The sequence below is a fragment of the Triticum urartu genome, chromosome 2A, assembly GCF_056163025.1.
Source record: "Triticum urartu cultivar PI428250 chromosome 2A, HENAU_Tu73, whole genome shotgun sequence".
Classification (NCBI taxonomy): Eukaryota; Viridiplantae; Streptophyta; class Magnoliopsida; order Poales; family Poaceae; genus Triticum; species Triticum urartu.
Window position 1 is genome coordinate 478,511,413 of NC_141874.1, and position 72,089 is coordinate 478,583,501.

Consider the following 72,089-nt stretch of genomic DNA (forward strand, 5'->3'; position numbering starts at 1 on the left):
CTGTTAGGTTCTTATTTGATATTCCATCTATATGGAGCATATGTTGGTTTAGAATTGCTCGGGAATTCATTGATAGTGACTTTTGAAGTTCTAGGTTTTCTAGACTACTTTTTTTTCTCGATCAAGACGCTTTCCCTCATTCTACTCGTCCAGCCCTATTCACAAACTTGTACAATCAATGCCACAAGTCACATTTCCCCTGTTTCATCCTTCCTTCCTTCCTTGCTAAGCTATAGCCGCTTCCTCGCTCTCGCCGTCCTGCATCCTACCGCCGGGGTCGCCATGGTCTTCTTAAAAGACATCTCTAGCGGTTCCTCCTCCGGCTACTACTCCTTCACCACCCAGGTATTCCTCTCTTCTCTCTCTCGGGATATGACTTGGAATGAAGGATTTTTACCTGGAGCTCAGTTTGAGTCGTTTCTTCCTCTTGTACCTCCCTAAGATCATCAGTGGCAATGAATGGAGCGGTGTGGCTGAAGATCTATCTGCTCGTTGTCACCATCAATCTCCATGCATGAAGCTAGTTGTGTTTGATTCCGTGGACAGTGGGAGGAAGTTTCTGGCAAGTGCAGGGAAGGTTAGACCCTCTTTAGTTGTTACAAGTCATTTGTTAGATGTGACTCAGGCACTGTAATAGTCCCAACCCATTCATACCACACCTTGAACAAAACGCATCCTAAGACAGTGTCACAGTTTGTACCTAGTATCTTAAATTGTTGCCATCTCATGAGCGGTGCCATTAGAAAATTATTTGGCACCGCTTCAGCAGTTTGTGCAGCCAACTTTGGTCCACACATCCGAGCAGCCAAGCAGTAAAATACTAAATCTTTATGGCACGAAGGAAATGGGCATCGGAGCAACTACGTGCTCCGGAGTCCGGGTCCTTGACTTTTTTCCGCTACATCAGCTCGCCAGTGCAGGGCACCGGTGCGAGATGTAGGAACAGTTGTCTTTACCCCTGTTTTGGCATAGATAGTGGACGGCCTTAGTGCTATTAGTTCTATGTTACTAAATTTGTGCATGTATGATAACCCACAAGTATAGGGGATCGCAACAGTTTTCGAGGGTAGAGTATTCAACCCAAATTTATTGATTCGACACAAGGGGAGCCCAAGAATATTCTCTAGTATTAGCAGCTGAGTTGTCAATTCAACCACACCTGGAAACTTAGTATATGCAGCAAAGTGTTTAGTAGCAAAGTAATAAGATAGTAGTGGTAACGGTAGCAAAAGTAATGTTTTTGGTATTTTGTAGTGATTGTAACAATAGCAACAGAAAAGTAAATAAACGAAGAACAATATATGGAAAGCTCATAGGCAATGGGTCAGTGATAGAGAATTATGCCGGATGCGGTTCATCATGTAACAGTCATAACCTAGGGTGACACAGAACTAGCTCCAATTCATCAATGTAATGTAGGCATGTATTCTGAATATAGTCATACATGCTTATGGAAAAGAACTTGCATGACATCTTTTGTCCTACCCTCCCTTGGCAGCGGGGTCCTAGGAGAAACTAAGGGATATTAAGGCCTCCTTTTAATAGAGTACTAGACCAAAGCATTAACACATAGTGAATACATGAACTCCTCAAACTACGGTCATCACCGAAAATGGTCCCGATTATTGTCACTTCGGGGTTGCCGGATCATAACACATAGTAGGTGACTATAGACTTGCAAGATAGGATCAAGAACTCTCATATATTCATGAAAACATAATAGGTTCAGATCTGAAATCATGGCACTCGGGCCCTAGTGACAAGCATTAAGCATAGCAAAGTCATAGCAACACCAATCTCAGAACATAGTGGATACTAGGGATCAAACCCTAACAAAACTAACTCGATTACATGATAAATCTCATCCAACCCATCACCGTCTGTCAAGACTACGATGGAATTACTCATGCACGGCGGTGAGCATCATGAAATTGGTGATGGAGGATGGTTGATGACGACGATGGCGATGGATTCCCCTCCCCGGAGCCCCGAACAGACTCCAGATCAGCCCTCCCGAGAGAGTTTAGGGCTTGGCGGCGGCTCTGTATCGTAAAACGCGATCAATCTTTCTCCTTGATTTTTTTCTCTCCAAACACAAATATATAGAGTTGGAGTTCAGGTCGGAGGAGCTCCAGAGGGGCCACGAGGTAGGGGGCGCACCCAGGGGGCAGGCGCGCCCCACCCTCGTGGCTAGGGTGTGGGCCTCCTGGTCTTGATATTTTGCTAGTATTTTTTATTATTTCCAAAAATAGTCTCCGTGAAGTTTCAGGTCATTCCGAGAACTTTTGTTTCTGCACATAAATAACACCATGGCAATTCTGCTGAAAATAGCATCAGTCCGGGTTAGTTCCATTCAAATCATGCAAGTTAGAGTCCAAAACAAGGGCAAAAGTGTTTGGAAAAGTAGATATGACGGAGACGTATCAACTCCCCCAAGCTTAAACCTTTTCTTGTCCTCAAGCAATTCAGTTGATAAACTAAAAGTGATAGAGAAAAACTTTTCCAAACTTTGTTTGCTCTTGTTGTTGTAAATATGTGAAGCCATCATTCAAGTTTTCAGCAAAGATTATAAACTAACCATATTCACAATAACGCTTAGGTCTCATGTTTACTCATATCAATGGCATAATCAACTAGCGAGCAATAATAATAAATCTCGGATGACAACACTTTCTCAAAACAATCATAATATGATATAACAAGATGGTGTCTCGCTAGCCCTTTCTGAGACCACAAAACATAAATGCAGGGCACCTTTCAAGATCAAGGAGTGACTAGACATTGTAATTCATGGTAAAAGAGATCAAGTCATGTCATACTCAATGTAAACTAACAGTAATGAATGCAAATGATAGTGGCGCCCTCCAACTGGTGCTTTTTAATAAGAGGATGATGACTCAACATGAAAGTAAATAGATAGGCCCTTCGCAGAGGGAAGTAGGGATTTGTAGAGATGCTAGAGCTCGGTTTTGAAAATAGAGATGAATAATATTTTGAGAGGTATACTTCCATTGTCAACATAACAACCAAGAGATGGCGATCTCTTCCATGCTACACACATTATAGGCGGTTCCCAAACAGAATGGTAAAGTTTATACACCCCCCTCCACCAACAAGCATCAATCCATGGCTTGCTTGAAACAACGAGTGACTCCAACTAACAAGAGTCCAAGGGGGAGTTTTGTTTGCAATTATTTTGATTTGATTTGCATGAAGCATGGGACTGGGCATCCCAGTGACCAGCCACTTTCTCGTGAGTGAGGAGCGGAGTCCACTCCTCTTGAGAATAACCCGCCTAACATGGAAGATATGGAGAGCACTAGTTGATACATGAGCTATTCGAGCATACAAAACAGTATATTTATTTGAAGGTTTAGAGTTTGGCACATACAAATTTACTTGGAACGGTAGGTAGATACCGTATATAGGTAGGTATAGTGGACTCATATGGAACAAGTTTGGGGTTTATGGGATTGGATGTACAATCAGTATTCCCGCTTAGTACAGGTGAAGGCTAGAAAAAGACTGGGAAGCGACCAGCTAGAGAGCGACAACAGTCATGAACATGCATTAAAATTAATCAACACCGAATGCAAGCATGAGTAGGATATAATGCACCATGAACAAAAATATCGTAGAGGCTATGTTGATTTTGTTTCAACTACATGCGTGAACATGTGCCAAGTCAAGCCACTCGAATCGTTCAAAAGAGGATACCACCCTATCATACCACATCACAACCATTTTAATAGCATGTTGGCACGCAAGGTAAACCATTATAAGCTCCTAGCTAATTAAGCATGGCATAAGAAACTATGAAATCTAATTGTCATCGCAAACATGTTTATTCATAATAGGCTGAATTAGGAATGATGAACTAATCATATTTACAAAAACAAGAGAGGTTGAGTTCATACCAGCTTCTCCCATCTCAATCAGTTCATCATATATCATCATAATTGCCTTTCACTTGCACGACCGAACGATGTGGATAATAATAATAGTGCACGTGCATTGGACTAAGATGGAATCTGCAAGCATTCAATAAACAGGAGAAGGCAAGGCAATATGGGCTCTTTTGTTAGATCAACAATAATGCATATAAGAGCCACTTCAACAATTTAATCATGATCTTCTCCTATCGACCCCCAAAGAAAAGAAAAGAAATAAAACTATTTACACGGGAAAGCTCCCAACAAGCAAAAGAAGAACATGAAATCTTTTTGGGTTTTCTTTTTAATTACTATTACAAGCATGGACATTAAAACTAGCTAAAAACTACAACTATTTTTTTTGTTTTTCTCAAGGTTTATTAAACACACAAGAAGAAAGCAATAAAAAGGAAATAAACTAGCACGGATAATACAGTGAAAAAGTATGAGCACCACCAACTAGCAACGAGTGTGTGGACATGAATGCAATGTCGGTGAGAAATACATACTACCCCAAGCTTAGGCTTTTGGCCTAAGTTGGTCTATGGCCACGGCTGGCCTGGCGGATATCCAAAGTAATAGTTGGGGTCGTACTGCGAAGAAGAAGACTCTGATTGCCACTGGTTGGCAATCATCTTCGGATCCCACTGACCGTCGTGGAGGATCAACTTGTGGTTTCGAATCTAACTCTATGGCTGATGTAGGGTTCCAGCAGGCATGAATAGCGTCCAACGGAACAAGGTACTTGGCTACAGATAAATCAAACAAGGAAGGAGCAGGCAGGGTAATAGTCTCAGGATGATGTTTATCAAAGAACAATTTGTATTTGAGCTCATTTTCCCTATTCTTAACAATAAAATCATGTGCTACCATACTCTTATAATCCAAATAAATAGGAGGCGGCAATTTTTCTTCCTTCTCATAATGCCTAATGGGTATGTTAAAATGTGTAGCTAGGAGCGAGGCGAACATGCCTCCAAAGACGGGGCCCTTAGTACGGTTAAGATTTAACCTCTTTGCAATAATAGCACCCATGCTGAATGTATCATCACGAAATAAGGCATGGCACAAAATAACAATATCAGGGGCACTCAGGTTTCCACAGTTTCCGTGCCCAATTAAGCATCTACTAGCAAATATAGCAAAGTAACATAGAACAGGAAAGTGTATGCTAGTAGTTCGTGCATCAGAAACCTTCCTCGTTTCCCCTATAGTGATGGTATCAATAAACCCATCCACATCGCCACGATGTGGTTCCTCTATGATGCCCTCGAAAGGGATCAAACAAACCCGACAAAAATCACGATGTGACATCTCCTTATGCTCATCATATAAATAAAACTCCACCATAGGTGGTGATCTCCTAGCATGGAAATGAAAGTTTTGCACAAAGATATTGGTGAGTAAGAGATACTGTTCGTGCTGGTCGTGGAGGAAGGCGGTCAGGCCTGCATTCTTAGCCAATTCATAGAAATCATCATAAATCCCGGCTGCTCTCAAGAAATCATCACAAGGCCATTCACATGGCCGAACCTCCGCGATGCGAGGCAGATTATATTTGGGCCTCTTTGCTTCTTCATTTTTCTTTTCCTTCGAGCTTCGGCTCGATGAGCCCCTTAAAAATCTCTTCATTATTTTCTAAAAAATTCGGAAATTTTTAGTAACTTCAAATAAAAGTGAACCAAACTCAACAAAATTGATAGCAACTACTCCTACAAGTGCCTACAGCCTATATCATGCATCAAAACTACTTGGAACCACATAAATTTGACATGCAAGCTCAAGAACAGGGTCACCTAAGCAGCAAAAATATGCTATGAATAAAGCACTAGAACAAAAACTAATTGGACCATTGGAGGAGTCATATACCAAGGAACAATCCCCCAAAGCAGTTTTGTGAGAGGTACTTTGAGCAAGGAGATCGAAAACCGCGGCAAAATGAGCTAGAACTCGTGCTTGAGCTGGATAATGGTGTTTGTAGGAGGAATAAGGAGTGTGTGGGTGCAGGAATAAGTGGAGGAGGGCCACCATGGGCCCACGAGGCAGGGGGCGCGCCTAGGGGGGTAGGGCGCGCCCTCCACCCTCGTGGCCAGGTGGATGCCCCCTGCTGTGTTCTTAGTGCCAAATATTCTCAAATGTTCCAGAAAAAATCATATTTAAATTTCAGGGCATTTGGAGAACTTTTATTTTCGGGGTATTTTTATATTGCACAGATGATTCAGATAACAGACAGAAAATACTATTTTTACTTTATTTAATATAAATAACAGAAAGTAAAAGGAGGGCACAGAAGGTTGTGATTTCTAACTTCATCCATCTCATGATCATAATAAGGAATCCATTAACAAGGTTGATCAAGTCTTGTTAACAAACTCATTTCGAGTAACATGAAACCGGGGAATTTTCGAATAACACTAGGTTACCTCAACGGGGATATGGACATCCCCAACAATAAGAATATCATTTTCTTCTTGACAGTAGGTAGAGGAAATTCAAAACCTCCAAAAATAATCGACGGAATTTTTCCAATAGAATTGATACTGTGGACTTGAGGTTGTTTCCTCGGAAAGTGTATCGTATTCTCATCACCATTAACATGAAAAGTAACATTTCCCTTGTTGCAATCAATAATAGCCCCTGCTGTATTCAAAAAGGGTCTTCCAAGAATAATAGACATACTATCGTCCTTGGGAATGTCAAGAATAACAAAGTCCATTAAAATAGTAACTTTTGCAACCACAATAGGCACATCCTCACAAATACCGACAGGTATAGCAGTTGATTTATCAGCCATTTGCAAAGATATTTCAGTAGGTGTCAACTTATTCAAATCAATTCTATGATATAAAGAGAGTGGCATAACACTAACACCGGCTCCAAGATCACATAAAGCAGTTTTAGCATAATTCCTTTTAATGGAGCATGGTATAGTTGGTACTCCTGGATCTCCAAGTTTCTTTGGTATTCCACCTTTAAAAGTGTAATTAGCAGGCGTGGTGGAAATTTCAGCTTTCAGTATCTTTCTTTTATTAGTAACAATTTCTTTCATGTACTTAGCATAAGGATTCATTTTGAGCATATCAGTTAATCGCATATGCAAAAAGATAGGTCTAATCATTTCAGCAAAGCGCTCAAAATCCTCAGCATCCTTTTTCTTGGATGGTTTGGGAGGAAAAGACATGGGATTTTGAACCCAAGGCTCTCTTTCCTTACTGTGTTTCCTAGCAACAAAGTCTTTCTTATCATAGCGTTGATTCTTTGATTGTGGGTTATCAAGATCAACAGCAGGTTCAATCTTTACATCATTGTTATTGCTAGGTTGAGCATCAACATGAAAATCATCATTAACATTATCACTAGGTTCATGTTCATTACCAGATTGTGTTTCAGCATCTAAACTAGAAATATCATTGGGATTCTCAAGTGTGTCAACAACAAGTTCACTAGAAGCATGCAAAGTCCTATCGTTTTTCTTTTTCTTCTTTTTAGAAGGACTAGGTGCATCAACATTAGTTTTCTGAGAATCTTGCTCAATTCTCTTAGGGTGGCCTTCAGGATACAAAGGTTCCTGAGTCATTTTACCAGTTCTAGTAGCCACTCTAACAGCATAGTCCTTATTCTTACTATTCAATTCATTGAGCAAATCATTTTGAGCTTTAAGTACTTGTTCTACTTGAGTGGTAACCATAGAAGCATGTTTACTAATAAGTTTAAGTTCACCTTTGACATTAGCCATATAATCGCCCAATTGTTCAAGCATATCAGCACTGCATTTTAATTCTCTACCAAAATAAGCATTGAAGTCTTCTTGCTTAACCATAAATTTATCTAACTCATCTAAGCATGGGCTAGCAAACTTAGTAAATGGGATTTCAGCTTTATCATATCTATAGAGAGAATTTACCTTTACTACCTATTTCGGGTTATCAAGACCATGTGTTTCTTCAATAGGTGATGGATTAAAACCATATATTTCTTCAACAGGCGGTAAATTAAGACCATGTATTTCTTCAATAGGAGGTAAATTCTTAACATCTTCAGCTTTAATACCCATTTCTTTCATGGATTTCTTTGCCTCTTGCATATCTTCAGGACTGAGAAATAGAACACCCCTTTTCTTCAGAGTTGGTTTAGGAATAGGCTCAGGAGTTGTCCCACGAAGTGTCCAATTATTTTCATTTGTCAACATATTATTCAATAGAATTTCAGCTTCATCCGGTGTTCTTTCCCTGAAAATCGAACCAGCAGGTAATCTCTGGAAGCATCGGTTAGTCCATTATAAAAGATAACAAGTATTTCATTTTCCTTAAGAGGGTGATTAGGCAAAGCATTAAGTAATTGGAGAAGCCTCCCCCAAGCTTGTGGGAGACTCTCTTCTTCAATTTGCACAAAATTATATATATCCCTTAAGGCAGCTTGTTTCTTATGAGCAGGGAAATATTTAGCAGAGAAGTAATAAATCATATCCTGGGGACTACGCACACAACCAAGATCAAGAGAATTAAACCATATCTTAGCATCACCCTTTAATGAGAACAGAAATATTTTAAGGATATAAAAGTAGCGAGTTCTCTCATCATTTGTGAACAGGGTGGCTATATCATTTAATTTAGTAAGATGTGCCACAACAGTTTCAGATTCATAGCCATAAAAAGGATCAGATTCAACCAAAGTAATTATATCAGGATCAATAGAGAATTCATAATCCTTATTAGTAACAAAGATAGGTGAAGTAGCATAAGCAGGATCATATTTCATTCTAGCATTCAGAGTTTTTTGTTTATGCTTAGCTAATAATTTCTTAAGATCACTTCTGTCATTGCAAGCAAGAAAGTCTCTCTTAGTTTCTTCATCCATAACATAGCCCTCAGGCACAACGGTTATTCATATTTATTAGGAGAGCCTTCATAATCACTTTCATCAGTATTATCAGTTTCAATAATTTCATTCTCTCTAGCCCTAGCAAGTTGTTCATCAAGAAATTCACCAAGTGGCACAGTTGTATCAAGCGTACAAGTAGTTTCATCATAAGTATCATGCATATCAGAAGTGGCATCATCAATAATATGCGACATATCAGAATTAATAGCAGAAGCAGGTTTAGGTGTCGCAAGCTTACTCAAAATAGAGGGTGAATCAAGTGCAGAGCTAGATGGCAGTTCCTTACCTCCCCTCGTAGTTGAGGTATAAATTTTTGTTTTTGGATCTCTCAAGTTATTCATAATGATAAGCAGATATAAATCCCAAGTGACTCAAAGAATAGACCTATGCTCCTCGGCAACAGTGCCAGAAAATAGTTTTGATAACCCACAAGTATAGGGGATCGCAACAGTTTTCGAGGGTAGAGCATTCAACCCAAATTTATTGATTCGACACAAGGGGAGCCAAAGAATATTCTCAAGTATTACCAGCTGAGTCGTCAATTCAAGCACACCTGGAAACTTAGTATCTGCACCAAAGTGTTTAGTAGCAAAGTAATATGATAGTAGTGGTAACGGTAGCAAAGGTAACGGTAGCAAAAGTAATGTTTTTGGTATTTTGTAGTGATTGTAACAATAGCAACGGAAAAGTAAATAAATGAAGAACAATAAATGGAAAGCTCATAGGCAATGGATCGGTGATAGAGAATTATGCCGAATGCGGTTCATCATGTAACAGTCATAACCTAGGGTGACACAGAACTAGCTCCAATTCATCAATGTAATGTAGGCATGTATTCCGAATATAGTCATACGTGCTTATGGAAAAGAACTTGCATGACATCTTTTGTCCTACCCTCCCGTGGCAGTGGGGTCCTAGCAGAAACTAAGGGATACAAAGGCCTCCTTTTAATAGAGTACCAGACCAAAGCATTAACACATAGTGAATACATGAACTCCTCAAACTACGGTCATCACCGAAACTGGTCCCGATTATTGTCACTTCGGGGTTGCCGGATCATAACACATAGTAGGTGACTATAGACTTGCAAGATAGGATAAAGAACTCTCATATATTCGTGAAAACATAATAGGTTCAGATCTAAAATCATGGCACTTGGGCCCTAGTGACAAGCATTAAGCATAGCAAAGTCATAGCAACATCCGTCTCAGAACATAGTGGATACTAGGGATCGAACCCTAACAAAACTCACTCAACTACATGATAAATCTCATCCAACCCATCACCGTCCAGCAAGCCTACGATGGAATTACTCAGGCACGGCGGTGAGCATCATGAAATTGGTGATGGAGGATGGTTGATGATGACGATGGCGACGGATTCCCCTCTCCGGAGCCCCGAACGGACTCCCGATCAGCCCTCCCGAGAGAGTTTAGGGCTTGGCGGCGGCTCCGTATCATAAAACATGATGAATCTTTCTCCTTGATTTTTCTCTCCAAACACGAATATATAGAGTTGGAGTTGAGGTCGGAGGAGCTCCAGGGGGCCCACGAGGTAGGGAGGGCACCCCCCACCCTCGTGGCTAGGGTGTGGGCCCCCTGGTCTAGATCTTTTGCCAGTATTTTTTATTATTTCCAAAAATAGTCTCCATGAAGTTTCAGGTCATTCCGAGAACTTTTCTTTCTGCACATAAATAACACCATGGCAATTCTGCTGAAAACAGCGTCAGTCTGGGTTAGTTCCATTCAAATCATGCAAGTTAGAGTCCAAAATAAGGGCAAAAGTGTTTGGAAAAGTAGATACGACAGAGACGTATCAATGTACACACATGTTAGTATCAATTTGCTGTCATCCAAACACTATCGCTATGCCGTTGTAGTTATATTTAACTTCCACATAAAATGTTCAATTTGCTATTTATTGTAAATGAGTAAGCACTTGTAGCGTCGTTGTAGTTAATTATAGCTTCTGATGTTCCAGAATTTGGTTGTTGTCTCAGTACCAATTATTTCATTTTCACATTGATATTTTTGAGAAGATATGTCATAATTAACATGTTTCTTCAGTTTTTCAAAATAAGCATTGCTGATTTTCTATGTTGCTATAACCCATATCCCCTACAATTGTTACAGATCTAGTTTTAAATATTATAGGATGAATAGAAGTTTTCTTATTTCGAGTGGGTTGATCAAGAGTGGCCACAGTCTTTGAAGATGTGCCTAAAGAAGCTCTGGAGCTTGTATGAGGAAGAGAACACATGTAGGCTTAGAGAAAATCTTGTCAGCGGTGAAGCATATTTCAAGATGTGGGATAAAAAGTTGAAGGTGGAGAATGAGCTCAGATTTTTTGAATCAGACTTTGCTAAGATGGTGTTGGCGAAGGAGGAGGCACTTTCCCAGTTGGCCCGTGCAAAACAGGTTCTTAATGAACTGAAAGCAGAGGTGGATAAGACGAGCCTAGATGATCTCGATTAGGGAAATGAATATATTGTTCTTATGAAGTTGAACTAGCTATATGTTGTACTTTGTTGTTTTCATGTAGCTACCGTACTGTGATGTTATAATATATTTATGTGCCTGATATGAAATTGGCAAACAGTTGTTTGATATGAAATGTGAATTTGCGTAATACTGGAATTATTAATTGTAAACTAATAAACCTGCTAAATGTGTCATGGACCTTTGCAAACGGTTCTAGCTGTAAAAGCGCTTGCGATGGATAGCCCAACATGCCACATAGTTTTTTTCATCAAATCGTGTGTGATATAGTTGATAAAAGCAAACCGTTAACCAAGGAAGACCGTGTGTGATAGTTACACCTTTCAGACACGAGCCTACACATAAAACTGTGTGGGATGTACGTTCGAAAGGAAAAGTTTTCCCTGGATTGACTGTGTGGGATGTGCATAAGAATGGAAACGTATTCCGTGGATTTACTATGTGTAATATATATACGAACGGAAATGTTTTTCTGGGATTCACCATGTGGGATGTACATACCTACAGAAATGATTTTCTCGGATTACCATATGGGATGTACATACCTATGGAAATGATTTTCTCGGATTACCGCGTGGGATGTACATACCTATGCAAATGATTTTCTCGGATTACCGTGTGGGATCTACATACCTACGGAAATGATTGGGTTTTGATGCCTCGCCAGATCACACACGACCCCAGCCTGGGTCCTAGGAGGGCCTATCCACGATGATTTTTGGGTCGTTTGGGGACACCCTATCGCACACACTCACTTGGGGACGGTTACAAATGCCATCGCGGAAAGGGGTTAAGACCATTTTTTCAAAAGTATAATTGGCAAGCATGCTAGAAATTTCAGCTTCCGGTATCTTTTTTTTATTTGTAAAAATATCTTTCATTTACTTAGCATAAGGATTCATTTTAATCATATCAGTCAAACGCATACGCAAAAAGATAGGTCTAATCATTTCAGCAAAGCGCTCAAAATCCTCATCATCCTTTTTCTTGGATGGTTTAGGAGGAAAAGGCACGGGTTTCTGAACCCATGGTTCTCTTTCTTTACCGTGCTTCCTAGCAACGAAGTCTCTCTTGTCATAACGTTGATTCTTTGATTGTGGGTTATCAAGATCAACAGCAGGTTCAATCATTATAAAATTGTTATTGCTAGGTTGAGCATCAACATGAACATCATCATTAACATTATCACTAGGTTCATGTTCATTACCAGATTGTGTTTCAGCATCTAAACTAGAAATATCATTGGGATTCTCAGATGTGTCAACAATAAGTTCACTAGAAGCATGCAAAGTCCTATCGTTTTTCTTTTTCTTGTTTTTAGAAGGACTAGGTGCATCAACATTAGTTCTCTAAGAATCTTGCTCAACTCTCTGAGGGTGGCCCTTAGGATACAGAGGTTCCTGAGTCATTTTACCTCCTCTAGTCACAACTCTAACAATGTTATCATTTTTAAGTGTTCAGTCATATAAGCATTACATTTCAATTGTCTACCAACATAAGCATTGAAGTTTTCTTGTTTAACCATAAAGTCATAAAACTCATCCAAGCATTGGCTAGCAAACTTAGTAGATGGGATTTCACCTTTATCAAATCTATAGAGAGAATTTACCTTTACTACCTGTGTCGGGTTATCAAGACCATGTATTTCTTCAATAGGTGGTAAATTATTAACATCTTCATCTTTAATACCCTTTTCTTTCATAGATTTCTTTCCATCTTGCATACCTTCAGGACTGAGAAATAGAATGCCCCTTTTCTTCGGCGTTGGCTTAGGAGTTGGTTTAGGAAGTGTCCAATCTTTATCATTACTCAACATATTATTCAATAGCAATTCAGCTTGCTCAACAGTTCTTTCCCTGAAAACACAACCAGCACAACTATCCAGGTGGACTCTGGAAGCATCGGTTAGTTCATTATAAAAGATATCAAGTAGTTCATTTTTCTTGAGAGGATGATCAGGTAAAGCATTAAGTAATCAGAGAAGCCTCCCCCAAGCTTGTGGGAGACTCTCTTCTTCAATTTGCACAAAATTATATATTTCCCTTAAGGCAGCTTGTTTCTTATGAGTGGGGAAATATTTAGCAGAGAAGTAATTTATCATATCCTGGGGACTACGCACACAACCAGGATCAAGAGAATTAAACCATGTTTTAGCATCACCCTTTAATGAGAACGGAAATAACTTAAGGATATAGTAGTAACAAATTTTTCCTCATTAGTGAATAGGGTGGCTATATCATTCAATTTAGTAAGATGTGCCACAACAGTTTCAGATTCATAGCCATAAAAAAGGATCAGATTCAACCAAAGTAATTAACTCGGGATAGACAGAGAAATCATAATCCTTATCAGAAATATAAATAGGTGAAGTAGCAAAAGAAGGGTCATATTTCATTCTAGCATTCAAAGATTTTTCTTTTAGCTTTGCTAACAGTTTCTTAAGATCATATCTATCTTTGCAAGCTAAAAGATCTCTAGCAGTTTCTTCATCCATAACATAACCCTCAGGCACATCAGGCAATTCATATCTAGGGGCAGAATCTTGATCATCACTTTCATCAATATTATCAGTTTCTATAATTTCATTCTCTCTAACCCTAGAAAGTTATTCATCAAGAAATTCACCTAGTATTCGCACACGAACATGTTACCGTGTACCCTCGATGTCAGGGGTGATGCACTGCAGCTCACGTCGAAGGAGACCCGGCCGGAAGTGTGGTACGCAGGCAATCCGGCGGGTACTTTTGAGGACCCGAAACCCCACACGCCCAGGAGGGACCCCGTCTAGACGCGCGATGGCTATGGGCTGCCCTAGGTCGACCTGAATGCCCCTAGGGCCTCATGGATCGCCGCCCTGCAACAAGAAGAACGAACGAAGAACGAGGAAGAAGAAGAACTAGGATTAAGGAGAAAAGATAAAATATAAAAAGTGGTAGATGATTTTGTCGATTGTGTGTTGTTCAATCAACCGTCACCCCTTAGGTATATAAGAGGTGGCTGGACTTCCCGTGCAAGAAAAAGGCTTGGATTCACGTTCAAAACCCTAGTCAAATTCGGATTGGTTTTATCCGAACTTTCCAAAACTGTTCGGTTTAAACTGGTTGCACCTTGTGGGTCTTTTTTGTGTTGGTAAATGACCTCAGATGGAAACGAGTCCAAAAGCAATCTTGACCGTTTCGACGAGGCAAACAACTTTCATGTTGGAAGTTTTTCGATTCGACGCCATCTTATGGGCCAAAACAGTCACACAAAACATCTGTTCCCTCGCGCTACCCATCAGACATGCGTCTGGTAGGGCGCGCCACATCTCGCCTCATGACAGGGCTGCACTCCGATTGCTATAATTTTTGCATACGAACTTGGATTTGGATGATTTTTATATCGAAATCAATCGTTTCGACGAGACGAAGACAATCCACGTAGACCACTTTTCCATACGAGGCGGTATTGAGGGCGTAATCAGCCAAATAGTGTTCTGGATAAAAAATCTCAGAACTTCAAACATAACTTCGGCCTTAGAGATGAGACCGGATGGCTATTACCCAAATATCAAAGTTTCTCCTTTTGAAGATACGGAACTTTCTCACTATGAGCACTTTTCAATTTGAGGTCTTCTTAATTATGCTTTTGACGATGCCAAAATCTGGTGTCAACACATGCACCATATTTTTCGGCAAAGCTTGTGTGCCGAAAAATAACTTGCGCATAGCTTGTTCTAAGGAGGATGTCAACACCCCATCGGCCATTTTGCATGTTCTTAGGACGATATGTATATATCTGTCATTGCTTGTTTGAACCTCTTGATGCAAACTTGGATGAAAACTTCTCAACTTCTATAACAATCCGGTGATAAGGTTCCATAGATCAAAACCATCCTCAGAACCATATTGTTCTCCCTTTCGCGAGGATTTTGCAGATAATCAAGAATGAACTTCCTCCAATCCTTACTTCGTCTGCATAAAAGTTTCATTAGTGGCCGAGGTGGTGAGCTCCAATTCGGCCTTACCTATGTTGGCAAGAATAAGCATCAGCTATTGATAGAAATGCAATACACCATGATTAACATAGTAGTCCGATGCTTGCTCTGCCAACTCTCTCCAATTGTCATGTCTAAACATATGAACAATTTTAATGCAACCCAAGGTAAATTTTGCATCTAGACATACCCCAAGATAAACTATAAGTGATTCATCAAAACATTGATAACCCTTGGATATTTGTTGCACTACTCATAACGAATCACCGAAAGCCTCAATATGTATAGCACCTATAGCAAGTAAAAGAGTCAATCTGAATAACAATGCATATTCAGCCTTGATTAATCGTGCATAAAATTATTCTAAGCGGCATGAGGCTCCAAAAAAAATAGTACCATAAAGAGATATATAAACAACACCAACACTTTGGCCATTGCTATGAATTGAACCATCAAAACATAATCTCCATAGTACTAGAGAGACAAGGCTAATATCAATATTATGCATGACATTAATCCAATGTTCAGTAATAAAATCAGCTATGATTTGGCCTTTTATAGATCTCAAAGATGCATAAGCCAAATCATATCCAAACAAAGTATAAGCCCAGTAACCAACTGTACAGCAATGAATTGGTCTATGCAGCATATATTCAATTACATCGGTCATGATGTCTCAACTCCATTCAATCGTAATATAGGCATACATATAAATTTCCATGAGCACGTACCTTGTCTCGCTCTCCAATCGAACTAAGGACGATGTTAGAATACTACATCAGCCATGCTTTGACATATTCTTAGGGCGATAGATAAATATCGGCCATTAACATAAGGTCCATGTAGAATTCATTCACCAAATCGCATATAGCCGAAATAAACAAATGAAATAGCAATCAAATATATCGGCCCTTTGGATTAACAAGAAAAAAATGTAGCTAATAAAATGTATAGAGATTTGGTAATACCCTCTCATGATGCAGAAAATTATGTTGCTTCCATGGATCAAAATAAATCCAGGAAGGGTAATTGATCATACCTGATGATGAATTCCATGGAAAAGGCATCAATGGTATGGTTGAAGAATATGGATGATGTGCTAACTGAAGATTTTGATGTTGTGATGCGCACCTTTGGCTTAATTGTTTGTTGCCTTCATTCTTTTCCTTGTTCACTTTTATTGTACTTGTTGCAATAGAAACATGCACATCACTTCTGTTTTGATTGATCTTCTTGGGAACCCATGCCATGTTCTTCTCTCTCATCTCTTGTGCACTAAGATTTTGTAATTCCTTATTTTGCCAATACGATAAGCCGAGTGGTCATCTCGGCTGCGATTCTGTTTTGACCAATGGCAATTCTTTTTTGGCCTTGTGCACTCTCAACTTCTTTTCTTCGAATTTGGCACTTTGACTCTCGACAATTGATCGCTTCATTTCATTGCCTTTAGCCAATGTCAACATTTTAATTGGCCCTTTTTCATTTGAGATCAATTGTGAAGTAGCACTCATACGACCATCTCTTTTAACACGGCACACTTGTTTGACCACCTCTTTCTTCTTCTTTGAGCTCTGGACCGATTCCTTATGATTGAAACGGTCTTTAAGATATGATTGTTCAAATGTTGATCTTCTCGGAGATGCATAATATTGGTGAGATGGTCTAAAATAAGATGGAGAGTGTGTCGTTGTATCATACCTGTCCCATGATGGATATGGATTTACATGAGCATAGGGATGCATCCACGACATTGGCCCTAGCGGCCCAAAATAAGGATATGAATATGTTGCATTAAAATGCTCACTTTGCCAATACTGATCCTCATATTTGCACCTTGGGGGTGATATTGGTTTCTTTGCATGATTTGGCTGATAAGCATTCTTCTCTTCACTCTTCTTTTGATATTTATCCAATAGTTCAGCGAAGGTGATTTTTGATCTCTTACACTTGCGCTTACTTCGGCCTTTGATTTCTTTTGGTTTGCTTTCATCGGCCACTGGATTTGCTTGCTGCCCCCCAATCCTTGGCATCTCCATTATAGCTTTGATGGAATTCTCACCCTCAAGATTATGTTCATTATGCTCTTCAACAACTTCTTTACTTGAAAGCTTGATCACATCACCTGCAGTTTTTACCTTCTCTTTAAATGGATCATCTTGAAGTAGCCGATGCAAAAACTTTTTGCCATCGGGACAGATCGGAATATACTGGTCATCTCTTGGTGTTTCAACAAACTTCAATCGTCCGTTTTCAATGGCCGATTTAACTATTTGACAAAACATGTTGCAATCCCCAAAATTATGCTTGGACGAATCATGCAACTTACAATACATTCGTCCCTGGACGGATGGCTCAACATGGTGAGCAAGAATTCTAATATAATTATTTGTCAACAACAAATCAAATATTTGATCACACATGCTTGAATTGAAGGTAAACTTTTTATTCTAGACGATCTTATTGTGAGAACGTCTTTCGAGTTAAGCAAACGAATGGTTCAAATTTTGCATCACCCCATTCGGCTATGCATTGTGTTATGCACTCTATCTCCGATGTCTTTGGATAAGAAACTTTACTGGCATCGGTTTGCTCAGAAGATTTTAACCTTGGCTTTAAATTTCTGAAACATAAATAGTTAGAACATACATGTCTCAACTGAGACCAAGTGTAAGCCAAGTAAGAAATAAGCAAAGCTACCCAATTAGATATGAGCTTTAGATAAAGCAATGGGGAAAGCCTTGGCTGCAATAATTTTTCGCAACCGGTCTTTCTGAATTGTGCAATATGTTGACCAATATGCTTTGTGACAATCTGATTGCTAACAATTAAATTACCCTTCTTCATTGGTCTCTCAATATTTCTTATGAAGATTTTTCTAATATATGCATCAACAACTAAGTTATGACCAAATCTGAAAACAGCTAAACTAATTGCTAGACATACCTCTTCCAACATGTTGGGAGAGCATGATGGTGGTGTGACTTGAAGAATATCTTGCCCCGCCTTCGGATAACTCCCCAACGCCTTGTCATCATCTTTTTCTTGATTTCGTGCATCATTAGTTTGAAGATCTGTCCACCAAACTTTCTTCGGCAACTTGTTCTTGTTCTTGAAGCTCGTCAATTTCTATGGTACGAAACTCATAGGGAAGGAAGTAGGTTTCATTAACTTCAGAAAAATCAAGTATGGTTGTCTTGCTGTACTTTCCATGCCCTTTATCAACAATGTTTGCCTCTTTGGATTTGATGGATTCAGAATATATACTACTTGATTCGGCTTTTTCAACCGAAGCACTTTTAGTTCCCGAATCATCATTCTTTTCGCCGATTATATCAATTGGCAAGGCTTATTTTCTTTGAGCTAATTCCCTATCAATTCCCTCTTGGCGAAGTAGTTGCAACCTATCGCGTAAAGCTTTAACTCCTCTCTCAATTTCAGCCCGCTCTAGATTAGTTTGCCCCCCAATGCTTTTAGAATCTTTCGGCAATGAAGTGTTAGTGTTGCCGAAATTTTGCAATTGTGTATGGGGTGTATAATATGCTGCGGTACTAGGTGGAGGTGTATGCACTGCTGTATAACCATATGCTCTCTCACAAATGATATCAATTGATGAAGTTTCATCTTCCTGCAGAACTCTAGCCTTTATTGCAGCATAATCAGGAAACAACCCCTTTTCATATTGTTCAAGGCAAAGAGCACTAATCCTCTTGTTTTGTCCCAAGCTCTTTTTTAATGCAGCCTCAACCGCTTCTGGAAGGGATTGCTTCGCCAAACTTATAGATTCTTTTGGCAATGATTCATGAGTGTTGCCAAAATTCTTGAAATGTGTAGAGTATGCATTATATGCTATAGTATTTGATGACGACACATGTGTTCCAGTTAAATTTTCACTTATTCGGCTATGACCATGAAGATGCGGGGCCGAATTATGAACATCTACAGTTGCATACGGTGCTGAAAAATTACTAACATGAGGTGTAGCATATGATGATTGAGAGTAACTAACCGAATAGCTAGTAGTAGCATGGCCAATTCTTCCATCCATCGGCAAGGTTGGATTCACATAGTGCAAATTAATTGCCGATGAATAAAAGGGTGAAACACATTCTTGTATGCTACTAGAAATTTTAACATGGGGTGTTTCAAATTGATTAACCAAACCCATCATGTTGTTCATCGGCATATGGATTTGTGGGGTTGCTGATGCATGAGAGTTAGGATACATATGTTGTATGTTGCTAAAATCATAAGAATTTGTAGCATGAAGATTATTTTGCATCGGCCCTTGCACATAATTAGAAGCATGATTGAGAAAACTAGGGCTAGCCGATACATTATGCTCATTAGGGGATCTAGCAACAACATATGAATTATTTGCATCTACATAGGTGAATTGGGTATTCATGTTACCTTTGTAGATTGCAAACCCTAGATGACGATCTCTTCGTAGCAAGAATGGGCTGGAGACCGTTCAAAGCTTTTTCCCCAACGGAGTCTCCAAAAAGTGTGTTCGCACACGAACACGTCACCGAGTACCCTCGATGCCGAGGGTGATGCACCGCAGCTCACGTCGAAGGAGACCCGGCCGGAAACGCAGTACGCAGGCAATCCGGCGGGTACTTTTGCGGACCCGAAACCCCACACGCCCGGGAGGGACCCCGTCTAGACGTGCGATGGCTATGGGCTGCCCTAGGTCGACCTGATCGTCCCTAGGGCCTCGTGGATCGCCGCCCTGCAACAAGAAGAACGAATGAAGAACGAGGAAGAAGAAGAACTAGGGTTAAGGAGAAAAGATAAAAGACAAAAAGTGGTAGATGATTTTGTCGATTGTGTGTTGTTCAATCGGTCGTCACCCCTTAGGTATATAAGAGGCGACTGGACTTCCCATGCAAGGAAAAGTCTTGGATTCATGTTCAAAACCCTAGTCAAATTCGGATTGGTTTTATCCGAACTTTCCAAGACTGTTCGGTTTAAACTGGCTGCACCTTGCGGGTCTTTTTTGTGTTGGTAAACGACCTCGGATGGGAACGAGTCCAAAAGCAATCTTGACCGTTTTGACGAGACGAACAACATTTCTGTTGAAAGTTTTTCGATTCGACACCATCTTATGGGCCAAAACAGTCACACAAAACATCTGTTCCCTTGCGCTACCCATCAGACATGCGTCTAGTAGGGCGCACCACATCTCGCCTCATGACAGGGCTGCACTCCGATTGCTCTAATTTTTGCATATGAACTCGGATTTGGATGGGTTTTCTATCAAAATCAATTGTTTCGACAAGACAAAGACAATCCGTGTAGATCACTTTTCCATACGAGGCAGTCTTGAGTGCATAATCAGCCGAATAGTGTTCTGGATAAAAAATCTCAGAACTTCGAACATAACTTCGGCCTTAGAGATGAGACCGGATGGCTATTGCCCAAATATCAAAGTTTCTCCTTTTGACGATATGGAACTTTCTCACTCTGAGCACTTTTCAATTTGAGGTCTTCTTAATTATGCTTTTGACCATGCCAAAATCTGGTGTCAACACCTAATGGCACAGTATTATCAAGCATAGAAGTAGTTTCATCATAAGCATCATGCATAGCAGAAGTGGCATCATCAATATCACGCGACATATCAGAATCAATAGTAGGTGTAGGTGTCACAAATTTACTCAAAACAGAAGGTGAATCAAGTGCAGAGTTAGACGGCAGTTCCTTACCACCCCTCGTAGTTGAGGGAAAAATCTTGGTTGTTTCATTTTTCAAGTTCCTCATAGTGATCAACAGATATAAATCCCAAGTGACTCAAAGAATAGAGCTATGCTCCCCGGCAACGGTGCCAAAAAATAGTCTTGATAACCCACAAGTATAGGGAATCGCAACCGTTTTCGAGGGTAGAGTATTCAACCCAAATTTATTGATTCTCAAGTACTAACAATTGAGTTGTCAATTCAACCACACCTGAAAGACTTAATATCTGTAGCAAAGCATTTAGTAGCAAAGTAATATGGAAGTAGCGGTACCGGTGGCAAAAGTATCAGAAGTAGTTCTTGTAGTGATTGTAACAATGGCAATGGAAAAGTAACTAGGCAGAGATCAATATGTGAAAAGCTCTTAGGCAATGGATTTGTGATGGATAATTATGTCGGATGCGATTCCTCATGCAAATGTTATAACATAGGGTGACACAGAACTAGCTCCAGTTCATCAATGTAATGTAGGCATGTATTCTGAATATAGTCATACGTGCTTATGGAAAAGAACTTGCATGTCATATTTTGTCCTACCCTCCCGTGGCAGCGGGGTCCTATTGGAAAGTAAGGGATATTAAGGCATGCTTTTAATAGAGTACCAGACCAAAGCATTAACACTTAGTGAATACATGAACTCCTCAAACTATGGTCATCACCGGGAGTGGTCCCGATTATTGTCACTTCGGGGTTACCGGATCATAACACATAGTAGGTGACTATTTACTTGCAAAATAGGATCAAGAACTCACATATATTCATGCAAACATAATAGATTCTAATGAAAAGCATTAAGAATAGCAAAGTCATAGAAACATCAATCTTAGAACATAATGGATACTAGGGATCAAACCCTAACAAAACTAACTCGATTACATGATAAATCTCATCCAACCCATCACCGTCCAGCAAGCCTACGATTGAATTACTCACGCACGGTGGTAAGAATCATGAAATTGGTGATGTCGGAAGGTTGATGACGATGATGGCAACAGATTCCCCACACTGGAGCCCCGAAAGGACTCTAGATCAGCCCTCCCGAGAGAGATTAGGGCTTGGCGACGGCTCTGTATTGTAAAACGCGATGAATCCTTCTCCCAGATTTTTTTCTCCCCGAACGTGAATATATAGAGTTGGAGTTGACGTTGGTGGAGCCTGAAGGGGCAGACGAGGCAGGGGGGCATGCCCTAGGGGGGCGCGCCCTGCACCCTCGTGGACAGGGTGTGGGCCCCTGGTGTTGATTCTTTCGCCAGTTGTTGGTGTACAAAAGTAGGGGCTCTCCTTTTGACCCCTTCACTATTGCACGGGCAGTCAGAGCCACGCACCGTGGCCACACTTAACAGGGCAGAGGAGGGAAGCCGGAGAGAAGACAACGCACAAGACGACCAAGGCAATGCCAACACCGGAAGCACGGGAGGGCAACAGCGCGAGGTGGGCTCCCTCGGCAAGATCCTTGCCGGGGCGGCCCACACAGCCCCGGCAAGAGCCTTGTCGGGGGCAACTTGCCCGATGCCAGCGGAGTGAATCACCCTTGAGCCCACCGGCTCCAACCTAACCAGCTGCGTTAGAACCAGGGCTCGGGAGGCGCATCTATGGTGGCATGCAAATCTTTGTCAAACACATAAATATATGAGTTCAGATGAGGACTAGAATACGGCGACCCTCGGTAGGATCCTAGCCAAGGAAATCCACAAGACCCTTGCCGGGGATGACAGTAACGCCGCGGCAAGACCCTTGCCAGGCCCCCGACAATACCCTTGCCAAGGACATCAACAGGGCCACTGCCAGGCCCGCACCAGCCAAGATCCCGCCGCCGTTCGCATGCAGCTGCCAGCCCAACCAGCTAAGCAGGCACCTGCGTGGCAACATGAAGCTTCCAGGCCAACTCAGCAACCGCCTGTGTGGCGGCATGCAGATCTTCCTAAAGGCCCTACCACCGCGCCACCTCAGTTGCCTGCCTGCCCACATGGCGTTGCATGCATCGCCAGTTTGGGCGCGTGTCGAAGCGAGGCGCAGCGGCGACGGATGGGACGGGCCTCGTTCCCGTCCCCGATAAAGCTAAAGGACACCTAAGCGATGCATTAAATGCGTCTTGTCCTGTAATATGAGCGATAAGCTCGCAGTACTGTAGGCCTTTCCACCTCCTGTGTTCCACTGTGGCAGCCCCTTTCGACTATAAAAGGAGGCCCACGGCGTACTGGAGAGGGATTCGGCTCTTTTGAACTACACAGCCATCGTACCTAGTTCGAAAGCCCTAGAACACTCAATACATCCACCAAAGCATGACTAGGGTTTTACGCGTCCTCGCGGCCCAAACAACCTGTGTGCTTGCTCCTAGACCTGCTCTCCTCACGACCCCATGCCCGCTGTCCATAGAAGGGATCCCAGTGATCCCATAGGTGTCGTTCCCACCGACATCTCTGGCGACACCTATGGGTTCACTGGGACCCGTTCTATAGTCGGTAGGCGCGGGGTCATGAGGAGAGCAGGTCTAGGAGCAAGCACACGGGTCGTTTACCCAGGTTCGGGCCGCGAGGACGCGTAAAACCCTAGTCCTGCTTTGCTGGATGTATTGAGTGTTCTTGGGCTTTCGAACTAGCTACGGTAGTTGTGTAGTTCAAAAGAGCCGAATCCCTCTCCAGTACGCCATGGGACACCTTTTATAGTTGAAAGGGGCTGCCACAGTGGCACACGGGAGGTGGAAAGGCCTACAATACTGTGAGCTTATCGCCCGTATTACAGGACAAGAGGCATTTAATGCATCGCTTAGGTGTCCCTTAGCTTTATCGGAGACGGGAACGAGGCCCGTCCCATCCATCGCCGCTGCGGCTCGCTTCGACACGCACCCAGACTGGCGATGCATCCAACGCCATGTGGGCAGGCAGGCAACTGAGGTGGCGCGCTGGTAGGGCCTTTATGAAGATCTGCATGCCGCCACGATAGGCGCTTGCTGAGTTGGCCTGGAAGCTTCATGTTTCCATGCAGGTGCCTGCTCAGTTGGTTGGGCTAGCAGCTGCATGTGAACGGCGGCGGGATCTGTGCTGGTGCGGGCCTGGCAGTGGCCCTGCTCATGCCCTCGGCAAGGGTCTTGTTGGGGGCCCGACAAGGGTCTTGCCGTGGCGTTGCTGTCATCCCCGACAAGGGTCTTGCCGGGGTCTTGTGGATTTCCTCGGCTAGGATCTTGCCGAGGGTCGCCGTCTTCTAGTCCTCATATGAATTCATATATTTATGAGTTTGACAAAGATTTGCATGCCACCACATAGGCGCCTCCCGAGCCCTGGTTCCAACGCAGCTGGTTAGGTTGGAGCCGGTGGGCTCAAGGGTGATTCACTCCGCTGGCATCGGGCAAGTTGCCCCCGGCAAGGCTCTTGCCGGGGCTGCAGGGGCTGCCCCGGGAAGGATCTTGCCGAGGGAGCCCACCTCGCACTCTTGCCCTCCTGTGCTTCCGATCTTGGTGTTGCCTTGGTCGTCTTGTGCTTTGGCTTCTCTCCAGCTTCCCTCCTCTGCCCTGTTATGTGTGGCCGCGATGCGTGGCTCTGACTGCCCGTGCACAAGTAAAGGGGTCAAAAGGAGAGCCCCGACTTTTGTACACCGACAGGAGCCCCCGGGCCTGGGCCACACATAAGTGTGATGCGTTGTTGGGCTAGGCCCAGAACGGTGCGCGGGCAGGTGGGGCGGACTTTACCGTAGTAATTTCTCGTCCGCTGCGCTTCCCCCACGACCTGCATTGAACATGCGATGTGGGGATCATGCGTGGGGTGGTTCCCGCACGCATGCGTCACATCGTGGTAAAGAGGCGGCTCGCACCTTCCCCGTAAAAGGAGGGAGGCGCAGAGGCACGACCCATTTATTCAGGTGGACTCGGGTAGTGGCCTTCAACGCGCCCGCGCCCCATGATCACGGGGTGGGGAGCGACCGCCTCGCCTGTCCCTTCAATGTTGCGCTCTCTCCATGTGTCCCTCATGCAGGTGGTAGGAGGTGGAGGCGGGAAACCGGGTCGTCGCTGATTGGGGCAGCGGGCCGGTCCTAATTCCACGCGCCCCCGATGACCGGACTGGTCGAGTGGGGCGGCCGAGCCCCGACTCCCCCCCTTTATAAGGATGGGAAGGGGGGCGGCGTTCCACACTCTTCCATCATCCGTCTCCTTCCACCTCTGCTTCTTCCTCCCATCCGCCATGGCGAGAGGAAGCGATGGCTCTTTGACGGTGGCGGCGAGGGTTGCTGCTCGCCAACGCGTTCCTCCTTCCCAAGAGCTCGTGGCGGAGGAACCGGCCACGAGAGGAAGGGGAGGGGGAGAGGTCGAGGCCGTCGTGGCGCCCGGAGGAGAGGAGGACGGGCGGCGCATCGGCCTCGCCACCGCCAGCGATGCCTCCCCCGACGGAGCACCACGTCGGGGACCAGCCCCACGAGTTCTTCATCAGGCTGCGCCGGCCACCATGTCGTCGCCTCCGTCTCCCTACTGCCTTTGCTCGGGAGATGGATCTCGATCCTCCCCAGACCCTTTGGTTGCACATGAAGGGCTGCGGGAATGGCGGCACGCTGGTCGATGTCGACTTCCCTACCCCTCATGTCATGTACCTCCGCCGCAAATAGAAGACTTTCACACGCAACCATAGCCTGACGGCGGGGCTTGTCCTCTACTTAAAGTTAACGGAGGGCAGCCTGCTCTCCGTCAAGGTCTTCGAAGATCTCGAAACTCGCTTGAAGTGCTGCATGGAGAGCTCCTCCGACAATGAAGATTCCTCCTCGCAGACTAAGGCATAGCCTAGTGGTGGGAAGGGGCTGATGCCTTCCCACCCACCCAGGTTCAAGGCATGGTACTTGCAATTTGGGTTTGTTGCACCAATTATACTGTAGGGGGTTCCCTTACAGTCTTTCTATCAAAAAAAAGAAGATTCCTCCTCAAGCGGGAGTGAGGAGGAGGATAGCGACAGCGACGGCGAGGGAGTCAGGCGGCAGGATGCCGACTACGACTTTGACTGACCACGCCGCCCCTCCCTCGGCCACGTGCCTTGCCGAGGGCCATCCTCACCAAGCTCTCCATCGGGGTGCTCCCCGTCACTTCCTTGGGCGGCTGGCGTAGGAGAGCCGGAGAGGGCGAAGAAGGCGGGTGGCGGCCATCAAGTCGGAGTACGCGGGCACCGATTCCTTTGTCACGTATTGCCGACCTGCTGCCTCATCTTCCAGATTTCCTCCCGGCACCAGGACGTTCTCTTGGCGCCTTTTGCTTCTCGCACCTCACCTAGGTGCTCTTTTCGCCCTCGGGCTCTCTTGTTCCACCTTCTGAGGGGAGGGACAAGGAAGCGATTACGTGCATCTTATCTTTTTTTAGTTTGTAAGCTTGCTGGCACTTGTTTATTTTAAGACTTGTTATCCCCTTGCTCATGTTTTTAATTCCGTATGAACTGTACCTGTATGGGATGTTTTTAATGAAAAAGGGTGCTTGCTGGGTTCTTTGTGCGTGAGCGAGGCCCATGCCAAGGATGAAACCTTATTATTTTTAATATAAACATGTCGCCCAGCAACATGCCTTGCCGTCTCCCCACTTCGGTCGACCATTCTCGCGCTCTTGGCGGAGGCAGGGGCGAAGTAGAGTTAGGCCCCTCGTTCATCTCCTTGCCACAGCGTCTTCTACCAAATTCTGACCTAGGAGGTAACTCTTGGGTATAAGAAAGGGGGAGCACGGTGGTTTCAAGGGCATAAACGAGGTTTCATATGTCCCAGTTCTTTACGAAAACACATAACAAGGGGATGGAAGACTTATCTGGACCCGCAGCCCCCGACAACCTTGGTGTGCCGTGGTTGGATCCTTGTATCTTCAGCCCCCGGTAGTCTTGGCTTGCTGGGGCCGGAGCGTCGGTTCGTTCTCTTTTTCCCAAGCGGCTCAGCAGAAGTATCTGCATGCCCTGTGAACCAAAGAGAACAGAAAGACGCAAACTCAACCTCTAGGGTAGGGGTTAGTCGCCGCTAAGCACTATCAACCCTAACCGAGGGAAAGACTTGACCTAGCATGCATGCTATAACTTAGGGCGCCAGCGCTTCGTTTATTTATGCTCAGGGTCTGCGCCTGGCTTTGTACAAAGGTTACATGCCTTGTCGGCAAGGCTCGCACAAAAGGTGGTTCGCCGGGAGGCCCGGCAACCGCGCCTTATGGGTAGAACTTGCGAAGATGTTCGATGTTCTAGGAATTGCTTACTGGGACAACATCTTCGTTCTCCAGGCAGATTGCGCCGGGCCTGGTGACTCGTATTACTCGATAAGGGCCTTCCCACTTTGGCGTCAACTTGTTGGAATTCTTGGCCGACTGAACGCGCCGAAGAACAAGGTCGCCTTCCTCAAAGCTTCGGGCATGGACCTTGCGGCTATGGTAGTAGCGCAGGGCTTGCTGGTAGCGTGCTGCTCTCACAGCCGACCAAAGATGATCTTCCTCAAGGAGCGTTGCGTCATCTTGCCGCAATCGCTCTTGCTCAAGCTCATCATAAGCGAGCACTCGAGGTGACCCGTATATGATTTTCATGGGATGAACTGCTTCGGCCCCGTATACGAGGGCAAAGGGTGTCTGGCCGGTGGCTCGATTTGGCGTCGTCCTGATCGACCAAAGAACCGTCGTCAACTCATCAATCTAGCGCCATCTACTTCCGTGCAGCTTGTCAAAAGTCTTTGTTCTCAGTCCTCGTAGTACTTCAGCATTTGCCCTCTCCGCCTGGCCGTTGCTCCGTGGGTGTGCCACGGAAGCAAAATAGACCTTGCTGCCGAGGTCTTGGGTGTACTGCATGATGGCGTGGCTTGTGAACTGCGTGCCGTTCTCAGTGATGACTCTGTTTGGCACACCAAAACGGCATACTAGTCCCTTGAAGAACTTGACGGGTGACTGTGATGTCACCTTCCTTACTGCTTCCACTTCTGGCTACATTGTGAACTTGCCGATTGCAATGTACAAGTACTCAAAGCCCCCCGACAGCACGGGGGAAGGGGCCCAGTATGTCGAGCTCCCAAACCAAAAACGGCCAGGAGAGAGGAATTGTTTGACCGACTTGAGCTTGTTGATGAAGCTTCTTTGAATGGAACTGGCATGCTTCACACCTGGCTACTAGTGTCGTTGCATCCTGGAGGGCAGTGGGCCAAAAGAAGCCTTGGCGGAATGCTTTGTCAGCAAGGGCCCTCGACCCTATGTGGGAGCCACATATGCCTCCATGTATCTCTGCCAATATCTCCAGTCCTTCCTCCTAGGGGATGCACTTCAATTTCATATCGTTCGGTCTTTTTCTGTACAGGACGTCATCGACGAACTGGTACAAGGCAGACTGACGGGCTACTTTTTCCACTTTTTCCTGCTCTTCAGGAAGTTCCCCTGTCTAGAGGAAACGAAAAGTATGTTGTGGCCATGCCGGAGCCTGGGGCTCGACGGCAAGGACCAAAGGCATTTCTTCCGCCATGGGGGCGGCCGTCTCTACGGCCAGGGCTTGGCGCCGTGCCTGAGCTAGCTGCCCCTTGGCAGGCTCGGAATCTGCGGCAACACTCTTGCCGGCGGCCCCTGGGGGCTCGGCGGGAAGGTACTTGTTGGGGCCCGATTTCCTCCGCTTGTTCCGCTCCGTTGACGGTTCGACGGATGGTTGAGTTAGTCAAAGCAAAAAGGTACCTGGTTCCACAGGTAACTTGAATGCAGCGTGCTTTGATAGGTAGTCAACGATGTTTTTCTCCGCTCGGGGAACGTGCTCTGCTTGAATACCGTTGAAGGGCTCCTCCAGCTTCCTTACCTCATCTACGTAGGCCTCCATCAACGAACTCTAGTAATGTTTGTTGACCTGTCTAACAACAAGCTGCAAATCACCCCTGACGATGAGCTTCTTCACCCCGAGGTCTGCCGCGATCCTAAGACCGGCGAGCAGCCCCTTGTACTCAGCAGTGTTGTTTGTGGACATCTCCCTGGGAAAGTGCATCTAGATCACATACTTGAGGTTCTCTCCGGTGGGTGCGACAAGCAGCACACCAGCACCGGCGCCTTGCAGTGACAAAGCCCCATCAAAGTACATGATCCAGTCGCGACTTGCCTCCTTGCCGAGGAGAGCGGTCTCCAGGATTTCCTCGTCGGGCGTTGAGGTCCATTCTGCAATGAACTCTGCCAAGACCGTGCTCTAGATTGTCGAAGTCCTTTCAAACTTCAACCCAAAGCTTGACAACTCCAAGGCCCACTCCACAATCCTTCCGGTCGCATCTGGGTTATGCAGTATCCGTTGCAACGGGAGGTGGGTGATGATAGTAATCTCGTGGGCTTGGAAGTAATGATGCAGCTTCCTCGAGACCATAAGGAGGCCGAAGAGCAATTTCTGCACACCGGAGACCCTTGACCTGGCCCCCTGCAAGAGGGAGCTGACAAAGTAAACAGGGTGCTGCATCATCTTCTTCTTCTGCACCACTTCACTTAGCTGCGCGGGTCCTGCCGGGGGAATCTCTGACTTGCCATCCGCTGGTCCTGCCGCTGCCACTGCCTCTTCGTCGACCTCTCTCTGCGCCACTAGTGCGGTGCTGACCACTTGATTCGTTGTCGCTAGATATAGCAGCAACCACTACTAGGAAAATGCTAATTAGTAGTGCACCCGTTTTGGCCATTAATAGCGCACTACAGGTGCGTCACTATTAACACGCCACTAGTAATAAGTACTAATGGCACACCCCTGGTGCGCCACTAGTATCCCAGATAATAGTGGCGCACCTGGCAGTGCGCCATTAATATGTCCCTTGGTGCTCCATTACTATGCCTCCTGGGGGGCCATATTTACCTTGTGCTCTGGGTTACTAATGGCGCACTTCTAGATAATGCGCCACTAGTATGTTTATTGCAGTGCGCCAATAAAGTGCAGTATGGTGCGCCACTAGTATGAATATTAGGAAAAAAAATCTTTTCTGATATTTGCACAGGTTACAAAATATATTACTGCACAGAATATAGACAGCACAACAAATAAACAACAGATTTATCGAATACAATAGAAGATTAGTCTCCGAATACAATTCATCATATTAGTCTCCGAATTCAAAAGACCGAACAAAGTTAGAACATTACAAGTCTCGAGACCACGAGTAGCGAGTTTGTCTTCACATTACAAGTCGATATTGATCATCTAAACTACCGTCACATAGAACAGAGCTGCGGTCATCACGATGAGCATCATCGCGATGAAACTGGTCTTCATCCGGTTCCTCCTCCGCTCCCTCCTATCTCCTGCTAGATAGCGCGCGTATCTAGCTTCCGCCTCCGCCCTAGTGGTGTACCCTTTGTAACTGTTACCGCTGAAATGGTAAACCTATCTCTGACACTCCTCCCAGTCGCCGTAGACTCCGGGAACCTTACCCTTGTACACGACATACGACGGCATCTCTATGCACTAGACAAACAAAACGTTAGTAGCAATTCACAGACAATACATAAGCAATATATAAGTATGCAACAAATGGATCGGAAGAGAAAAGCAACACATTAATAGTACGATTCATGGTCCTACTAATAAATAGCATCGATTACATATAAGTTGAACGACTGTCGAAACCAAAGAGACATACAAGTTCATTAAAGTTTAATTACAACATGTTCTAATCGATATTCCAGAACTACATAGCATCACTACTTTCGACTCAACTCTGGGACCAGAGCGTGGATGAAGCCGCCGTCTTTCGTGATGGTCATGAAATCGCGATCGTTGTCAGCCTGCATTTGTAGCATTGTTTCTATTTCACTATTGGACCGTTGATATCTGAGGTAGAACTGCCCCGAGGTATGAAGGACATCTTGATGGATGATTTCCGCAAACTCCGACTGGATGCGAAACAATTCTTGTCTGAGGTTCGCGTCCTAGATTGCCAACAAGCATGCGGCCAAATCTTTGAGACTATTTGGTAGCAGAAGGTGATTATGGTCCCGTACGATCGCCCGCATGTGATGGAGGGCGTAGTAGGCATCCTTCTGACCGCCAGGCGGCTGCTTGACACAGGGGAACGTCGTTACGTGGGTGAACATGTGCTTGTCGTACCTAAAAATTGGCCTCGTGAAGGTGCCTCCAGATTTGGCGTAGCCGGGGAGAACATCATCAAGAACTTTCTTGATATTTGCGTAGTCTTTATTCGACTGACGGTCTGAGTCGAAATACGTGGCCATGGAATAGTTCGGGCTTAAGAGGATGAGTGTGCAACGTGTGTCACTGCACAAAACATGGAATGTTAGAGAAAAAAAGAACGATCAAAATCTAAGAAATCATACGTTACGGGGCGGTGAGGGGATGACTTACTCGGGAAAGTAATGCACAAGGAAGTTATCCTTATCTGGGTTCGCCAAAATGATGCCTTCGAGGTATGAACTCGCGACTTGCCGGTCCCGAGCGCTGCCCAAGAGCTTGGCACGCATGTAGAATGGGTCGACTATCACGATGTCTGGGGTCTTGTCTCTAATGATCCGCATCTCCATACTTAGCGAAAATAGCCGAATGATGGTGTAGTGCAGCGGATGAAGATTAAACATAGCGAAGATGTCATCAAACCACAGGACGATCATATCCCCGATGGCTCTATCGACAAAGCCCTTGCCCTCTGGCACCTTGGCCATGAAAACCGGGTATGCCACATCATTCTCGGAGAGACGCCGCTTCTCCAAAGAAAGAACACTGTCATGCAGACTCCGCATATCACCAGTTGCAGCATTGAGCATATTAGTCGGTAGCATCGGCCTACCCGCCACATGCACCCTCCTCGAGATATCCTTAGATGAAGGTGGCCCATCCTGAGCACGGATCGTACTCGGTGTCGGCTGGCTCGCACCCTTGTTATTCTTTCTTTTCCGTCCCTTCTTCTTCTGCTGTAATGGGATCGAATTCTCCTCAGAGACCACCTTCTTGAGTGCGTTGGGGCTGATAATATTTCGCACCTCGGCTATCTGAGGCTCGGTGAAGGCGGCAGCTGGAGGCGTCTCTTGAGAACTGAACGCCAGACGACGCCTGTTGCAATTGGGTTTCTCCGCGGTACCAGCTAGATCGCGGTCGTCTTTTGAAGGGTTGGGTTCTTGAGAAGGAGGACCCAAGAATTCGTCACCGTACCCATGTTCGTTGAAGTACTTATCGACCCTGGTAAATGTACCGTCGTCGTAGTCCAGATCATGTGACATATGCATGTCTGGATCGGCCATATGTTCGTCGTCGTCGTCCGATAGCGTTGCGGCAGTCTTGCCATGGCTTGGCGCTGGCACGACTGGCGGTGTTGTCTGTGGGGTGGTGTCCCCCGCCCCCAAACGAATCTGGCTCTTCGGCCAAAGCATGGACCAGCTTATGCAGGCGCTGAGGGTCATCACATCATCTTCGTCGGCCTAGGGGGTCGATACGGAGGTAACAAGTCGTCGTAGCCCCGCAGCACCCGGACCAGTTGAACCCTATACACGTTGGGTGGCATCGGATTATCGTGGAACAGGAGGTTGCCCGGTTGAAAGATTCTGGCCTTGGTGACATCGATCAACTCGCCGTCCACGAAATGCAGGAGAGTGCATGGAACGTCGGCGGCGCCCCGCGAAAACATGTAGGGCGTCAGGGATGCCCAGTCAAAGTCAAGGAGATGAAGTCATCGGCCGAGAGGCTTAGTTACCATGATGGCGTCGAGCTTGGCTAATGTCAAGGCACTGCCAATGATGGGCGTGCAAGCGACGGAGGGGCCACTTGCTGCCGAGGTGCCGGCCGGCATATTCTTCCCACACCCGGGTGCATTAAGCTCCAATGCCAGCACCAACGCTGGAGACGCCAATGGTGCCGCCGACGCGTTGTGCGAGTTGCTTCCCGTGAAGCTAGGAATCGGGGGCGGCCCCTGTTAGCCGCCCGCAATCCACGCCTGCAGCCCCTCAAGCAAGGTAGGCATAATGGTGGTGATCGTCGCTCCCAGTTGGTCTCGCACTTGCTCTTCGACTATCTCCGGAATCCACACCACTTGTGCCTTGAGTTCTTGAACCTCGCGCTCCTGGCTTTCCGAGCTGGTCTTTCTCTCCTTTCGCCCAGCGGTATAGTATTCCGACCATTTCATGGACAAGCCTTTGCCGGCCACACGACCAGCTGACGTCGGCTTACTGAGCTTATCCTTGTGTTTCATTATGTTCAACGCCCTATTTAAAGTGGTGTCCAAAGGGGAGCTCTGAGACGACCCCGCGCTACTGCTTTCAGTTTCCTATGGAAGGAACGTGAACCATTTAGAAAATTGGCTTCATTAATTAGACTGCAACCATATGGAGCTAATTATGGCGGGGTGTATTCCTTACCAGAACAAGCTCAAGCGCCTTGGTCTTCGGATCCGTGGTAAGCTCCTTGTTTACCGGGTCAATCTTGTACGGGGCCCTGACATAGTTCCTTGTCTTCTTGTCACGGTATTTATCAAAGAGGGGCGGTAGGCCTTGCTCGGCACGCTCCGCGTCCTCCTTGTTCCATATAGGTTCCGCCACTCTGTAACCACCGGGACCGAGTTTGTGGACCCCTAAGTTCAAGTCCCGCATATCTTTCCCCCACTGACTTGATTCCGTGGTTGCGTTGCTCTCGCACTTGATCTTGAACTCCAGGTAGTCAGCTTCGCTGATCGAAGGATTTGTATCCTTGATATTCTCATAACTATCACCTTTTTCAATCCTTCTCTTCACCGCGGCTCTCCAAGTAGCCAGGGCCGTGCTCATCTTTGTGTGGGCGGCACTGTTCACTTTATTCCCTGAGAGGCATGTGTTTGCGAAGTCACCGGGGAACTTGTATCGTTCGTGCAGCTTCGTGAAGAGGAGGTTGCGCAAATTCCCTTGGTCACGATGCCTTAGGTTCTCGGTGTTGATCGAGATGGTGCTCTGGAGAATGCACCCGAGCTGTCCCACATACCCCTTGACTAATTCTTTGGGCGGTGTTGGCTGCCCAATGGAGGACACTTCAGTAAATTCCTCCTTGACGGTGCCGAGCATGTTCGGGCGCCGGTTCCTTCCGTTGCCTCTTCGGTTGGCTGCCAACTGTGCGTGCGCTGCCATCATCAGTGGTGGCATCCTCGGCGGCACCATCAGTGGTGTCATCCCCGATGCCACTAGGGGTTGTGTAGTCGGGATCGTTGTCTTTCGCGACGTCCTCGTAGCGGTGAGGTTCTTCCTCCATCTCCTGGGACAGCTCCTAGAATTGCTTGCTCGAACCGCTGGCCTCATCGTTGTGGGCCATGTTTCTCTCTAAATAGGAAAAAAGTTTGGTCAAAAAGTTGGTTATTGTCAAGGAACAAGATCTCTAAGTTGACCAAATAACCTAATTCTCGAGGAATGTCGCCAAAAAGTTGGTTATTGTCAAGGAACAAGATCTCTAAGTTGACCAAATAACCTAATTCTTGAGGAATGTCGCCAAAAACTTGGTTATTGTCAAGGAACAAGATCTCTAAGTTGACCAAATAAACTAATTCTCGAGGAATGTCGCCAAAAAGTTGGTTATTGTCAAGGAACAATTGAGAGATTTTTGTGATATTGCCTAGGTGTTTTGGGATGGAGCCTGTTAGTGTGTTGTTGCTAAGGTCCAAGTCCCTTCCTAACCCCCTTATTCTTGTCTCCTCTCACTATCTCTCTCACACACATGGCAAGCAAAGGTGTCTGAGTGTGTGAAAAATACTAAACTAATCCAAGGGCTGAAAATTGATCATATGTTTCAGATTGCAGTTTTCTTTCTTGGTGCTTCGGTGTGCGGTACAAAACTTAATTTTGGAAATCTACAGAATGAACAAGCTAAGGGCTGCAAATGACCGCAAGGCTTCAAGGGTGACGGCATAATGGCCCAGTGTTATTTAAGGGTAGGTTTGTGAGGAATTATCATGGTCTCATCATTTAGGGTTTGTTGACACCAAGGCATCCTAAAAGCTAAGCTTTTATCATTTAGGGTTTGTCGATGCCGAGGCACCCTAAAAGCCTAAGCTTTCATCATTTAGGTTTTTATCGACACCGAGGCACCCTAAAAGCCAAGGTTTTATCATTTAGGGTTTGTCGATGCTGAGGCACCCTAAATGCTAAGTTAAGTTTTCATCATTTAGGGTTTATCGATGCCGCTGCACCATAGGTTGACTGATATATATGGGTATCTTCTAATAATATACCCTATCAAGGATGGCGCAATAGTTAAAAAAATAGCCAACAGTGACATGCAAGTGCTGACAGAAAAGGGAAGGAGAATTCTAAGTTGGGCCTAATCACTTGGCTCTATTGCCACCTATGGCAGTTGCATAATAGTTGTGCAAAAAAATTTAAGAGCGGGCAGTAATGAATAATATTTAATGGGATACCTCAAAAAGCTAATCTAGTATATCCATTTAACAGTTTTCAACTAGAAAGTGCACAAAGTGCAACAAATAGATTATTTCAACCCCCCAAACAATAATGATAACATTCTTTTCCTGAACTATAAACGGCTCATGGTTTCGTCTGTCCACACATGAATTCAGCAATGTGTTTAATGCAGCAAGAATAAAGGGACACCACATGTCAAAAATCTTGCATCCAAAATTTCACAGTTGGGCCTAATGTGACAGTGCATATATAACCAGGCTTATGGTGCATTCTACTTTCTACATGTCCAAACTGTATTTGTTAGACTTAACTAAGTTAACTGTTATCTGCACACCCTAATCTTTTTATCTGATTAACACCAAATAGACATCCCAACACTTGCATTTGCAAATATAACACCATGAGACACTTCAACTAGGTACTTCTCGAAGGACAAACACCAAGAGACAGTAAACATATCAGCCGTTGATAGAAGATTCAGAACTAGTCCTTAGCTTGAGCTTCTGAACTAGTACTGGCAAACCTAGAATAATGGCTCAAATGCTGAACTGTTTGAGCTTGTGAACTAGTATTGGCAAACCTAGAATAATGGCTCAAATGCTGAAACTAGAATAGATTATACCATTAGTAATAACTATGCATTGCTCATGTTGTAAAAAGGCACAGAAAGAGAGCAATTGACATTAGTAATAACTATGAGTTGATATCACACTTCTATATGTATAACACAAGAGGAACTTCATCCTACTTAATTAAGTACTAAGATACTCCGGCCCATGCATTAGTCGCAAGTACCCCATATGTCCTATTTTTAGCAAAGTCATGCTAAAATTCATGGAAAATTTCAGCATGACCTTTGCTGAAAATAGGACATATGGAGTACCCGAATTTTCAAAATGTAAGTTAATCGACATTCTGGCAAACTCAAGGGCCTCTCGGGGTACTTGCAAAATCATTATCCCACCACGCCCCGCTGCAACCCCACAACACCCCACAATATCATCATGACACGATGGTACTAGACAAAACCACCCCAATATCATCACGACACGATGGTCGGAGACAAAACCCAGAAATATATCTTCTAGCCATGAAACCCTACCCTGATTCTCCTTTCTTCCTCTTTATTCACTTGAACCTGCAAACATGTAGGGAAAGCAATTAATACAAGGCACAAAAATGGCATGCTATGTAGCCTTAATGCTACAGAACATATGAAATACATGCCAGCAATATATATGATATAAACTCCAATAATTTTTGAATAAAAACAGTAGCTAAAAAAAGTAGCAAGCAAGCAATTCATTTGACTAACTATTTAAGTGTTCTGGACTCCAACAACCACTCTGGAGACAAGCAGGAAAGTGGTTCTTCATGGATAGCTGAAAGTGGTTGTTCCTTGAGGGATGTGTCATCTATGATGGTGTTGTCTTTTGCTTAATATTTGGGAAAAAGAAAAGTTGTAGTAACTTTTGCTATAGACAAAGGCTTTGTATCAGTCTATCCGATCTGGCATTTGCTGCAATGCTACTACTGCCTGGCTGGTAGACATTGAGACTGCAGCCAAACATCTGAAGCTGTTACTACTTAGGTAGCGATTTCAATCCTAAATTTGCCGGTTCAGGATTTGTGTCCTTTGTTGCCCTGCACACCCCGTGAGACTGTAACCAAGCTTCTGAAGCAATCTCAATCAACTCTGCTACACGGTTTGTTGCAGGAAAAATAGTTTGGATGACTAACTACCACTCGGATCAAGAGAGAAGCCCACTTTATACCCGATAAACTTGTCGTAGGTTTACAACTGTAAATTTTTGTTGGTTCATTCTACCTAACTAAACTCTGAAAACTATTACATGCTTGCTGGCTTGCCACGAGCGTATTGAGGAGGTCACCACACCGGAATAAGCTGAGGCACTGGCGCTCCACCGTGTACTCGCTCTCACTCATTAAGAAGGGTTTAAGAAGGCCATCTTCACTTCAGATTGTCTCATTCAGTGGTAAAAGTATTGAACAGTTTCAGTAAATCAAATTGAACATATGGCAACAGGAGTTTGATTTCTGTTGCCTGAATCAACCTATAAATGATTAATGTGGTAAAATTGCTGCCCAAATTAAACATATGGGTTCAGAGAACCTTTTTAGATCATATGTTGACTGAAGTTGACTACTTGGCAGATTTTAGTTGGCTGAAGTTGACTACTTTGAGTGCATCATATGTTGCATTCTACTCTTTGCCAAATTAGACTAGTTGACTCCACAATGTATCCAATCTCTAAAATCTGCATCATGGATTCATGGAAGGGAGTGACGGAGGGGTCGGGCCATCAGGTATGGCCGGATGGGCAGTAGCAGTGGGGATGAAATAGCAGCGGCGCCGGCCATCCGCCAATGATACTCGAGGGAAAGATAGGAGGGGGGAAGGGAAGGAAATTAGGGGTACCTTTCCTTGTTGCACGGTCGGGATCGTTGGTTGCGAGGTCCCCGCCCGAGTTGGGCCCTCCGTCTTGCTGGTGGCGGCGACGAGTGTGACGACCTGACCTGTGTTGGAGGAGGCCGGGCGGAGGACGGTAGGGCGCGTCGTGTCCACGCTCGCTGGTCGTCGCTCGTCGGAGGGAGGATAGGACGGGCGGGGCTCGTCGGAGAGAGGAGAGGACGGGCGGCGAGGAACCCTAGCCCGCTCGGTGGATTCGGGGAGGGGATCAATTCGGGTTGGGGAGGGGAATGGGGGATCGACCGAGACCGAGACCTAGACCCAATAGTTTTCTTTCTCGCTCAACCAGACACTGGTCTAATCCATCGCGCGACAGGGGAAGGTTAGCAATGGCGCACCATCTAGGGGTGCGCCATAAACAGAGTGATAGCAATGGCGTACCCTCCCCTGGGTGCGTCATTACTAACTTTTTTTGGATTTTTAGTTGCATCTAATATTTTTTTAGAAAATGATGATCAAATTTGAAAACATTTATGAATGTGAAAAAATATCAACAAATTTGTTATTTGAATATCATCAAATTTGTTATTTGAAAATATCATCAAATTTGTTATTTGAAAATATTTGAAAAAAATATCATAAAAATTTGTATACCAATGGCGCACCTCCTAGGGGTTCGCCATAAGTACTTTGATAGCAATGGCGCACCTCCCCTGGTGCGCCATTACTAACTTTTTTTTGGATTTTTAGTTGCATCTAATTTTTTTAGAAAATGACGATCAAATTTGAAAACATTTATGAATGTGAAAAAATATCATCAAATTTGTTATTTGAAAATATCATCAAATTTGTTATTTGAAAATATTTGAAAAAATATCATAAAAATTTGAATACCAATGGCGCACCTCCTAGGGGTGCGCCATAAGTACCTTGATAGCAATGGCACACCTTCCCCTAGTGCGCCATTACTAAATTTTTTTTGGATTTTTAGTTGCATCTAATATTTTTTTAGAAAATGACGATCAAATTTGAAAACATTTATGAATGTGAAAAAATATCATCAAATTTGTTATTTGAAAATATTTATAATATGAAAAAATATCATCAAATTTGTTATTTGAAAATATCATCATTTTTTTGGATTTTTAGTTGCATTCATTTGTGAATTGGTAAAACATTTATGAATATGAAAAAATATCATCAAATTTGAAAAAATATTCATGAATTCAAAAAGTGTCCATGAAATTTAAAAATATTCATGCGTTCAAAAAATATTAACAAATTTAATACTTTTTGTGAGTTAGAAATTCAATACCAGAATAAACATAAATAAATATTCATGAGGACTAGAACAGAAGAAATATCATTTCAATATGTTGAACTACAATCAAGAAATGAAGACTACAATTTAAATACAGTCGATCTTAGCTAGCTATCTTTTCACAATCTTCTTGCCCTTGTTTTTCGCAAATGGAGTTCTTCTGTTGAACGGGCGTCCTTTAGGTAGGGTGGTCCTGCTTCTTCTTGTGGTGTATGGCACTTCATCGTCGTCGTCGTGTTCCATCTTCGCATCGTCGTACTTGTCGAAGTCTTGCTCATTGGCGACTCCATCAATTCCGATGATCTTCCTTTCGCCTCTCCTCACGACAACACCACTGGGCTTTGACGGGTCAGTAATGAAGAAGCAATGGTCCACTTGGGAAGCCAGTACCCATGGCTCATTTTTCGCGGTGACGTTTGCGCCCGCGGTCTTGGATTTGGCTTCGGGTATAACCATGGTGGTGAAATACTGGTCTTCTTTTAGGATGCTCTTGGCCCATCTGACACGGAACATCGGGACCTTCTCTCCAGCATAGCTCAGCTCCCAGATCTCCTCGATCCTTTCGTAGTATCTGTCCTTGTCGTTACCGGTGAAGGATTCCATCGTTACTCCGGAGTTCTGATAACCATCGCTCTTCATGTCCTTGTCCTTGGTGTAGAATGTCTAGTTGTTGATATCGTACGCCTCATAGGTCATCAGGTTGTGCTCGGCGCCCTGTGACAAGGAAAATATGAGTTTTCATGTAAAGGGTACGACAGAAGCTTCTCCTTGAACCAACGCATGAGACATGAGTTGTGCTCTTTGATTATATCCCCGTCCGTCCTCTGTTGGCCTCGGTCATTGTACGTCTTCTCAATAAAGGTTTGTGCTCTACCACCCAAGGAACGACCACGTCTATGTGTTGTAGCGCGACTAGGTTTGCTCTTTCAAAGTCGGCATGCATTTCGCGGCGACCATCACGGTGACCCCATCCAGCGAGCTTGCCGAGGTCCCTTTTGACGGGCAAACCAACAAGGTTCTCGATGCCTAGATAATTCGTGTAGTAGGAGATGCACTCTTCGGTCAGAAAGCCCCTGGCTATGCTTCCCTATGGACGTGACATGTTGCGAACATATCCTTTCATGGCAGCATTCATCCTTTCGAACGGCATCATGCTGTGCAGGAACGTCGGCCCGAGTTGGATGATATCCTCCACGATATGGACAAGCAGATGCACCATAACATCAAAGAATGCGGGCAGAAAGTACATCTCAAGCTCGCATAGTATCACCACAATCTCTTCCTGTAGCCTTTTGAATTGCCTCACGCCAACCGACTTCCAAGAGATGACGTTGAAAAAGTTGCATAGGCCAAATAGCATTTCATGGACGTGCGCATTCATGATCCCACGGATTGCAACTGGAGGTATCTGCGTCATCAGCACGTGACAGTCGTGAGACTTCATCTCGCTGAACTTCTGCTTCGCTGAGCCTAGGTACATCCACACAAACACAGGCTAGGTGCTATGTGTGCTTCTCTGGCTGCCAAACGGATTGACTCCATCGGTGCTCGCGCCCAGCACGATGTTCCTTGCATCGTCCCCAAATTCTGGGTGTTCGAAGTTCAACGCTTGCCACTGGCTCGCATCCTTAGGGTGACTCAGCATCTTGTCTTTTTTATTTATCTCCGGATCATTTCCGTCATCTTCTTGCTTCTTCTCCTCCCTATCCGCGTGCCAACGCAGGAGCTTTGCTAGCTTAGGGTCCGCGAAATACCGCTGCAGACGAGGAGTGATTGGAAAGTACCACACCACTTTTCGAGGAGCTTTCTTCCTCTTCATGTATCGAGTGACGCCGCACACCGGACATATGGTATACTCCACGTGCTCGTCCCGATAAATGATGCAATTGTTCATGCACACATGGTATTTCACGTGCGGTAAATCCAGAGGACACATGATTTTCTGCGCCTCCTCAAAACTGGTCGGGCACTTGTTCCCTTTGGAAGACACTCGTGCCATAATGACATGTTCTAATCAAAGCATGCATCGGTCATTTTGTGTTTTACCTTCATCTCCAGAGCCATGAGTGTTACTTTCAGGCAGGTATCCTCGGGCCTGCATCCTTCATACAATGGAGTAACCGCGTCTATCTCCAGTTGATCCAGCCTGGCTTTCTCTCGGGCGGCAGCACTTGCGTTATCCGTCTGCTTGAGAAGCAGCTCTTGAATATGAGGGTCCTGCACCCAGCCCATCGATGGTCCATCGTCGTCTGCTCTAGCATCTTCATCTTCATGATCATGCCCTTCGTCTGCTCCGGCATCTTCCTCATCATCATGTCCGGCATCTTCTACATGATGACTCTGTACTGCATCTACTTCGTGCTCATGTCCTGGAGATTCTTCGTCTTCTCGCCCGCCCTCGCCGTGGTTGTCTTGTTGCCCTTCCTCATTTCTTGCCCGGCCCCATGGACGACTTCATAATCATCTTCATCACCTTGCCACCGATAGCCATCCATGAAACCACGAAAGAGCAGGTGGTCCCGCACCTGTACGGAATCCGGGTCCATAAGGCTCTTTAGCTTGCATCTTCGACATGGACATCTTATCTCTGCCTCGTTCTTTCGAAGCATCTCAGCCTTCGCGGAGCTCAAAACCCAATTCATGATGCCTTCGGTCATCATGCGGACCATGGTTGCCTGAGGGGTAGACCAAAACGATATTTTAGAACCAAAAAAATTTGGCATGACTTTGCCTAAAAATAGGACAAAAAAGAATGCATAGTGCCAAATTCTCGCCGAAACGGAAATGAATCAACATTCCGGCAAAATATTGGCAACTATCGCATTTCAAATACCGGTACCTGCAAACACAAACATATGCAACACCACAAACATATGCAACACCACAAACATATGTAGATCTAGGCCATAAAAAGTGCATGTGCACGTTGTTGGAGGGAGAAAAAAGTAGATCTACAGCATAAAGAAAGCTTTCCCCTTACTTACCTCTCAAAAAAGGAAATTTAACCACTTAATTTGGGTGAATATATGGTGCAAATGAGGTGAGGAGGAGGAGGCAGCCGAGACAAGCTTGGAGGAGGAGGTGGAGAGAATGAAGTGGGGAAAGTGAGTGTGGTAGGTGGCTGTCCAAAATATATAGCTGCTCTCAGGTTACCTATGGCGCACCACCTATGGCGCACCGTGGTTGTGGTGCGCCATTACTAGTTTGAACTAGTAATGGCGCACTATACCATGGTGTGCCATTACTAGTTTTGAAAAAAAAGTAAAAAAAATGTTAGTAGTGATGCATAGAGTGTGTGGTGCGCCATTACTAGTTAAAACTAGTAATGGCGCACTATGCCGTGGTGCGCCATTACTAGTTTTGGAAAAAAATTGTTAGTAGTGGCGCACCATGGGTGTGATGCGCCATTAGTGATATGGACACTAATGGCGCACCTACACATGGTGCGCCACTGCTATATAGAAGTGGCGCAGCACATATGTGGTGCACCATTAATGTCCATATTAGCTATAGCCCCTTTCCTAGTAGTCAATGGCTCTTGTGGTTTAGGCACAACCAGTACCGGCGTAGAGGAAAGGTATTTCTTCAGATCCTGCAATGCCGCCTCGGCCTCTTGGGTCCACTCCATTGGGCCTGCCTTCTTCAAGATTTTGAAAAAGGGAAGGGCACGTTCAGCAGACTTGGAGATGAACCTGCTCATGGCGGCAACGCAGCCAGTGAGACGGCGCACATCCTTGATCTGCTTGGGCACCTCAATTTTCTCAATAGCCTTGATCTTGTCCGGGTTTGCCTCGATCCCATGCTGCGACACAAAGAACCCGAGGATTTTTCCCGACGGGATGCCAAAGACACACTTCTCAGGGTTCAGCTTGAGGTTGATCTTGTGTAGGTTGGCAAACGTCTCTCCTAGGTCTTGTACGAGGGTCACCTTGTCCTTGGTTTTGACCACTATGTCATCCATATATGCTTCCATATTTCTATGTAGCTGGGGCTCAAAACAAATCTGGACCGCCCTTGCGAATGTCGAGCCAGCACTCTTCAACCCGAAAGGGATCCGTAAAAAGCAATACGTACCACATGGGGTGATAAAGGTTGTATTCTCTTCATCTTCTCTTGCCATGAAGATCTGGTGGTAGCCCGAGTAGGCGTCGAGGAATGATAATAGATCATACCCGGCCGTGGAGTCAACAATCTAGTCGATGCGCGGCAACGGGAAGGGATCCTTAGGACAAGCCTTATTGACGTCTGTGTAGTCAACGCACAGCCTCCACTTCCCATTTGCCTTGCGCACCACCACCGGATTGGCCAACCACGTCGGGTGGAGCACACCTCTCACCAAACCTACCGCTTCCAATTTCCTGATCTCCTCTGTGATGAACTCCTGTCGTTCCAAAGCTTAATTCCTGACCTTCTGCTTGACGGGTCGCGCATGGGGACAGACAGCAAGGTGGTGCTCAATTACTTCCCTGGGAACACCGGTGTAAGTGCATCTAGTGCCACCCCTAGTTGGTTTTGGAGTATTGACGACAAACATAGTTGAGGGACTAATGTGTTTGTGAGAAGTCCCTCATTGATTCGGTTTTCCTACCAGAGATGACCCCTAAAAATGTATGAAGACATTGAAGTCAAAGGTGGTATATGAAGATACTCACATTGAAGACTATGACAAGAGAAGACACCAGATGACGCCTATGGAGCTCGAAGACTTAGATCTTTCGTAGTTCTCTTTCTTATGTGTTGAGTCATAGGAACCACCGTACTGTTAAGTGGGGTCCAAGAGAACCAGTCAGAATGACTGAAGTGATGCTTAAACAAAACCTATGTCTTCGAGTGAAGACTTTGAGAGCGAATCTTGTCCAGAGTCAGGCAAGTCAGCTTTGCTTGAAGCCCAAGTAAAGTTGCCATGTGAGTTTGAAATCTGACCGTTGGAACATGTGTCAGTTCCTTAGTGACCCAGGGTCATTTCAGACAAATCAGGTCGGGTTGCCAAGTGGCTATAAATAGCCCACCCCCTACAACCATAAACGGTTGGCTGCTCAGATTCAGAGTACGGCTTTTGTCGTTTGAGAGCATCCCACCTCGAAGCCTTTGAGAGAGAATTCCTTCCGAGGATAAAGCCCTAACCACCCAGAGCCAAAGAGAATTAGGCATCACTTAAGTCTTCTTGTTTGTGTGATCTCAAGACTTATTACACTTGAGGAGTGTGCATCCTCCAGCCGGTTAGGCGTCGCGTTTTGAGCATCCAAGAGACATTGTGGATTGCCGGTGAACAAAGTCTGTGAAGGTTTGGGAGTCTACCTTGAAGACTTACCAGAGTGATTGGGCGAGGTCTGTGTGACCTTAGCTCAAGGGGAATATGGTGAGGACTGGGTGTCCTGAGCTGCATGTTCAGGACTGGGTGTCCGGGACTGTGTGTCCTAAGGTTTAAATACCTAGCCGCCCTAACCAGACGTACAGTTGTCACAACAACTGGAACTGGTCGAACAAATCATTGTCTTCAACGAGTCACTGGTTTCATCTTCCCTTCCCTTTACTTACTGTTACTCCTTGTGAAGTCATTATATGTTCGCACTATCTTTTGTCTTCACTGAGTGACTGTGTGTTCTATGTGGCTTCACAATATCTTCCTACCTGATCCTTACTACATTGCTGCTATTAGTCATTGTGCTTTCACTTATTGAATACTTGACTATGGCTTGCCTAGTGTAGTCTACCTTCCGCTGCAGGGTAATAGGTTTATTTCTATCGTTTGTCTTCATAACTTCCACGTTTTGAAGACTTTCATAAAAATCGCCTATTCACCCCCCCCCTCTAGTCGATATAACGCACTTTCAATTGGTATCAGAGCAAGGTGCTCCCTTGTTCTGTGTGATTCGATTTAACCACCTGGAGTTTTAGCTATGTCGACTGCAGGGATAATTAAAGTCTTCGCTGTGTGCCCTGTCTTCGATGGAACTGAATATCCCTACTGGAAGAATAAGATGCGCATGCATCTTGAAGCCATTGATGTCGACCTATGGTATGTCATCAACAACGGCATTCCCAAGGCTGGAGAAGGTGTCACTGCTACTGATGTCAAGAAGTTCGTTCAACTGGACTCTACTGCCAAGAATATCATCTGTGGTCATCTGACCAAAGGACAGTATGGCCGTGTGAGTGCTTTGGAAACATCTAAGCTGGTCTGGGACTGGCTCTCCAAGGTCAATGAAGGCGTCTCAACCCAGAGAGATCAGAGAATCAGTGTCCTTCGCAACCTCTTCAACCGCTTCAAGTGAAATGACAATGAGAATGTCCAGCTCACATTTGACCGACTCACTGACATCACAAATGAGCTTCAAGCCCTCGGCGCTACTGAGATCACCAAACATGAAGTCGTCAAGACACTACTGAGATCACTTGATAGTTCGTTTGACACCCTAGCCTTGATGATTCCAGAACGTCCTGATTTCAAGACACTCGATCTGTCTGACATACTTGAGAGGCTCAACACACATGAGTTTCGGCTTTCTGAGAAAAGAGATATCTACGGTCCAAACTATGGCGAACTCGTGCCTTGAAGGCAAAAGCTGTCTCCTCATCTGAAGAAGAATCTGATAGCAGTTCGGATGATCCTGAAGACATTGGAAGGTAACTTGCTATGCTTGTGAAGAAGTTCCAAAAATTCACCAAGAAGAAAGGTTTCAGAAAGTCTTCCCGATCAAGCTCAAGGAATGATGAAGCTTCTGCTCACGACTACAAGAAGAAAACATGTCACAAGTGCAAGAAACCTGGCCACTTCATCTCTGAGTGTCCACAGTGGGACAATGAGAACAAAAAAAGAAGAAGAGCAAGGAATATGACTCTGACGACAAGAAGAAGAAGAAATACTCAAAGTCTTCTTCCAAGTCTTCCTCAAAGTCTTCATCACACAAGAAGAGCTCATCTGGCAAGGTACGTGCGTTTGTTGGCAAGGAAATGGATTCAGAGGAGGAGTCCGCTTCTGAGGAGGCGGAGGTGGAGTCTGAGGAGGATTCCGATTTAGGCGTCGCAAGTCTAGCTACAGCATACGTTGGCAAGTCCATCTTCAACACTGAATACAATGACTTCATCACCGACACCGATGCAAATGACAAGGAGTACTCCGCTTCTACCTACTGCTTCATGGCACGCGGTGCCAAGGTAAACACACGCACTACTCACTATCAAACATCTAGTGACGATGACTTTGGTTATGGTTCAAAACCCAGCTACAAAACACTTGCTAAAATTGCAACTAAACAACGGAAAGCTATGGAACATATTCAAAAACTGTTAGGCAGAAGCGATGATCTGTTAGGTGCTGAAATGACTCGATCTGAATCCCTAATTGAAGACATAAAAAATCTTCACGTTAAGTATGAGGAACTTGAAAGTCGTCATGAAACTCTCTCAACAACTCATGAAAAGCTTTCCTATGATTATCTTCAAAGGAAGCAAGATCTTGAGAAATTGAGAGCGGCTCATGAAGATCTTCAAACGGAAAACGAGTCACTTCGCACCGAACAGATCAGCTCCGCTCAGGAAGGATTTGAACCACCATGTCTTAAATGCATTGAGTGTGATAATGCTACTACTGTTGCTGAATGTTCTACTGCTTCTACTGTTGCAATATCTTAAACTGTTGATGTGGGAACTAACCCCTCTGCTGAGGATTCCACTGCTATTGCTGATGAGAATGCTAGGTTGAAGTCATTGCTTGAAACAGGGATGTACAAAAGTCTTAAAGGGCATCAGACACTATGTGATGTCCTCAAAAAGCAGATTTTGAACCGAAACCCGAGGAAAGAGGGTGTTGGGTTCGTAAGGAAAATGAATGCTGATGGCTCTTACTGGAAACCTGAGCAGTACCCCAAAACCACATGGGTTGCTGCAAAGGAATTTTCAGCAGATCCATCCACTCTATCTGGGTTCACTTGTGCTAACCCCATTGTCATTGATGAATCCTTTGATGCAAACTATAAACTGTTTAAGAATTAGAATGGTGAAGCGTTTGCCAGGTACATTGGTACTAACTGCAGGAATGGACCGCCTATGAAGAAGATCTGGGTTCCAAAAAGGTGTCTGGAGAATCTTCCTGTGAATGTCATCATGACACCTCACGTGAAGAAGACAAACCTCAAACCAAAGGCTTCATACGGTCCAAAGGCTTCATACAGACAGAGGACTCGCCTGAGTCGCACTAACGCAAATGTTTTGCAGGGAAACCATACTTAGGCATATGAATATGAGAGCGGTTCATCAAACTGCCATGTTCATAAGACCAAGAACTATTCTGCTTATTCTTATGAGTACTATTGTCCGCCTGCAAGACTGTTTGCTAGGGCTCCAAAGCCAAAGTTCTCAGATGCTGCACTTAGACTTATTGCTTCTAAGCCACCCTTGAAGATGTGGGTGGCTAAGAAAGCTTAACTCTCTTTTGCAGGGAAAGGTCTCCAGCAGAAAACCAAAATCGTCTGACGCTATTGCTGGGGACCTTAAACATCTTGTAGGGCGCAAGATCAAATGCCCGAATGGTCTTACTATGTACTTCGTTCCTGAATCGCTTGCTACTCTCCCTATTAGTCCTAATCTAGATCTAAGCTTTCATAACCCACTGGTTCGTCAAATGTTTTTGCTTCACAATGCTCTTCGTGAAGCCTATCCCCCTAACTGCACTGTAGGGTACAACACCAGCGTCTTCAGAATGGATTATTGATAGTGGGTGTACAAATCACATGACTGGCAAAAGAAGCCTTCTTATGGACTCAACCTTACGTCCATCCGACAAGAGCCACATCACATTTGCTGACACTGGTAAAAGTAAGGTATTGGGTCTAGGTAGAGTTGCAATCTCAAGGGATCAACACATGGATAAAGTGATGCTTGTTGAATCCCTTGGCTCCAACTTAATGTCTGTCTCAATGCTTTGCGATTTAAACATGATCGTAATATTTGGAAAATATCGTTGCCTTGTTCTAATGGGATCTGACAAGTCTCTAGTATTTGAAGGGTATCGAAAAGATGATTTGTACGTGGTAGATTTCTCAGCAGGACCACAGCTTGCCGTATGTCTTCTAGCAAAACTTTCAGAATGCTGGCTCTGGCATCGGAGGCTTGGGCATGCTGGCATGAGGAACCTCCACACCCTGGCAAAGAAGAAGCATGTCATAGGCATCGAGGGCATCAAGTTCAAGAAAGATCACTTATGCGGTGCATGTGAGGCAGGAAAGATGACGAGGGCCAAACATCCCTCGAAGACAATCATGACCACTACTCGACCCTTCGAACTGCTTCACATGGATCTTTTCGGTCCCACTCATTACTCAACTCTTACTACTACTGCTTGTCTCTATGGATTTGTCATTGTTGATGATTATTCTAGATATACTTGGGTGCACATAATCCTTTACAAGACTGAAGTGCAGGATGTCTTCAGACGCTTCGCCAATCGAGCAATGAAGAACTATGGCGCCAAGATAAAGCATATCAGAAGTGACAATGGCACTGAATTCAAGAACACTGGCCTTGATACATATCTTGATACCTTGGGCATCACACATGAATTCTCAGCCCCGTATACGCCACAGCAGAATGGGGTCGTCGAACGCAAGAACAGAACACTCATTCAAATGGCCAGAACAATGCTAGATGAATACAAGACTCCAAGAAAATTCTGGCCTGAAGCCATTGATACTGCATGCCATACAATCAATCGTGTTTATCTTCACAAGCTTCTGAACAAGACATCTTATGAGCTCCTTACTGGCAAGAAGCCAAATGTCAGTTACTTCAGAGTATTTGGCGCCAGGTGCTGGATCAAGGACCCACATCACACCTAAAAGTTTGCACCAAAAGCACATGAAGGTTTTATGCTTGGATATGGAAAGTATTCACGCTCCTACAGAGTCTTCAATCTCTTTCATTACAAAGTGGTTGAAACAGTGGATGTGCGGTTCGATGAGACCAACGGTTCACAAAGAGAGCAACTGCCAAATGTGCTAGATGAAGTTCCATCCAGTGAATCAATCAAGCTAATGGGAACTGGAGAAATTATACCTTCTGAAGCTCATCCTGAAGAAGAACTTATCATCTCAGCACCTGATCAACATGAAGACAATGCTCAGCCTGAAGACATTCCTTCTAACAACGACAATGATCAGCAAGAGCAAAATCTTCGCCCTGTACATCCTCGCGTTGCCAATGAAGTGCAGATTGAAAGAATGATTGATAGCATCAATGCACCCGGTCCACTCACTCGTTCAAGGGCAACTCAACTAGCAAATTTCTGTGGGCACTTCGCATTCGTCTCAATAACAGAACCCAAGAAAGTTGAAGAAGCCTTCATGGAACCTGAATGGATTCAAGCTATGCAAGACGAGCTTCAATAGTTTGAGCTGAATAATGTATGGGAACTGGTCAAGCGTCCCAATCCTCGGAAGCACAACATAATAGGCACCAAATGGATATACCGCAACAAGCAAGATGAGCATGGTCAAGTTTTCAGAAACAAAGCTCGTCTCGTTGCTCAAGGATATACTCAAGTGGAAGGCATTGACTTCGATGAAACATTTGCTCCTATGGCTAGACTTGAAGCCATACGCATACTGCTGGCCTATGCAAATCATCACAACATACTTCTTTATCAAATGGATGTGAAGAGCGCCTTCCTCAATGGCAATATTGAAGAAGAAGTGTATGTTGCACAACCTCCTGGCTTTGAAGATCCAAAACATCCTGACATGGTATACAAGCTCAACAAGGCACTGTATGGCCTCAAACAAGCCCCTCGGGCCTGGTATGACACACTCAAATACTTCCTGAAGAGCAAAGGCTTCATACCTGGTTCTCTCGACCCCACTCTCTTCATGAAGACATATGATGGTGAACTATTTGTGTGCCAAATATATGTGGATGACATTATCTTCGGCTGCACCAATTAGAAGTACAGTGAAGAGTTTGGATATATGATGCAAGAGCAATATCAAATGTCTATGATGGGAGAGCTGAAGTTCTTTCTCGGTCTTCAAATACGACAGCAACGCAACGGCATCTTCATATCTCAAGAGAAGTATCTCAAAGATTGCCTGAAGAAGTTCGGTATGCAAGACTGCAAAGGCTTCACGACGCCAATGCCAGCCAAGCATCATCTCGGTCCTGACGACAATGGTAAAGAGTTTGATCAAAAGGTATACCGCTCAATGATTGGTTCTTTAATTTATCTATGCGCATCTAGTCCAGATATTATGCTTAGTGTTTGCATGTGTGCTCGATTCCAAGCGGCACCAAAGGGGTCGCATCACTTAGCTGTGAAGCGAATTCTTCGATATTTGGCTCACACCCCAACTCTAGGATTATGGTATCCAAAGGGCTCAGAGTTCAATCTGGTTGGATTCTCAGATGCTGATTATGCTGGTGACAAAGTTGATCGCAAGTCTACATTAGGCACATGTCACTTTCTGGGACGATCACTTGTATGTTGGTCTTCAAAGAAGCAGAACTATGTATCTCTCTCCACTGCTGAATCTGAATACATTTCTGCTGGATCTTGCTGCGCTCAGCTTCTGTGGATGAAGCAAACACTCAAGAACTATGGCATTCATCTGAAGCAAGTGCCACTCTACTGCGACAACGAAAGCGCCATCAAGATTGCCAACAACCCAGTTCAGCACTCGAAGACAAAGCACATTGAAATTTGTCATCACTTTCTCAGAGATCATGTTGTGAAGGAAGATATTGATATCATACACGTCAACACTGAAGAGCAATTGGCAGATATCTTCACCAAGCCCTTGGATGAGAAGAGATTTTGCAAGTTACGGTGTGAGCTAAATATCCTGGAATCCTCAAATGTCCTGTGATCAGGCACACATCCTAACCCTTATGCATATTGATGACTTAGATGTGCAACACACGAAGTAAAGTATATCTTCAATCAATGAAGACATACATTCTAAGTGTGAATACATTAATGTGGAATTTAACTTCGGAGCGCCACGATAATTGTGCGCCGTCTCTGGGTCTAATACTTCCTATACGGTGGGTAACGCCACCACCAAATGTTATATTTTTGAAGTGTTTCACTCATGGTGTTACCTTGCAATGTCTTCACATTTGGTTTGGCTTCGATCTCAACATATTTTCATGATTATCATCACTATGTTGATTATATATATATATACTAGTGTTCTATCCTCTACAGCATTCACTTATAGCTATGTATTCGTGTTGAATCTTTTGAACTAAGTGAATGTGATCGGACCCTAACCTCTCTATGCTTTCTATCTCAAACTCTATCTCTCCAAGTCATATGCATTCTATTGAAACTGTCGAATGTCTTCTCTGCGTCCTTGTCAGCAGAAGATACATAGACAACCATTAAGTCCGTTTTCAATGCTCATTCCTCCACATGAAATCCGGAGAAGTAGGAACGACCACCCGACAATCCAGGCGTGCGTGGGACGTGGAACAAACCCCAAAATTCCGCATAATGGCCACATGTTCCTCAGATGCGAATCGCCAGGGGCACCTGTGTAATAACGCAGTGCCGCCCCTGTACCTATAAATACACACTTCACGGCGGTCATTATCTCTTCTTCCACTCTCGCACGAACCCTAGCGCCACCGCTAGCCCTCGACGGCGCCGGCGACGAAGCGCTTCACTGCCGCAACCTCTCCGACGCCGTCTTCACACCGACCGCGGACGTCGTCCTCTCCGCCGTCGCCGTAGGTGTCCTCCGTCGCCAAGTTAGGGCATGGAAGATCGAACTGCTCGGCCTCATCTTCCACTCCGTCTATCAGTTCTTAGTGTGGTAAATAAAACTTCCTTTTTACGGCACCGTTGATCCTCTGGCTTTGTCACTTTCTACCACAAGCAGTTTCTATTCACACAAGTTAGATCTCTCTCATACCGCATCTCATAACATGCCTAGTATATTCACTTATGCTTCACAAAGTAGTTAGATTCCTCACTTGTACTGATCTCTGGATTCGTACAAATCTAGAACCAACTCCTTATCTATGAGTGAATGTCTTCGCACGATGAGGTTAATGTCTTCAAAACTGATTTATATTCAAAATCTTCTGAGAATGCATATCACCTCTTCCCCTTCCCTCGCACCTTAATGCTGTCACAGGTACATGTCCGTGGGAGAATCCTTTGGTTCTCATAGTCTGCATTCATTTGCAGAATCTTACAGCATCATATAAATTCTCCCGAAGCAAGTTCATGTTTGTCCAGCAAGCGAAAATCTTTGAAGCCTTTGAACGTGTTGAAGCCTTTCAGTTTAAAGTTCATGGCTTCAGAGAAATCAGCAAGGAAGGGTGGCAGAAAGCGTCATGGAGAAACATCTAGAGATCTGCCAGATGACCTCTCAGAACTGTACAAGACAGATCCTGAAGAGGATTACAATCAGCGCAAGACCCGAATCCAGTGGATTCGAAGATATTGGGCAAAACAATGGTTCAAATACCGATTTGTAACCCAGGAATATGCTGAGAAAAATGCCATCAAGAGACCGTGGGGAGACATCCTATACAAGAATCTTAAACCCAGGTCCAGAGATGAAGCCATTGAACAAGGCTTCTATCCCTGCATGGTCCGTGGGCCACAGCCTGCTGATGCACACCAATCGTCACTACTATGGTGTCATGACGACATTCTGTTCAAGCGCAACTTCCAGTTTGCCCAGAACTCAGCGAAGCAAAACAAGAAGACATTGGGACTAGACTTCAACCCTGGTCCCTCAGCTCCAAGGGCTGATGTCACACGAGATGCAGAACCCAATGTCGTCGGTCCTTTCTACAACCTTGAAGGCCTCATCACTCATATCTTGGTTCAAGGGACTGCAGTGAATGAGCCTGCAGCTGACGCTGAATCAGATGAAGCGCCTGCAGCGCCAAAGCCAAAGAAGTTGAAGAAGCCTAAAGCTTCAAAGCCTGCCCCTTCACCAAAAATCTCACGGGCGAAGCCGCTGGCAACTGCACCTCCTGAAGACAGTGTGCAGTCCGAAGATTTATCATGCATCTCCAAGCCCCAGAAGGTCAAGATGCCTCTGCCACACACTGGCCAAGAGCTAACAGCTGCTGCCATTCTGCGCAATGATGCCATTGATCTGTCAAGTGATGAAGATCTTGCAGATGACGCTCTTGAGCAACTCATCAAGAGCAAAGAAGAAGCAGAAATCTTCAATGATCTGCCTCTCTTTGATGTAACAGTCATTCACAACTTCGTTGATGAATGGTTTGACACGCCAAACATCAGCTTCGATGATCTCCAACTACCCATTGGCCTCAGTGTCGCCTTCCATGGCGCCATTGCTTCAGAGTTAGCTATCGCCCAGCGCATTGTCGAACTAAAGCAGAAGATTGACTTTGAGAAATCACAGTTCAAGAAGCATATGGCCAACCTCAGCGTGCAAGACGTGAAGAATTTCAAGATTATGCTACACGAGCTCAAGGAAGCCTTTCTAAAGAAACGTGCAGAAGCTCAGGGTTCTCGTGAACGCATGAAGGTCCTGGCTGATAGGTGTGTGCAAGCCTACAATGAGGTTGAGAAGCGCAAGGCCCTTGGGCGTCCTGGCATCGACCCCAGGATGGCTGCCAAGAAGCAGAAGAAGCCCGCTATGGCTGAACCTGAAGCACCAAGGCAGGAGGCAGATCCCCTTGTCTTCCCAACTAGCATGACTGGCCCGAAGCCAAAGGCCAAGTCAACCGCTTCAGAACTGAAGAAGACCAGGACTGCTGAGGCTGAAGCAAGGAAGAGAAAACATCCTGAAGCCTCTGCTACTGCCCCCGCCAAGAAGAAAAGAATGACCAAGAAGGAACGGGCTGCTCCCACAGAGCCCTTGATTGTTGAACCCATTTCCATGGTTCACCCCGACGCCGATCCACAAGAACGTCAACTGACTGTCCATGAGCCTGCTTTCACAGAGGCTCATGAAGCTGAAGACTTTCCAGCAGCTAATCCCCTCGCTGCTGAGGACATTGGTCACCATGACCATGTTGAAGATGATGCAGCCCTTCCTCAGCTAGAGCACCAACAGGTATCATCGCCTGTGCTCACGCACAATGAACTCATCAGCATTGGTCGTCCACTGTCACCAATAGCACAGTATGCTTCATGGGCGGATCGCCCACAAGAGGAAGAAGACTCTGAGGCCCAGCCAACACAAACTCCACAGGCGTCGCCCGCGTTGCGCAGGCTTCGCAAAGGTCCAAGGCCTCCAGTCTCTGCGTTTGAAGCTAAAACTGCTGAAGACATTCTGGCTGCATCAGCCGATGAAGAAGAAGTACCACAAGCTGCTACTCCCCTATCCCACCAAGAAGAAGTTCTCGAGGAGAACGTGATCGTAAGCGACCCTCTAGCTCGTCAAGTGGAGGTTGAAAATCTTGTGGCTGCCACCACCAACACCACTGAAGCCACTGACGCTGTCATGGCTAAAGCAAATGTGGAGCCCTCACCAACAAAAGCACCAGAAGTCAGCGAAGCCACTGATCCCGCTGCTTCTGTTCCTGCGTCTGCTGCCGATCCCCAATTCGACTATCATGTTGAGCACAAGCCTCAGGTACAGAGGCCAATCCCAAGATTGCCAAGGTTCCCGGGTCCTCCATCATCACCTGGCTCCTTCAATATCAATGGCTTCAGAGCAGACAACACATTCTTCAACAGCTCCAGGGACCCCTACTCCCGGGAAAGAATATCATCTGATCGGTTCTGGAGTTATCTGCAGCGAAGCTATTACTCATGCGTTCTTTACAACCAAGGTCGCATCTTCCCACACAAGCGCCTTGACATTGAAGCAATAGCTGGTCTGCCCTGTCTGGAAGAAGCTCTGATTGCTTCAAAGAGGTTGGACTGCTGCCGTTCGTCACTGACCAAGAGCATTGGAATGAAGAGTTGCTGCTCCAATTCTATGCCACACTTCACATCCGCGGGTATAGCAGAGATCCGAAGACTTGGGTCCTGGAGTGGATGACAGGAAACGTTCATCACAAAGCCAAAGCCTTTGACATCATTGAGCTCACTGGTTTGCCCACTCCTGGCGATCTCTACGAGCATGGCTGTCAGCTTCATAGTGAAGCTATTGAGAGCATCTTTCAGAAGACTGAACCTAATATGAGTCAGATGCTCAGTATGATGAAGCCATTGCCCCAAGATGTTGTTTATCCCACGGAATTCTTCGTTGAAGACCTTGAGTATCTGCCAAGAACCATTTATCACATCATAAGGCGAACTCTCTGGCCAATCAAAGGACATTCTCCCCATGCCAAGCTGGAACGTGCAATGAAGACTTTGGTCTTCTACATTCTTCATGGAAAATGCTTCAATACACAGGATTTCTTCATTCGCCAACTTGCTGCATCTGGCTCTGATCTGTTTGGTTTGAAGTTCTACGCCCCTTGGGTGATGCGGCTGATCAAACTTCACTCCGCTATCTCATATCAGCCCTCGGCCCGCAACCATCGGATCTTTTTGCCTGATGTGGATATGTATATTGAAGCCATCTATCCTGAGCCTGCCAAGGAACCTCTCAGTCTTCAGAATGCAGAGCATCAAAGTTTCACTCAGAACGTTGAAGGCGTTGAAGCCGTAACTCGTGTGTATCCTTTGGCTGGCACTACACATGCACCACATCCTGCTCTCACTGAAGCCACTGACAGTACAACTGCTCCACGACCCAAGAAGCGCACTCGTGTTCTCAACGACCGAGAGCTTCTTGTGGCTCTTCATCAGAAATAGGATAGGCATCATGACTGGCTGAAGCGTCAGATGCAAAGCCTCTTGGTGGATGTTAATCGCATTCACAATATTGCCACCAAGAATGCTTTTGTTGCCCATGAAACCTCTCGCCGCACATGGAAAGGGCTAACACTGATGTGTTCTGGAGATGATCTTCAAGAGGATGGCTTCACTGAGTAATTCAGGTTTGACTCCACACCTCCTCGAAGGGCAGTGCTGCGACGAACTCCATCCCTTGAAGACTCTGAGTTCTCTTCCTCTGTTGCAACTGTGAATGCCAGAGTAATCAAGGATGAAGATGACGCTACTTCACCGCCACCTCCTTCAGCATGCTTCGACTCTGCTCCAAGCTCTTCAGCACCGCCAAACACAACCAACGACCATGCTGCTTCACCTACTCCTCATGGGAACGAGTAGATGCTCTATGTCTTCAAACCTTTTTGGTCCTTACTGACAAAAGGGGGAGAAGCATATGAGGTTGATAGTCTTCAAGCGGGTCCATATGGGCGGGTGCTTTATATTTTGCTTCGTGCTTACAACTCTCGTTTTGCTACATTTGGTGCTTTGAGTTGTAACACTTAAACTCGATGGTCGTCTGCTACTTATTTGCCACCTTGTGTTGCGATGATAAATTCCGCATGTGCGACGATAAATTCCGCACTTAGATCATTCTGCAGACGTCCATTTTCCATTATGCATGTCATTATCTTCATATACTTTCACATGCATAGTGGATTGTCATCATAAGTTGAAGTGGATCTCCACAAGTACAACCTGCCATGTGCATTTGCATTCCAAAAGCAAATTACTATATGCACATCTTTAGGGGGAGCCCTTGCAACTTATGAAGACAATTCCTTATCCTTTACAATTTCAACGATTATATTCCCCGTTGAAAACTTCAACTAGTTTGTCATCAATCACCAAAAAGGGGGAGATTGTAAGTGCATCTAGTGCCACCCCTAGTTGGTTTTGGAGTATTGACGACAAACCTAGTTGAGGGACTAATGTGTTTGTGAGAATTGCAGGATAACACAGGTAGAAGTCCCTCATTGATTCGGTTTTCCTACCAGAGATGATCCCTAAAAATGTATGAAGACATTGAAGTCAAAGGTGGTATATGAAGATACTCACATTGAAGACTATGACAAGAGAAGACACCACATGACGCCTATGGAGCTCGAAGACTTAGATCTTTCGTAGTTCTCTTTCTTCTGTGTTGAGTCATAGGAACCACCGTACTGTTAAGTGGGGTCCAAGAGAACCAGTCAGAATGACTGAAGTGATGCTTAAACAAAACCTATGTCTTCGAGTGAAGAATTTGAGAGCGAATCTTGTCCAGAGTCGGGCAAGTCAGCTTTGCTTGAAGCCCAAGTAAAGTTGCCGTGTGAGTTTGAAATCTGACCGTTGGAACATGTGTCAGTTCCTTAGTGACCCAGGGTCATTTCGGACAAATCAGGTCGGGTTTCCAAGTGGCTATAAATAGCCCACCCCCTACAACCATAAACGGTTGGCTGCTCAGATTCAGAGTACGGCTTTTGTTGTTTGAGAGCAACCCACCTCGAAGCCTTTGAGAGAGAATTCCTTGCGAGGATAAAGCCCTAACCACCCAGAGCCAAAGAGAATTAGGCATCCCTTAAGTCTTCTTGTCTGTGTGATCTGAAGACTTATTACACTTGAGGACTGTGCATCCTCCAGCCGGTTAGGCATCGCGTTCTGAGCATCCAAGAGACATTGTGGATTGCCGGTGAACAAAGTCTGTGAAGGTTTGGGAGTCTACCTTGAAGACTTACCAGAGTGATTGGGCGAGGTCTGTGTGACCTTAGCTCAAGGGGAATACGGTGAGGACTGGGTGTCCTGAGCTGCGTGTTCAGGACTGGGTGTCCGGGACTGTGTGTCCTAAGGTTTAAGCCGCCCTAACCAGACGTACAGTTGTCACAGCAACTCAAACTGGTCCAAAAAGTCATTGTCTTCAGCGAGTCACTGGTTTCATCTTCCCTTCCCTTTACTTACTGTTACTCCTTGTGAAGTCATTGTATGTTCGCACTATCTTTTGTCTTCACTGAGTGACTGCGTGTTCTGTGTGGCTTCACAATATCTTCCTACCTGATCCTTACTACATTGCTGCTATTAGTCATTGTGCTTTCACTCTATTGAATACTTGACTATGGCTGGCCTAGTGTAGTCTACCTTCCGCTGCAGGGTAATAGGTTTATTTCTATCGTTTGTCTTCATAACTTCCATGTTTTGAAGACTTCCATAAAAATCGCCTATTCACCCCCCCTCTAGTCGATATAACGCACTTTCAACCGGGGATGTCGGATGCTTGCCACGCAAAAACATCAACATTCACCCGCAGGAAAGTGACGAGCGCGCTTTCCTATTTGCCGTCGAGGGTGGAGCTTATGGTGACAGCCCCTCCCGTGCCATACTCCTTGACGGAGACCCTCTTGGTCTCTGGTGGTGTAGCTCTGGATTTCTTGCTCTTGCCGGTAGAGCTCTTGGGCACGTCCTTGACGGTAGCACAACACTCCGAAGAGGTGCGCTTGCCAGAGTAGGTGCGAGAGGTCTTGTCGGTCTTCTTCTTCCCTCCCGGGGCCTCAACGGTAGGAGCGGGTGCCTTGGCGGCAGCTGCTGAACTTCTTCTCGATAGAGTTGGTCAGCGCAGATCAACGCATCCTTCTTGTCGGAAGGGACGGCGATGATGGTCATCGGCCCAGTCATCTTCAGCATATTGTAGGCGTAGTGCGATGCCGCCATGAACTTGGCTAGTGCCGGGCGGTCGAGGATCCCGTTGTAGGGCAAGGGGATCTCGGCCACATCGAAGACGATCCTCTCCGTCCTGTAGTTCAACTCACCTCCAAACGTCACAGGAAATGTGACCTTCCCCTTCGGCTGGCTCCTTTCCGGGCTGCCTGCTTGAAACACACCCGTTTCCTCAAGGTCTCCATCAGGAATTTGCAGCCTTTTGACCACGACGGGCGAGATCAAGTTCAGGCTGGCCCCGCCGTCAACCAGCATCTTATTCACCGTGAGGTTGCGTATCATTGGTGAGACCAACAACGGCAAACACTCGATCACAGTCGTGCAGTCAGGGTGGTCCTCGGCGTCAAATATGAGGGGCGTGGTGGACCACTTCAGTGGCTTCTGACGTCGAACGATGGCTCTGCGGCTATAATCTTACGCGCCCACTGCTTCAGCTGGCGGTGAGAAGTGTGCAGCGAGGCACCACCATCGACACACATGGCCTCCGTAGCCTTCTGGAACTCATGCTCACCGGACTCGTCGTCCTCGTCATGATCATCGTCTCCCTGCTTCTTCTCGTGACCCCGGGCGGGCCTCTCTTGCTGGTTATTCTTGCCGCGGTGACCTCCTTGGCCGCCACGCTTCTTGACGGATCCTTCGCCACCATCCTGACCATTCTCCTTGTCCCGCCTCTCATATTCGGCCTTTTGCTTTTCAGCAAGCAGCTCAACTTGTCGGCAGTTCTGGAGGTCGTGGCCCTTGGTGTGGTGGATCTTGCAGTACTTCTTGTCGGAGCCTCGTGGCTTGTCGGCAGCCGCCAAGGTTCGGCAAGTGGCGCACCCGGCAATCTACTTGTCAGGGTCATCTTCCTTGGCCTTCTTGGCGGCGCTGGTGTCGCCGGATCCCTCGATAGCAAGCACGGTCTTGTCCTTGCGTTTCCTGTTGCGACGCCGGCCCTTCTTCATCGGGGCGGCGGTGTCTTCGTCGGTAGAGTCAGTTTCCGCACCGACGTCTTCGCCAGGGTACATCCTTCCCTCTTCTGCCCGGGCGCATCTATCGGCCAGAACGTAAAGTTCGGCCATGTCTTTGACCTTGTTCTTTGCCAGCTCTTCACGCATCTTGTGGTTGCGCACATTCTGATGGAATGCGCTGATCACGGCGGCAGGATGAACATCCGGGATGTTGTATTTCACTCGGCTGAACCTCTGTATGTACTTGCACGATTTTTCACCTTCCTTCTGGGAATGATATGCAAATCACTCACCTGGCCATGAGCTTGGTGGCCTCCAGTGAAGGCACCAATGAACTCGTGGCACAAATCTGACCAAGAAGAAATGGAATCCACGGGCAAGTGCATCAACCAAGACATGACATTGGGTTTCAGGACCAACGGGAAGTAATTGGCAAGCACCTTGTCGGCACGAGCTCCAGCGGCTTGCATCGCGATGGTGTAGATGCCGAGGAACTCTGATGGGTGGGTCTTGCTGTCGTACTTCTCGCCGACGTCGGGCTTGAACGTGCGGTGGGACGGCCACTGGAACTACCGCACCTCACGGGTAAAGGCTGGGCAACCCACCTCGTAAGGTAGGCCGCCGGAGCCTCTTGGTGTTGGGTGGTCCATAGCAGGCGTCACCCGCTTGTCTGGCTGGTGGCGCGTATCGCGCTGGCGCTTGATGGTGGTTCGAGCGTCTTCATGGGCTCGTTCCTGAAGAACCTGGTGTTGATCACGGCGGGTCCGTGGGTCGGACGACACTATGGAAATGTCATGAAAAGCGTCATCACGATGGACCGACATCCGCGGTGGCTGGTGTGGAGGAGGAGAGTGCATCGTGGCCGCGGTGCCTCCAGCCCCTCCACCGCCATCATGCAGTGGCTCAATGGAGCGCCGGCCTGAGGGTCCCGCCGGCCCTGGCTCGTCTTTGTTGGTGACGCCGACGAGGCTCTGGATAGTGGCTCTCCACTCGTCGAGCATCTCCGTGGCGGGGGGGAGTCGAGGAGCAGCTGTGCGTGCGCCAAGGCTTCTGCCGGCGTGGGCGGCGGCGAAGGCTGCATGGACTGTGGCGCGCTTCGACTTCTATCCATGTTAGAAGGAGCTCTGTCATGGCCTAGTAGCTGTGCGCCCTCCTCGGCAGCACTTCGGCGGGCATGCTGGCCTCCATCCTCTTGCGGATGACCACAGGACTCTTCCCACGGCGGCGTCCAGGGTCACCGGCGTGGTGACGCTGCTCATCGCGCACAACCTGGGAAGAGCGCTGTGGGCGCCGGAGTGGGTGTCTTGGAGGTCACCGCGCCGCCCGCGGGTGGTACGGTGACGCCCCCGGAGGGTCCCGCGCCGTCTGCGGGAGGCCCAGCTTCGTCTCTGGATTTCACGGCGTGTGGCCCATCGCCTTGCGCACGAACGACGTCGCTCGCGAGGCTCTGACTGCCAGAGAGATGTTGGTGCTTGCGGGTCGCGCCTCTGGTTCTATTCGCGACCGGCCCGCTGCTCGCCTGCACCGGTACGGGCCGTCCGGCTCTCGATGAACCGACCACCGTGGCCGCCTTCTTCTTGGGAGCCATGGCGACGAAGAACTGCTAGGCTAACTGCTAGACCAGATTCTCACAACTGCACACCCTACCTGGTGCGCCAAAGATGTCGGTGGGAACGACACCTATGGGATCATGGGGATCCCTTCTACGATCGGCGGGCGCGGGGTCGTGAGGAGAGCAGGTCTAGGAGCAAGCACACAGGTCGTTTACGGAGGTTCGGGCCATGAGGACGCGTAAAACCCTAGTCCTGCTTTGGTGGATGTATTGAGTGTTCTTGGGCTTTCGAACTAGCTACGCTGGCTGTGTAGTTCAAAAGAGCCGAATCCCTCTCCAGTACGCCATGGGCCTCCTTTTATAGTCGAAAGGGGCTGCCACAGTGGCACACAGGAGGTGGAAAGGCCTACAATACTATGAGCTTATCGCCCGTATTATAGGACAAGACGCATTTAATGCATCCCTTAGGTGTCCCTTAGCATTATCGGGGACGGAAACGAGGCTCGTCCCGTCCGTCGCCGCTGTGCCTCGCTTCGACACGCGCCCAGACTGGCGATGCATGCAACACCGTGTGGGCAGGCAGGCAGCTGAGGTGGCGTGGTGGTAGGGCCTTCAGGAAGATTTGCATGCCGCCACGCAGGCGCTTGCTGAGTTGGCCTGGAAGCTTCATGTTCCCACGCAGGTGCCTGCTCAGCTGGTTGGGCTGGCAGCTGCATGCGAACGGCGGCGGGATCTTGGCTGGTGTGGGCCTCGCAGTGGCCCTGCTGACGCCCTCGGCAAGGGTCTTGTCGAGGGCCCGGCAAGGGTCTTGCCGTGGCATTGTTGTCATCCCCGGCAAGGGTCTTGCTGGGGATCTTGTGGATTTCCTCGGCTAGGATCCTGCCGAGGGTCGTTGTCTTCTAGTCCTCATCTGAACTCATATATTTATGAGTTTGACGAAGATTTGCATGCCACCACAGAGGTGCCTCCCGATCCCTGGTTCCAACGCATCTGGTTAGGTTAGAGCCGGTGGGCTTAAGGGTGATTCACTCCGCTGGCATCGGGCAAGTTGCCCCCGGCAACGCTCTTGCCGGGGGTGCAGGGGGGGCGCCCCAGCAAGGATCTTGCCGAGGGAGCCCACCTCGCCCTCTTGCCCTCCTGTGCTTCCGGTCTTGGCGTTGCCTTCTACCTCTTGAGCACTGCGTTGGTTTTCCCCAAAGAGGAGGGGATGATGCAGCAAAGTAGCGTAAGTATTTCCCTCAGTTTTTGACAACCAAGGTATCAATCCAGTAGGAGGCTACGCGTGAGTCCCTCGCACCTACACAAAACAAATAAATCCTTGCAACCAATGCAAATAGGGGTTGTCAATCCCTATAAGGCCACTTACGAGAGTGAGATTTGATAGATATGATAAGATAATTTTTTGGTATTTTTATGATAAAGATGCAATGTAAAATAAAGGCAAAGTAAATAGCAAAGGAAATAACTAACTAGTAGGAGATTAATATGATAAAGATAGACCTGTGGGCCATAGGTTTCACTAGTGGCTTCTCTTGAGAGCATAAGTATTCTATGGTGGGTGAACAAATTACTGTTGAGAAATTGACAGAATTGAGCATAGTTATGAGAATATTTAGGTATGATCATGTATATAGGCATCACGTCCAAGACAAGTAGACCGACTCCTGCCTGCATCTACTACTATTACTCCACTCATCGACGGCTATCCAGCATGCATCTAGAGTATTAAGTTAAAAACAGAGTAACACCTTAAGCAAGATGACATGATGTAGAGGGATAGACTCATGCAATATGAAGAAAATCCCATCTTGTTATCCTCGATGGCAACAATACAATACGTGCCTTGCTACCCCTACTTGTCACTGGGAAAGGACACCGCAAGATTGAACCCAAACTAAGCACTTCTCCCATTGCAAGAAAGATCAATCTAGTAGGCCAAACCAAACTGATAATTTGAAGAGACTTGCAAAGATAACCAATCATACATAAAAGAATTCAGAGAAGATTCAAATATTATTCATAGATAGACTTGATCATAAACTCACAATTCATCGATCTCAACAAACACACCACAAAAAGAAGATTACATCAAATAGTTGTCCACAAGAGAGGGGGAAAACATTGTATTGAGATCCGAAAAGAGAGAAGAAGCCATCTAGCTACTAACTATGGACCCGTAGGTCTAAGGTAAACTACTCACACTTCATCGGAGGGGCTATGGTGTTGATGTAGAAGCCCTCCGTGATTGATGCCCCCTCCAGCAGAGCTCCGGAACAGGCCCCAAGATGGGATCTCGTGGATACAGAAAGTTGCGGTGGTGGAATTAGGTTTTTGGCTCTGTCTCTGATCGTTTGGGGGTACGTAGGTATATATAGGAGGAAGGAGTACGTCATGGAGCTACAGGGGGCCCACGAGGGTGGAGGGCGCGCCTGGGGGGGGGGGGGTAGGCGCGCCCCCTACCTCGTGGCCTCCTCTTTTCTTTGTTGACGCAGGGTCCAAGTCTCCCTGGTCTTGTTTGTTGAGAAAATCACGTTCCCGAAGGTTTCATTCCGTTTGGACTCCATTTAATATTCCTTTTATTCGAAACCCTAAAATAGGCAAAAAACAGCAATTCTGGGCTGGGCCTCTGGTTAATAGGTTAGTCCCAAAAATAATATAAAAGTGGATAATAAAGCCCAATAATGTCCAAAACAGTAGATAATATAGCATGGAGCAATCAAAACTTATAGATATGTTGGAGACGTATCAAGCATCCCCAAGCTTAATTCCTACTCGTCCTCGAGTAGCTAAATGATAAAAACAGAATCTTTTACGCAGAGTGCTACTTGGCATAATTTTAATGTAATTCTTCTTAATTGTGGTATGAATATTCAGATCTGAAAGATTCAAGACAAAAGTTCATATTGACATAAAAATAGTAATACTTCAAGCATACTAACAAAGAAATTATGTTTTCTCAAAATAACATGGCTAAAGAAAGTTATCCCTACAAAATCATATAGTCTGGCTATGCTCTATCTTCACCACACAAAATATTTAAATCATGCAGAACCCCGATGACAAGCCAAGCAATTGTTTCATAATTTTGACATTCTCAAAACTTTTTCAATCTTCACGCAATACATGAGCATGAGCCATGGATATAGCACTATAGGTGGAATAGAGTGGTGGTTGTGGAGAAGACAAAAAGGAGAAGGTAGTCTCACATCAACTAGGCGTATCAACGGGCTATGGAGATGCCCATCAATAGATATCAATGTGAGTGAGTAGGGATTGCCATGCAACGGATGCACTAGAGCTATAAGTATATGAAAGCTCAAAAAGAAACTAAGTGGGTGTGCATCCAACTTGCTTGCTCATGAAGACCTAGGGAAATTTGAGCAAGCCCATCATTGGAATATACAAGCCAAGTTCTATAACGAAAGATTCCCACTAGTATATGAAAGTGATAACATGAGAGACTCTCTACTATGAAGATCATGGTGCTACTTTGAAGCACAAGTGTGGTAAAAGGATAGTAACATTGTCCCTTCTCTCTTTTTCTCTCATTTTTTATTTGGGCCTTTTCTCTTTTTTATGGCCTCTTTTCTTTCTCTCCTTTTTTTTATTTTTCGTCCGGAGTCTCATCCCGACTTGTGGGGGAATCATAGTCTCCATCATCCTTTCATCACTGGGACAATGCCCTAATAATGATGATCATCACACTTTTATTTTTCTTACAACTCGATACTTAGAACAAAATATGACTCTATGTGAATGCCTCCAGCGGTGTACCGGGATATGCAATGATGCATGAGTGACATGTCTGAAAGAATTATGAATGGTGGCTTTTCCACAAATACGATGTCAACTACATGATCATGCTAAGCAATATGACAATGAAGGAGTGTGTCATAATAAACGGAACAATGGGAAGTTGCATGGAAATATATCTCATATCTTGGAATGGCTATGGAAATGCCATAATAGGTAGGTATGGTGGCTGTTTTGAGGAAGGTATATGGTGGGTGTATGATACCGGCGAAAGGTGCGCGGTATTAGAGAGGCTAGCAAAGGTGGAAGGGTGAGAGTGCGTATAATCCATGGACTCAACATTAGTCATAAAGAACTCATATACTTATTGCAAAAATCTATAAGTTATCAAAGCAAAGTATTATGCGCATGCTCCCAGGGGGATAGATTGGTAGGAAAAGACCATCGCTCGTCCCCGACCGCCACTCATAAGGAAGACAATCAAAAAATAAATCATGCTCCGACTTCATCACATAACGGTTCACCATACGTGCATGCTACGGGAATCACAAGCTTTAAGACAAGTATTTCTCAAATTCACAACTACTCAACTAGCATGGCTTTAATATCACCATCTCCATATCTCAAAACAATTATCAGGTATCAAACTTATCATAGTATTCAACACACTCATAAGAAAGTTTTATTATTAATCTTGTACACCAAGCATATTAGGATTTTAAGCAAATTACCATGCTATTTAAGAATCTCAAAATAATCTAAGTGAAGCATGAGAGATCAATAGTTTCTATAAAACAAATCCACCACCGTGCTCTAAAAGATATAAGTGAAGTACTAGAGCAAAATTATATAACTCAAAAGATATAAGCGAAGCACATAGAGTATTCTAACAAATTCCAAATCATGTATGGATCTCTCAAAAGTTGTGTACAGCAAGGATGATTGTGGTAAACTAACAAGTAAAGACTCAAATAATACAAGACGTTCCAAGCAAAACACGTATCATGTGGCGAATAAAAATATAGCTCCAAGTAAAGTTACCGATAGAAGTAGACGAAAGAGGGGATGCCTTCCGGGGCATCCCCAAGCTTTGGCTTTTAGGTGTCCTTAGATTATCCTGGGGGTGCCATGGGCATCCCCAATCTTAGGCTCTTGCCACTCCTTTCTCCATAATACATCAAATCTTTACCCAAAACTTGAAAACTTCACAACACAAAACTTAAAGTAGAAAATCTCGTGAGCTCCGTTAGCGAAAGAAAATAAAAGACCACTTAAAGGTACTGTAATGAACTCATTATTTATTTATATTGGTGTTATACCTACTGTATTCCAACTTCTCTATGGTTTATAAACTATTTTACTAGCCATAGATTCATCAAAATAAGCAAACAACACACGAAAAACAGAATCTGTCAAAAACAGAACAGTCTGTAGTAATATGTAGCTAGCGCAAGATCTGGAACCCAAAAAATTCTAAAATAATTTTTTGGACGTGAGGAATTTATATATTAATCATCTTCAAAAATAATTAACTAAATAGCACTTTACAAATAAAAATGACAGCAGTTCTCGTGAGCGCTAAAGTTTCTGTTTTTACAGCAAGTGTAACAAGACTTTCCCCAAGTCTTCCCAACGGTTCTACTTGGCACAAACACTAATTAAACACAAAAAACACAAACAAAACAGAGGCTAGATAAATTATTTATTACTAAACAGGAGCAAAAAGCAAGGAATAAAAATAAAATTGGGTTGCCTCCCAACAAGCGCTATCATTTAACGCCCCTAGCTAGGCATAACAAGCAAGAGTAGATCTAGGTATTGCCATCTTTGGTAGGTGATTCTTCGATGAGGCATGTACCATCTTTAGGAATTTCTTTATTTTTATTAATTATCAAACTCTTAGTCACAAGATCAAAAAAATCATGTGTAACAAATGGTTCCTTAATGATAGCAAAAAGATTGGGATGAATACTTATAGATTTGAGATCCGCATTTTCCTTATTGGAGGATTCATCCTTATTTTTAGGAACATACATAAGCTTGGAAATTTTAGTGGGAGGACTTGGAGTATTCTTTACGGAAGAAAAAGCGGTTCCCAAGTTGGTGATAATACCCTCAAGTTTATCGATCCTAGTGGAATCGTGATTTATTTTCTCATTAACTATGGGTTCCTTTTCTTTAATATCTCTCGAAGTAACTCCTACTTTAGATCCATATTGAGAGATTCGGCTGTGGATCTTTTTATCCAAATTTTCAATTAACTCTACAGTAGCAACCTTATTTTCAATAATTTCAAGCCTTTGCATTACATGCTCCAAAGTTAATATAGTGCCATTAACCAAGAGAGGGGGTGAGCCAAATAAATCTAACATAGCATTATAAGAATCAAAAGTATGGCTACCCAAAAAGTTCCCTCCGGTAATAGTATCAAGAACATAAGGGTGCCAAGGAGTAATTCCTACATAAAAATTGCGAGCGAGAATGGAAGTAGATTTCTTCCTAGTAGATCTATTTTGAGCATTGCAAATTCTATACAAAGCATCTTTTAGATTTTCACCCTCCCTTTGCTTAAAATTTAGAATTTCATTCTCGGGAGACAACGGAGAACATAAGAGACTAGCCATAACGACAAGCAAGAAAGCTAACACACAAGCAAACTAAAAGCAAGCGGGAAAAAGGAGGCAAATGGGAAAGGAAGGGAGGATAGACAGAGAGGGCAAATAAAACGACAAGGGTGAAGTGGGGGAGAGGAAATGAGAGGAAAATTGCAAATAATATAATACGGGAGATAAGGGTATGTGATGGGTACTTGGTATGTTGACTTTTCCATAGACCTCCCCGGCAACGGCGCCAGAAATCCTTCTTGCTACCTCTTGAGCATTGCGTTGGTTTTCCCCGAAGAGGAAGGGATGATGCAACAAAGTAGCGTAAGTATTTCCCTCAGTTTTTGAGAACCAAGGTATCAATCTAGTAGGAGGCTACACGCGAGTCCCTCGCACCTGCACAAAACAAATAAATCCTCGCAACCAACACAAATAGGGGTTGTCAATCCCTATAAGGCCACTTACGAGAGTGAGATCGGATAGATATGATAAGATAAGATTTTTGGTATTTTTATGATAAAGATGCAAAGTAAAATAAAGGCAAAGTAAATAGCAAAGGAAATAACTAAGTAGTAGGAGATTAATATGATAAAGATCGACCCACGGGCCATAGGTTTCACTAGTGGCTTCTCTCGAGAGCATAAGCATTCTATGGTGGGTGAACAAATTACTGTTGAGCAATTGACAGAATTGAGCATAGTTATGAGAATATCTAGGTATGATCATGTATATAGGCATCACGTCCGAGACAAGTAGACCGACTCCTGCCTGCATCTACTACTATTACTCCACTCATCGACCGCTATCCATCATGCATCTAGAGTATTAAGTTAAAAACAGAGTAACGCCTTAAGAAAGATAACATGATGTAGAGGGATAGACTCATGCAATATGAAGAAAACCCCATCTTGTTATCCTCGATGGCAACAATACAATACGTGCCTTGCTGCCCCTACTGTCACTGGGAAAGGACACCGCAAGATTGAACCCAAAGCTAAGCACTTCTCCCATTGCAAGAAAGATCAATCTAGTAGGCCAAACCAAACTGATAATTCGAAGAGACTTGCAAAGATGACCAATCATACATAAAATAATTCAGAGAAGACTCAAATATTATTCATAGATAGACTTGATCACAAACCCACAATTCATCGGTCTCAACAAACACACCGCAAAAAGAAGATTACATCAAATTGTTCTCCACAAGAGAGGGGGAGAACATTGTATTGAGATCCAAAAAGAGAGAAGAAGCCATCTAGCTACTAACTATGGACCCGTAGATCTGAGGTAAACTACTCACACTTCATCGGAGGGGCTATGGTGTTGATGCAGAAGGCCTCCGTGATCGATGCCCCCTCCGGCGGAGCTCCAAAACAGGCCCTAAGATGGGATCTCGTGGATACAGAAAGTTGCAGCGGTGGAATTAGGTTTTTGGCTCCATCTCTGATCGTTTGGGGGTACGTAGGCATATATAGGAGGAAGGAGTACGTCGGTAGAGCAACAGGGGCCCACGAGGGTGGAGGGCGCGCCTGGGGGGGTATGCACGCCCCCTACCTCGTGGCCTCCTCTTTTCTTTCTTGACGTAGGGTCCAAGTCTCCGTAGTCTTGTTCATTGAGAAAATCATGTTCCCGAAGGTTTTACTCCGTTTGGACTCCGTTTGATATTCCTTTTCTTCGAAACCCTAAAACAGGCAAAAAACAACAATTCTGGGCTGGGCCTCCGGTTAATAGGTTAGTCCCAAAAATAATATAAAAGTGGATAATAAAGCCCGCTAATGTCCAAAACAGTAGATAATATAGCATGTAGCAATCAAAAATTATAGATACGTTGGAGACATATCATTGCCTTGGTCGTATTGTGCCTTGGCTTCTCTCTGGCTTCCCTCCACCGCCCTGTCAAGTGTGGCCGCGGCGCATGGCTCTGACTTCCCGTGCATAAGTAAAGGGGTCAAAAGGAGAGCCCCTACTTTTGTACACCGACAGGAGCCCCCGGGCCTGGGCCACACATAAGCGTGATGCGTTGTTGGGCAAGGCCCAGAACGGTGCGCGGGCAGGTGGGGCGGACTTTACCATAGTAATTTCTCGTCCGCAGCATGGGGCGGTTCCCGCATGCATGCGTCACATCATGGTAAAGAGGCGGCTCGCGCCTCCCCCGTAAAAAGGAGGGAGGCGCAGAGGCATGGACCATTTACTCGGGTGGCCTCGGGTCATGACCTTCAAGGCGCCCGCGCCCCACGATCATGGGGTGGGGAGCGGCCGCCTCCCCTGTCCCTTCAATGTTGCTCGCTCGCCATGTGTCCCTCATGAAGGTGGCAGGAGGTGGAGGCGGGAAACCGGGTCATCGTTGATTGGGGCAGCGGGCCGGTCCTGATTCCCTGCTCCCTCGATGTGACCGGACTGGTCGAGTGGGGCGGCCGAGCCCTGACTCCACCCCTTTATAAGGAAGGGAAGGGGGCGGCCTTCCACACTCTTCCATCATCTATCTCCTTCCACCTCCGCTTCTTCCTTCCATCCGCCATGGCGAGAGGAAGCGCTGGCCCTTCGACGGTGGCGGCGAGGGTTGCTGCTCGCCAGCGTGTTCCTCCTTCCCTAGAGCTCGTGGCGGCGGAACCGGCCATGAGAGGAAGGGGGAGGGGGCAAGGTCGGGGCCGTCATGGCGCCCAGGGGAGAGGAGGACGGGGCGGCACATCGGCCTCGCCTCCGCCAGCGATGCCTCCCCTGACGGAGCACCATGTCGGGGACCAGCCCCACTAGTTCTTCATCAGGATGCGCCAGCCAGCGCGTCGCCGCCTCCGTCTCCCTACTGCCTTTGCTTGGGAGATGGAGCTCGATCCTCCCCAGACCCTTTGGTTGCACATGAAGGGCTGCGGGAATGGTGGCACGCGGGTCGACGTCGACTTCCCGGCCCCTCATATCATGTACCTCCGTCGCGGATGGAAGACGTTCACATGCAACCGCAGCCTGACGGTGGGGCTTGTCCTCTACTTCAAGTTAACGGAGGGCAGCCTGCTCTACGTCAAGGTCTTCGGAGATCTCGGAACTCACTTGAAGTGCTGCGTGGAGAGTGGGAGTGAGGATGAAGATTCCTCCTCAAGCGGGAGTGAGGAGGAGGATAGCGACAGCGACGGCGAGGGAGTCGGGCGGCAGGATGCCAACTCCGACTTCGACTGACCGTGCCGCCCCTCCCTTAGCCACGCACCTTGCCGAGGGCCTTCCTTGCCAAGCACTCCATCGGGGTGCTCCCCGTCGCCTCCTTGGGAGGCTGGCATAGGAGGGCCGGAGAGGGCCAAGAAGGCGGGTGGTGGCCGTCAAGTCAGAGTACGTGGGCACAGATGCCTTCGTCGTGTATTGCCGGCCCGCTGCCTCATCTTCCAGCTTCCCTCCCGGCACTGGGACGTTCTCTTGGCGCCTTCTGGTTCTCGCACCTCACCTAGGTGCTCTTTTCAGCCTCCGGCTCTCTTGTTCCACCTTCTGAGGAGAGGGACAAGGAAGGGATTACGGGCATCTTATCTTTTTTTAGTTTGTAAGCCTGCAGGCACTTGTTTATTTTAAGACTTGTTATCCCCTTGCTCATGTTTTTAACACATTAGTCCCTTAACCTATAAGTCTTCAATACACCAAAATCACTAACGGGCACTAGATGCACATACAGTCTCCCCCTTTTTGGCGACTGATGACAAATAGGTTAAGTTTTCAACGTGGATAAACATATGAAGTGTAAATACTGATATTGAGGAATTTGATTGCAAGATATAGAAGGACCCCCTGAAGATGTGCATATTTGAGGAATTTTCTTTGGATTGCAAATGCACATTGTAGAGTAATATCATGGAGATCTCCCCTATATCTTGTAATCCATACGCGCATTTAACATATAATATGAAGAATTTGAAATGCATGATGGAAAATGGTGTCTGACAAAATTCAGCATGCGTGCATTAAGGTACTTGAGGAAATAAGCATGTAGAAAGCAATTCAAAAGTATCAGACCACCATCAGACATAAGTTTACAACTCATCAGAGCAAACACCTCAGAAGAGCAAGAGTGGTAACTTAACGAAAAAACAGCCCATATATAAGACCTGCTTGAAGACTAACTCAACTATCTCCCCCTTTTTCATTGAATGACCAAAAGGGACGAAAAATGAGGACTAACGCCTGGGAAGAATATCATCATGATGTCGATGGAGGAGCACCAGCGTTGTTGGGGTCGTCCATTGAAGTAGGGCCTGCCGCAGTGTCGTTCAAATCTTCAGCTTCATCTGTCTCATGCGATGAAGAATATGAACTTGTAACCAGCTGAGGAACTTTGACCTTCTTGAATTTCTTCGAAGGAGGCTGAGACCAGTCAAAGTCCTATTGAAATCCCATCTGCTTGAGGTCTTTATCACCGTACAGGTGAGACAATATGGCCCAAGTGCGATCAAAGATTTCATGTGCATAGTAGTGATTCTTCTTTGTAGTGTTTTGCGTGACAGTCATGTTCTGAAGAATTGAGCCGAACTGACGCTTGACCCACTTGTGATTGTAATCAAACTTCTGATGAAGACTTAGGAGAAGCTCATGATTAGTCATCACTCGTGGTGCAGAGGCTTGAGGAATTGGCTTTGAAGCTTCTGCGGTGGAGTCTTGAGTTGCAGAGTGATCA

General features: G+C 45.6%; 1 pseudogene; it reads right to left on the reverse strand.

The window, feature by feature from the left end:
- Positions 1–31,304: 31,304 nt before the first annotated feature.
- LOC147985523 (uncharacterized) lies at positions 31,305–32,581 on the reverse strand (annotated as a pseudogene).
- Between the last annotated feature and the right edge of the window lie 39,508 nt (positions 32,582–72,089).